The following is a 71,255-nucleotide window of genomic DNA, read 5'->3' as shown; positions in this document are numbered from 1 at the left end:
AGTCTGTGCTCTTGTTGGCTTTCCTGCAGCTCCACCAGACGCCTCATCATGTCCGTTTTCTCCCCCATTAGCCTCAGCATCGCCTCCTGCCTCTTCTCATCGTGCTCACTTAATGCTTTCCTGGCCTCTGCCATTGAATGCCTCCATGCATTCAGCTGTGCCCTATCAGTGCGGGAGGACTGCATGATCTTGGAAAACATGCCATCGCGAGTGCTTTTTTCCCGCCTTCTAATCTGCGATAACCTCAGGGACGGAGATGATAGGGGGAGCATAGAAACATTTGCACCTGTGGGGGGATAAAAAGGGAGAGTAAAATTTAAGATGATACATTTCTGAGAACAAAAGGGAGACTCTTTCACAGTGAATCAAGCAATTCACAGCAGACAGCACATATGCTTTAGGTACAAGGTCGCATTTTGCCTTTTATATTGAGCGCCTGCCGGTATGGTGACACATCACACATGGCTGGGCAATATAATTCGGTTTCCAGGCAGCCATGATAAGCCAAAGGGTATGCAGGGTTGGCTTCTTCTGCCTTCATAACATGTGGGAATGGTTTCAAACTGCAGCACCCTCCTTTCCCATAGCAAGCAATGCTGGTTGGGATTGCCATTTAAAAGGAGGGACTGCGGTTTTCGGGGTGGATGTGCAGCACACACCTCCCCCCACCTAGGGTGACCAGATGTCCCGATTTTATAGGGACAGTCCAGATTTTTGGGTCTTTTTCTTATATAGGCTATTACCCCCCTGTAACGATGCGGTTCTGGCGGGACCCAACTGAGAGTGCCAATTCAGGACAAATCGCTTAAAACAGGGCAGTTACAGCCCAAGGCTGGGGTTTTTCCACCTCTAAGGCAAACCAAACCAGCCAGACAGTGAAGACTTTGGTCTCACCCCACTGGCTAACCACAAGTCACACAAGCAATTCCCTTAGACACTCCAGTTTCCCAGTATCACCACCAGTGCCACTCGTTATGGGGACAAATGGTTATGAAAACCAATACCCCAATAAAAGAAAAAAGGTTCTCCTGATCCCAAAGGACCAAGCCCCAGATCCAGGTCAATATACAAATCAGATCTTACCCACAAATCACGCTGTTGCCAATCCTTTAGAATCTAAAATCTAAAGATTTATTTATAAAAGGAAAAAGATAGAGATGAGAGCTAGAATTGGATAAATGGAATCAATTACATACAGTAATGGCAAAGTTCTTGGTTTAGGCTTGTAGCAGTGATGAAATAAACTGCAGGTTTAAATCAAGTCTCTGGAATACATCCCCAGCTGGGATGGTCATCAGTCCTTTGTTCAGAGCTTCAGTTTGTAGCAAAGTTCCTCCAGAGGTATGAAGCAGGATTGAAGACAAGATGGAGGAGAGGCATCAGCCTTTTATAGTCTTTTCCAGGTGTAAGAATACCTCTTTGTCCTTACTGTGGAAAATTACAGCAAAATGGAGTCTGGAGTCACATGGGCAAGTCCCTGCATACTTTGCTGAGTTGCAAGGCGTATTTGCCTTCTCTCAATGGGTCAATTGTATAGCTGATGGTCCTTAATGTGCCATCAAGCAGGCTAGGCAGAGCTAACACCAACTTGTCTGGGAAGTTTCCCAGAAGCATAGCATAAATTTGAAATACAGACAGTATAGAGCCAATATTCATGACTTCAACTACAAAACTGATACACACATATAGACAGCATAATTATAACCAGCAAACCATAACCTTGTCTTATATACCTCATTTGACCCCCTTTATACAAGATTTGGTGTCACTACAGGACTTTGGTTGCAACCATGTTCTATATGGTCCCAGATTATATCAATAACGTCACACACCCACCCCGATTTTTCACATTTGCTGTCTGGTCACCCTACCCCCACCCCACCGTGTGGCTATTCTCTGGGATGATCCCTTTTAGCCAAGCACAAACAGCCCAGCATGAATAGGGTCCTTTTACTGTTCCCTTACAAAAATTCCCCTATTTCAACCAGGTGACCATGAATGATATCACTCTCCTGAGGCTAACACAGAAAGATATAGACCGAATGCTGCTTGAATGTGACCAAAACCCAGGACCATTCGCTGCCATGCTTTGTGCTGCAATGATTCCAGACTACTTGCTACTGGCTTGGCATGGTAAAGTGTCCTACCATGGAGGACAAAATAAGGCAGCCCTCCCCAGAAACCTGCAAAGGCTTTCAGAGTATCTCCAGGAGAGCTTCAGGGAGATGTCCCTGGAGGATTCCCACTCCACCCCCAGACACGTTAACAGACTTTTCCAGTAGCTGTACTGGCTGCGAATGCATCCCAATTCTTCAGGGCAAATCAAACATTAAACACAATTGCTTTTAAACCCTGTACTGTAGTTACAAATGTGCACTCACCAGAGGTGCCTTCTCCGGCTTCAGGGTCCAGGATCCCGCCTTGGCATGGTATTGGCTCCAGGGTGATGAAAAGATCCTGTCTGCCAGGGAGAACAGATTCACTGCTTGCCTGTTGCCCATTCTCCTCCTCCTCTACCTCATCCACAAAATCCTCCTCCCTGTTGCGTGAGACACCCCCCTTGCAGGTGTCCACGGACAGTGGTGGTAGTGTCCCCCTCTAGAATGCCATGCAGCTGATCATAGAAGTGGCATGTATGGGGCTCTGACCCGGAGCAACCGTTTGCTTCCTTTGACTTTTGGTAGGCTTGCCTGAGCTCCTTAACTTTCACGCAGCACTGCTGTGTGTCCCTGTTGAAGCCTCTGTCCATCATGCCCTGTGCGATTTTGGCATATATATTAGCATTTCTTCTTTTTGATCGGAGTTCGGCCTGCACAGATTCTTCTTCCCATACAGCAATCAGATCCGACTGCATGGTCACCTGGGCTGCTGAGCTCGCCACGCTGACCAAGCAGGAAATGAAATTCAAAATTGCCTGGGGCTTTTCCTGTGTACCTGGCTAGTGCATCGGAGTTAAAGTGCTGTCCAGAGCGGTCACATTGAAGTACTCTGGGATAGCTCCCAGAGGCCAATACCATCGAATTGTGTCCGCACTACCCCAAATTCGACCCAGCAAGGTCGATTTTAGCGTTACTCCCCTCACCGGGGAGGAGTACAATTTTAAGAGCCCTTTAGGTCGACGGAAAGGGGTTGGTTGTGTAGACGCATTGCTTATAAAATCGACCTAACGTGGCTAAATTTGGCCTAACCTCGTAGTGTAGACCAGGGCTTAGCTACATACATAGGATTAAATCCTGCTTAGTTTACTAATGCAAATAGTCCCGTTGACTATTATTCATTCTAACCCATCTTTTAAAATCCCCATATATCCAAACCACCTTCAAGCACATATTCAATACAACAGATCAGTCCCATGCTGTTCCCTAAAAGTTCACAGTCTCCAGAAGGCTGGGGATGAGCGAGTTCCAAAGCCAAGGATGTTCCCCTGTATCCAATCCCCAGGATTCAAATCTGGGGATGGAACAAGAATTCTTTAGCTGATCTCCACTGTTGGGAAGGATGACTAAGCAGAGAAGCAGTCTCTTAGCTAGTCACGACCCAGAGCATCTGAGGCATTCTAGGTTAAAACCAATACATTGGATTGCATATGGAAACAAATGTAGCACCTGCTAAATCAAATATGCTTCTTGTAAGAGATGAGTAAATTCCCATCTGACCTGGTATCTCAGTCACCTAGGCTGTTCTGGGTGACTTCACTGCTATGTTGATGGTGAGCCTTATAAAATAATAGCTCAGAACTATTATAAATTATAAATATTATAAATAACCTTCCCCATGTGATTTTTAGTTCAACACATAGCTAGGCACCCTTTGAACCTTATGTTTGGGTTGGCACTGGAGTTAGGGAATGTGAGCACACTTTGCCAGACATTTAGGATGAGGTCAGAGTTTGCTCTTGCTCAGCAGTACTAACAAATACATTATTTTAGGGGAAAATTGGAAAAATCTGTAGGAACTATTTATTTCTGATTTGGAAGAATTAGGATGCCTCTTCCCCATTTTCTCAAGAAGTCAGTAACATGCATATTTTTATTCATTAAGGATCAATTTCTCAAAATAATGCATATTATCTGAATCTGTAAAAGTTGGGAATTTCACCTGTAAATTCATGCAAAGGCTGCTCAGCATAGAATTAGATTCACATATTTTCAAACACAGTTCACATAGGTATGTACATGTCTGTAAAACTTCCTATTCACTGCTCAAAAGCTGGCCGAGTGTGGGAGGGTTGAGCTATAGCTATTGACTCAGAAGGAAGAAGAAATGAAGGGAGGGTAGGAGTGGAAAGGATGTTGTGGATGCAGTAGATGATGGTGAAGAAGGAGGCAGAAAGGGGTCCTAAGTTTTGGGGCTACTTTTCTTAAGTATTTAAGAAATCTTATTAATGTATATAGCGCCAACAACATACACTGAACTTTAGAAAACGTAGGCCCAGATTCTGCAAAGGCTTATGCATGTGCTTACTTTTATGCATGGTGATTAGTCCCATTGAAGTCAATCATGTGAGTCCCAGTTAATGATGTGAGTTGTCCCACTTGCCTCCTCACAGTGAGCAAAGTCAAGCACATTGCTAAGGGCAGGTCTACACTTAAAAAGCTGCAGCAGCACAGCAGCACTAGTGCCGCTGTGCTTCTGTAGTGCTTTAGTGAAGACAGTACTACGCCGACCGGAGAGCTTCTCCCATTGGCTTAGTTAATCCACTTCCATGAGAGGTGGTAGCTATGTTGACGGAAGAAGCCCTCTTGTGGACATAGCACTGTCAACACTGGGGGCTAGGCTTGTATAACTGCATTGCTCAGAGGTGTGGATTTTTCACACCCCTGAGTGATATTATACTGATGTAAGTTTATAATGTAGACCTGGTCTAAGTCTGTGCAGGATCGGGCCTTAGACTAAGAAATGGTCCCTGCCACGAAGAATTTACAACCTAAGGCCCTGATCCTGCAAACATTTACACACCTGAATAACTATGCATATGAGAGAGACAAGGTGGATAAGGTCATATCTTTTATTGAACCAACTTCTTTTGGAGGAAGGGATAAGCTTTTGAGATGATTCACTGAGCTCTTCTTCAGGTCTGGAGAAAGAAACAAGAGTGTCCAAGCTAAATACAAGGTAGGACAGATTGTTAACCATAAGTTCATACATATTGTAGGAGATCACTTAGAATGAAGTGGCCAACCTTTGAAGTCATAGGACTATGAAGGGTTAGTAGGCAGCAAGGTGTATTACAAGTTGTTGTAATGAGCCATAAAACCAGTGTCTCTGCTAAGTCCATGGTGTTTAGCATCCAGCAGAGTTATAAATTTAAGTTTCCAGGCTCACCTTTCAAAGGTGTTGTGCAGGTTTCCTTTGAGAATGAGGACTGAGAGGTCAGATATACAGTGATCACTTTGTGAAAAGTGTTGCCCACAGGTGACAAGATGTTTTTGTCTTGGGGGGAGGGATAGCTCAGTGGTTTGAGCATTGGCCTGCTAAACCCAGGGTTGTGAGTTCAATTCTTGAGGGGGCCACTTAGGGATCTGGGGCAAAAATCAGTAATTGGTCCTGCCTAGTGAAGGCAGGGGGCTGGGCTGGGCTCCATGACCTTTCAAGGTCCCTTCCAGTTCTAGGAGATAGGATATCTCCATTAAAAACAAAAAAATAATTTTTCTGTGTGAGTTCATTCAAGAGCATAGTGCTTGTCTGGTTTCACCCATATAGTTGTTGCTGGGGCATTTGATGCACTGGGTGATCTACACCACATGTTGTGATAGGCATATGTAGGACCCATGGATCTTAAAAGGTTGTATTTTGAAGTAGTGATCATCGTAGCAGTGGAGATACGTTTTCAGGTTTTGCATCTGTTGTTCTGGCAGGATCTGGTGTTGATTTGAGTTGGTGTCCCAGTCTGTAGGGAGCTTGCTTCTGATGATGAGTTTAGCAAGGCTGGGGGGTTGTTTGAAGGTTTGGGAAAAAATTTCTTTCAGGATGTGGTCCCCATCAGGCACCGGTTGTATTTGTTTGATGATACCTGTATGGGTTCTAGTATGGGGTGGTAGGTGACAACTAAAGGTGTGCGATCAGTGTTTGTTTTTTCCTGTATGGAAACAGATTTTCAGGGTATTTGGGTGTCCCATTCCACACATAAGTATTCTCAGTGTGGAGTTATGTGTATAATCATTTGCAAGATCAGGATCCAGTTCAGACAATACCAAAATACAGGGCAACAGTCCAGGTAAAGAGGGTGTGAAGAATCACTGATAAAAACACTAATGTAGGGAAGACTCTTGGAGATGACCACAGAGGGTTTGTTAGACAAGAAGTGGGAAACTGTTCTAAGTGTAGGGGTTAACATGAAAAAAGGTATGAAGCCAAAGGGAGTCTTGAGGTGAGAGGAGTAAGATGGAAAGGGACAGAGTAGCATTAGATAAAAACAGAGATGTAGGCAGGATTGAGATTATATAGGGCCTTGAAAGAAAACCCAAGGAGCCTGAATTATATATTGTGAAATATAGGCAGGCAATCAAGAGAGTGAAGGGAAGGATGATTTGATAGAAGGAAGCTTGGAGGAGGAGAATGATTTTAGCAGTGGTATCTGGGGATAAAATGAAAGAGATTAGAAAATAACACGCACAGAGGCCAGAGGAATAGAGGTTACAGCAATACAGGGAAGACGTGATGAAGACAACAACAAGGTTTTAGCAATGTAGATAGGAAGGAATGGCCACAGTTTAGCTGTATTCTAGCAGAAAGAAGAACAGGGTTTAGGGAGATGCAGAAGAAAGCCCACGCGCGGGCCCAGAGACAGAGCTGCAATTCTCCTGCAATCCCGATTGCAGCAGCTGGGAAGGCAAAACACAGACCAAAGGCGACTGGTTTCGTGCCGCGGTTGCTGCAGGCAGGCGCCTGACAAAGGTGCCCAGCTGAGAAAGGGTTTCCCAGGACGCTCAGTCCAGCGCCCCGCGCCATCTCTGGGGGAGTGAGGGGGGCGCTCTCGGGCCCCAGGCTCCCATCCGCCCCACCTGTGTGACGGTCCCCGCGCTAGCTGGGCTCACCCCAGCGGGGTCACGCGGGGAACGCGCGCCGAGTTCCTGGGCTGATGGCTGAGGTAGGAGGAGCGCGCGCGCCGGACGTTGGGTGTCGTCAGCGCGGCGCGGCGCCCTCCCCCAGCTCCTGCCTTCCTTCCGGCCACCATCTTGCGCCCCTCCGCGTGTGTGCGCTCAGATCCGCGCTCCCCGCCCTGTCCCCTGCCAGGACAGAGCCGCTTCCGCCCGGGAAGGTACAAAGGGGCCTGGGGCCCGCTCGGGGAGTGGGGTTCTTGGGGGGTTCCTTGGCGGAGCGGCCAGGCTCGGGCCCGTGAGTCGGGGAGACACCGGTGGGTTAGGCCGCGCGGGGCCCGGCAGTTGGGGAGCGATAAGCCGCGGCGGGGGAAGGGCCGGGATGCGGCTGTGGGAGTTACGCGGGGCTGAGTAAATTGTCCCCCCTCCCCAAAGAGAGGCCTCGAGCCCCTGCTTCCGCTCCCTGGTTTCGCCTCCTGCTTCCCCGTCCTGTCGCCGGGATATGGCTGGTGTCCGCAGAGCGGCCTTGCTCCCTGACTGGCCGTCCCGGTACGGAGCTTGGGGTGCGGTGTTCCGGAGATAGCCGGGGCCTCCGCTGCGTTGTAGACGCTGCCCGCCGCGGGGCTGACCTCCCCAGCGAGCAGAGCCGTGTCCATAGTGTCGTTACTATCCTTCCTTTTTAGATGAAAGAAACAATCATGAATCAAGAAAAACTAGCCAAACTCCAGGCTCAAGTGCGCATTGGGGGAAAGGTAAGGCACAGCCCCGCCATGCAGATGGGCACAAAGTAGTGTACATGAAACTTTAAATCTATCTAAACTTACTGTTTTATCTTGGCGAGGTATGGATGTGATCTAACTAATGTACTGTTTCTATTAGTAATATGTTTTCCCACAATCTCTTGCCTATCAAATCCAATTTACTTTCCTTATGTCTACATATTACCTGTGTATTTATGTTCTTCTAGGTCAGTGGTAAAAATACAATGGAAATTCTTCCAATTGATTTTCCAGAGAAATCTGGCAAAAGTAAGGCTGATCGAGTCTCTCATTAAATGTGTGGTTCATAACTTCTATTGGGAAACCATTGGATTTTCAAAAGCAAAATATACATTCAGTTTAAGCATAGGGGATTTCATAAAAAAAAAAAAAAATTACATTCATGAAACAGGATACCATATTTCTTACCCAACAAGATTAATTGCTCAGATGTACAGGAGAGTCTCATCTTACGCGCATTTAACATGCGCGAATTCAGGTTTGCATGGTCGGCCAAAAAAAAAAGAAGAGAAAAATAGCAAATTAAATACTGTATCTGTAGTGCAGGCGATTCCGCCTGCCATTACACTCAATGTAATTTTGACTATACGCGATTTTCGCTTTACGCGCTGACAGCAGAACGTAACCCCAGCGTAAGATGACTTGCCTGTATGTTCTAGTTTTCAGACTGACTAGGTTTTTCTGTATTTGTCCGGTATCATTGTATTGAATAGGTAAGCTACTTCCTAACGTATCAGTTCCATGTCTTTAAAACAAGATCCAAATCATTAACAAATCTGTAGACACAAAATTATTTGTCATTTAAAAACATTTTAAAACCAGTCAGTCCTTTGTTTGCAAAGAGGGATTAAAGGTTCTGTGTCTTCCTGCAAGAACTGATATCACTAATACAAGAACTAGGGCCTTGTTTAGATGTACTCTTGCAGGGGAAACATTTTTCTGAATTATTGTGTTGGCTGGATGAAAACCTTTCAATTAGTCTTTGAAATAGGCCTTTATGTAACTTTATATCTACAGCTGTTAACTACTTAAGCTAGGTTTATTTTAAATCATTTCAGTAATGTTAAGGGAATTTTTCAGGAAAAAACTAATGCATATTATCTTTGCTGAGATGTGGAGTTGTTGCACACACGTAGTATGAAAATTAGAAGTGGTGGAGGGAACCTATTGAAGGCTGTCTGCTATACCCACCCTTGAGGGAACAGATCTGTAGAGTTTTCTTTAAAGGCAAACTTTGTCTTGTTGTCTTTGTTTTGAAGGAAGGGGGTTATAAAATTGCTGCAGAACCAAGAAATAACAAATGTAGATTGTGATCTCTATAAATACAGATTATAGTGAACTAAACAGGATTTTTCTGCATGAAAGCATTTAAGTAGCATAGTCATTACATAAACGTGGTTTATAAAGCACACAGAAATGCTTTCAGCCACAAATTGAAGTGTCATGTTAATGAGGCTTGTGTCTGATTACATACCTAGTCTAGATAAACCTGATATGGCAGTGCAGGCTATAGACATTTTTATTCTAGTCACGTACATGTGCACACCTAGTTTGCTCCAGATTACAACTTGCTCATTGTAGTGTTGATTAGCGACAAAACTGGGTGCGTTTGTAGGCATACTAGCTGCTTTGTGACTGTAACTGAAAACAATGGAGTTTAATATGTTAGAGATGCTATAGTTCAGTCTCAAATCGGCATGGGAGAATTGGGGCAGAGGTAGTACCTGAATCTGCTATTTTAAAAATAGGCTGGATTTGATGGTGTCTAATACTGTCAGAAGTACTTTATTGCAGCATTGCGAAATCCTACTCCTCCACTCACTTGGTATAAGTACTATTTTACTCATGGGGAAAACTTAGGTTTGCTAATCATGCAAAGAATAGAATGTGCCTAGTCTAGAAAATTTTCAAGGCTGTTTTGTAAGACTGCTTTGTCAGTGAATTCCTCTATATCTAGCTTTAGCAAAATGTCTTTCAATTCATTTGGGTGGAGTTTCAGGATTATTATGCCACTTGATGATACTATTATAATTTGCAGTTTTTGTCTAAGATGTATGTAGTCATTGCCATTTAGCAAAGACACTTCAGTTTTTTTAATTTTAGGGCAGGGTTGGCCAGATGTATTTCTCAGTATTCCAAACATAGTCTGCAGCAGCCACTCATCTTTAATACATAGGTGGAACCCCAGAAATTGTGCATGTCTCAGCAGGATCAAGGTGGATTTAGTGTCAGAGACCTGTAATCTTTACAGGCTTCAATTCTGTAAAGATGAAAGCAGCTGCTATCCACTTAATGGAAATTAACTATGAGATTCAGATAGCAGACAACTCTAGCATAAAGACCTAAATCAATCCAAATGCATTTGACACCTATTTTAACCTATTGTGAATTGGCAGGTGTCTCTGCAGACACCTGCCAAAAAAAACTTTTTTGTCAGATTCCTGCAAAGCATGATTTTCTAGACCTATTAAAAAGCCTTTTGTTCTGAAATATTAATGTAGTCCTGACAGGCTGATAAAAACTCCTTTTGAATCACTCCTTACATGAAAGGTCACTGTTCTGGTTGCAGTGACTTTCAAATTGCTGAGTGAGCTGGGTTCAGACTCTAGGCAGGCAGAGAGTTTCAGGCTGAGATTCCTTTCCAATTTGGTGGTAGTTTCACCTTAACTGGGGCTACTACTGTTCTTCCTATACTAGCCTACCCATCCTGGGGGGCCTTTCTCCACACACAACTTTAAAAGGGGCTGGGGTTTTTGCTTCAATTGGATTAAAGCCCATAATGTCCACCCACGTTTTTCTTTACACCAATTCACTGATCGGTACTCTCTCTGAGGGAATTGTGACTAAATGGATGTGCAACTGTTTCTTATTGCTAGGACCTGGCTGGCCTGAAGCAGAAGCAGCAGGGTTTGGGACAGCAGACTCAGGGAGGAAAAGGAATGAGGTTAATAGAGCCATCAGTTTTGCGCTCTTTAGTTCAGGGAATGCCAAAGTCTTGTGACTGTAATAGAAGCCATAAAGTGGCAATGCTGCTCTTTGACATGGAGAAGAGCAGTCTTCCCTGCCAAATAACTGCAACAAATCACAAATCTAGGGCGCTTTGGTTGGGGGGAGTTGGCCCTCAACAAGGGGAGAACTCATCTCTTGGTGACTTCTGCTTTGTAAATGGGTATGACCTAGAATTCAGTTCAATAGTACCTTTATTGATGTGCAAAATATGAGTTGCCAAATCAGAAAAGACAGATCCCAATCTCTGTCAGACATAGATATCATCTGCTTGGGGCAAAGTTTCTCTGTGTTTGAGTGACAAATTCCTATGTAGTGCTGTAGCGTGTCTTATTGTTCTTGGGATTCTGTACAGTTTTTTTTTTCTCATTTCTTTTTGATAAATAGTCTTGGATTTCTGATAACTTGAGGAAATCATTCTTGTACTCTCCTTTTATTTAGAATACATCTTATTACAGAGTTTCCTTTAATTTTAAGTTTATAAAAGTATCAGAATTTGGATATAATTTAAGAAACCTAGAAAGGTTTCCATTCTCCTTTCCAGAAATGGTTCTCTTGGAAAGAGGATTTGATAGACTTTCCATAAAGTATACTTGGCAAATCTTTAAAGTGTGCTAAAGTGGGATGTTTGTTTGAAATCTTTAGCCCATGGTGTTGACATAGATGTCAAATTTACCAGTTCTTCCTTCTTGACATTTATACTATCATCATCCCCTGTGAGTGATGTGTGAAATAAGAGTTCTTTAATTTGAGAACTGCTGTAATATAAAGGTAAAACATATGTTCTTTCCACAAAGGGAACTGCTCGCAGAAAGAAGAAGGTTGTCCACAGAACAGCTACAGCAGATGACAAGAAACTTCAGTTCTCCTTAAAGAAACTGGGAGTCAACAACATCTCTGGTATTGAAGAGGTAACTGCTTTAATTAAAAAAAAAAAAAAAAGTTTTGTGACGTTTGTTATATCTACTTCTGAGTATACTCATGAACTGTTAGAAATATTGCAAGTAAGCCTTGAGCTTGAACAAGGCTTAGTTCAAGTTTTCTATTGAAATTAAATTGTAGTCCAAAATTTGACTGTCTTGATATGATTTTACTTTTCTTGCAGGTAAACATGTTTACCAACCAGGGAACAGTCATCCACTTCAACAACCCTAAAGTTCAGGCATCTCTGGCTGCTAACACTTTCACTATCACAGGCCATGCTGAGACAAAGCAGCTGACGGAAATGCTTCCCAGCATCTTAAATCAGCTTGGAGCTGACAGTCTGACTAGCTTGAGGAGATTGGCAGAGGCTCTACCCAAGCAACGTAAGTAATAACCTCAACATACTTTTTCAGCAGATTTATACAGTTTTTTTGTATCACAGCAGGGAACTTCAGGAGTAAAAATTCAGTGTTCCACCCATACGCTAATAAATGTAATCAAAAGAGAAATTTAGTTCTCAGATCCTGTTCGCACATTTATTTCCAACATGATATATAGTAAAATAAAAGAAACTGGCACATATCCCTTAATCTGCATGTAGTTTCTCAAATACCAAGAAATTGGAAGCAAAGTAATTAATGGTTATCTTACTCATCTAGGGCAGCTTGCTTAATTTGAGCACACTCATCTGTTTAAAATAGGTTAGCACATTTTTATGTGGAAAACGTATTAATTTACATTTATCTTTAATAAAAAAAAAAAGTAGCCTGGGCTTTGCTTTTCCTCTTGAACTGGCAGTGTTCACTTGCACAGAATTTCAGGAGGGGATTTAGAGGCACTAAGGAGCTCTGATGTCATGCGCCCCCTCTGGTTTAGCAAAGGTAGGTCTGCCTGGCGAGACTTTTCAGTAACCAGGAGGCAATGAAGCAGTATCGGGGAGTTCCTAGAGTTGGTATTGGGGAGAGAGATTATCAAGGCTTCCACCTCCAAATTCCTAGGTAAATAAGAAGAGGGGAGCAAGACAGCTCCCACCAGCAGCAGAAGCAATCATCACCCTGCAGTCTTGGATTAATGCCATATGCCTGAATTGTAAAGAGGAGGTAAGTAGAGACGAGGGTGGGTACCCTCAGCACAGAAAGGTGGTGCTGCTACAGAATAGGGTTTGGAGGAGAGGGAATTGGTGGAATGTGGCTAGTTTAACTGTCATTGGGCATCTCTCTCACTGCTGCAGATGGGGGCTTCCTGGTCTTGCTCTTCTCTTTCAGGTTAAACTTTTGAAATATCTTGGAGAGGGATCACTAACTGTTTGCCCAAGCTTATCCCCTCCCCTTCAGAGGATGAGGCCTTTGTTAGCAGTTGGGAGGATAGCCAGTTCCATCAATAGTGAGCCTGGTGCAACTTTCCCTGTTCCAATGCACACCCCTCAGAATCTAAGGCATTTGTTTGGGGAGGTAGGGAGAGAAATGTTGCTTGTACAGTCCTCTGGCCCTACCTGCTGCTTTTATATCTGCGGTCAGGTAGTGAATGGCTTAGGTGTTGTGTACCCTGCAATTAAAAACCTGTGGCTGGCCTATGCCAACTGACTTGGGCTAAGGGGGTTAGATTAAGGCGCTATTTAATTGCGGTGTAGGTGCTCTGGCTGGAACCCAGGCTCTGGGACCCTGCGAGGTGGGAGGGTCCTAGAGCTCAGGCTGCAGCCTGAGACTGAACGTCTACACTGCAATTAAACAGCCCCTTAGCCCAAGCCCTGCGAGCCTGGGTCAGCTGGCATAGGCTAGCCACGAGTGTCTAATTGCAGTATAGATATATTGAATCTCCTCTAACACGGCCCTTTTCTGGGTAGGGGAGGCGTAGTTGTCTATTCTATGGATGGGGGAGGGTTGTGGGTCTCCTGTTTTCTGCTGTTAATTCAGATGTGGATGAGGAGGTTGCTTGATCCCCTCTGATAAAGTAGAGGGTTCTTTATGCTTTCCCATGGCCCAGAGGAATCTGCAGAACACCTTCAGCAGCTGGGCAACCTGTTCCTGTCTCACCAGGAGTTCAGATCCCTCCCGTCATCCTTTTAGGTTTCCTCAAGGCAGCAGCAGCAAGATTCCTTGGAACTCCTAAATCCTCAAAAATAAAAGGACCCCTTGACACCATAATGGACCCTGACTGTTTTATATGACCAAGTGCTAATCTTGGATACACCAAAACTTAAGGTCTTTAATATTAAAAGGTTTAAATGTTACTTTGAGTCAGTAAAACACTCTTCAACTTTGAATTGATAAACAGTTGAATCCACCATGCAATATTGCTTATTGGATTTGGGAATCTGTAATTGTTGAAAAGTGAATTGCCCATACTGTTTTATTAAAACTGCTCAATTTATAACCGATTGAAATACATTGGAAGAAATCAGCTATTAGCTAAGCTTGTGGAGGCCTTACAGTTGATGGAGTCTCTGTGTAGAGTGCTAGCTTTTGAGTGCTACATCTGATCAATAATTTCAGGGAATGTGCTAGACATCACTGGCCAGAACCTTATTGATTTGAGGGAAAATGGGGGACACATGAAGCTCTTGAGCACAGCCACAACCTTGAGTACCTCTGCAATTGGTTATAGATCAGACTGGTTGGCGGCACCCCTTAATACTTTCCAGCTAAAGTGTATCTCCTTTCCTCTCCTATTATCCTCCCAATAGAGTTTAACATGTTGACACTCTGAATGACTTCTGTCCCAGATAGAAGAATGGTGGGGGCAAAAGGGGAATGGAGGCATACATAGCCCCAGCCATGGGGCAAAGAATGGGGGACTTGGTCTGTGGAGGGGAAGGGGGCAGAATTGGGGATACTGGAATAAGTGGAGGTAGGAGTCCCTGCTATGGGAAGGACAATGGGGGATCCTAGAATGGGGTGCGGGAATGGGGGGTACACAGAACCCCTGCCATAGGGGGAGAATGGGAGAGGTGAACAAGGGGCACATAGAGCTGCCAGAATGTGGGACTCTGGTGTGGGATGGGGGGGTAGGTAATAGGGGGCACAGAGACCCTAGCAGGGGGGAGATTAGGGTGAGTTGCAGGGACTCCCTGAAAAATAATGGGGTGGGGGAGTGTGGTACAGAGGGAGCTTGTGATTGGGAATGGATGAATGCAAGGAGCCCCTCTGTGTGAATAAGCTCAGCCGATGTAAGCTACGAAGTTTGACTCCTTAGTAGCCTGCTTTTAATACTAATTTAAGATTGATTTTTGACTTATCAAGCCCAAAATGGGTTTTCCCCCTCTCATCTTGTGGTGGAGTGCTTGAGTGAACAACCTCCTTTCCAGTTTAAATGTGGTGCAGGATGTTCTTGGTTGGGAGGCAGGGGCTTGAATTCACTTCCTACCTACCCTTTTGATCCCCAGAGCCAGGATTTAGTGATTTCAGAGATCTGCTGCAAAGTCATCACACTCTCCCAGACTTTTAATGGGAAGGATTGATTGGTGGGGTTCCCAACTCAAATTTCTGGTAAACACTCTCCCTTCTTTTATAATCTCCAGGGTAAACACAATTAAGCATGCTGTAGCTTATTGTTTAGAGTCTGGGATAGACAGAGAACAAATGAATTATCAATAGATCAAGATGCTGTTTTAATCTGAGTAAAATCCCAGCTTTTGCATTTGCAGATGAAAATGATTATTCATACAAGGCACTTAATTTGCAGTGTTGACTGAAATAAGCTTACATTGCTGTAATAAGTTGACCAGTAAAATAGTTGTAGCATGTGTCCTGTTGTTTCCTTGTGTGCTGGTTGTCTTCTGATGAGACATAATGAAATAGCCAAAAGAAAATATATACTCCTAGCTGGGTCTTATTTCACAATTATGTAATAAACTTGCATCACAGACACTTTCCCTGCTGAAAATATATTTCAGGTTAACGTCAAACTTCAGTTTTGGCTTTATTCCAAAAAAATATATATTGTAAATTGAGATTTTCTTATTTGTGTGTAAAAAAAAAAAAAAGCTTGGCATTTAAAATGGATCTTACATTATTTGTGATTACAGCTGTGGATGGAAAAGCACCACTTGCTACTGGAGAGGATGATGATGATGAAGTTCCAGGTAAGAACAAACATAAAATAGAAACTGATGAAAGGACCTACTGTCCCACAAAATACAAACATAATGTAGAATTGAGGCCAAGAATTTAGTAGGATTTAAAAAAAAAAGAGATTTGGTGTTTGACAATGAGACCATTACACACATGAAATAGACTTGGGGTGAGGGGCATGGTGGAGAAATGGTTAGGGGATTAGTCAGCCACTAACTGTTAAACTTCCCTATGGGCAAGTTATTCCATGGTGGACAACTACAAAATGTTTTTTGCATCTTCCTCTGAAGTATCTGGTACTGGCTGCTGTCAGGGTATGAGACTAGATGGGCCTCTGGCTTAATCCAGTATTTTAGCTATTTTGTAGAAATAGCATCTGCAGTTTTTAATGTTGCTAGGCTAAAAATGATACATACTATCAACAGTGTGCATCAAGGAATTGGCCTAATACATATCATGAGGGTACAGAAGAAACCTTCCCTTCTCTTCTCTCTCCACTTCCCACCACACAAGTGTGGTATAGCACAGTTAAGTGTGCTATCAGGCATTGGTTGTTGTTGAAGACAGGATTCATAAGATACTAGTGGTTCATCTACACCAGTGTCTTATGTGGCATTTATATTTTTTTATGTAGAAATTGTTTATTTGTAAATGCTAAAGCTGTAACATCTCATAATTAAAATACTTAAAGTTGACTTTAAGATAAAATCTTGACTCACTAGATATATTTGGTAAGGTAAAAAAGGTACTGATGCTTTGGTTTCAACATGTACTTTTCTTTCTTTCTTTTCTTTCTAGATCTTGTTGAAAATTTTGATGAAGCTTCAAAGAATGAGGCAAACTGAACTAAATGTCACTTTCTGAATAAAATTAAAACTTGAAAAAAGCTACATGAGCTGCTATTTTATATTGTGACTGCTTTTATTTGTAATTTTTTGTATTATGTTTACTGATCTGATGAGGTCTAAAATCTGTAATATTTGGAAACTCCTTGAACATTGCAGCTCTTTTCTGTTTTATTGCTCGTACACAACATTAATTATCTTTGCAGCCTGGTTGAACTGAACAAACCTAAAAATTAGTATAAAATCAAATTGCTAACAATCTTTGCCTATACAGTTAATTTTCTGAGTAACTTGTATACAAGCAAAAACCTGGCTCTAGTGAATTTTGGCATATAATAAAAGATGTAAAATTGAAAACTGGCTTAGTGTGGCTTTTATTAGAAAAGCAAATATTTTTTAATTGGGAAATAATCTGGCCTAAATGTTGAATAATCATATTCCTAGAAGATCTTGCTTCTCTGCAAAGCATCTCCCAATTGCCATGTTACAGAACAATGCTGCTTAAAGTGTTAGTTCTAGAATTGATTGTCATAAATTTGAAATGCTCATGATTAAGCAGTGAAGCCTCCTGATAGTTGTAGCCCAGTACACAATACCTGTTGGGTTTCAGGAACTTTTTTCTTTTGACCCAACGGAGTTTGATCAAACTTTCTTCTACACTCTGGTATTGCTTTGGTGCTCAGATTGAGAGATAAATCCATATTATTGGTCTGTAATAAAACTGAGGGTTGCAGATAACTTGGGGAAACTAGGTATTAATGTCAAGTCGTGTGTTCAGAAATTACAGATACATAGAGAAACCCAATCCAGTGGATTATAGCAAAATTATTATTTTCTCACTAAAATTGTCCCAATATCAATTTTCACTTAAAGCACTATAATTACAGTAGGGAAGCTAGGCTGTACTGTGGAGTTTGGGAAAGGGAAAGATTCAGCAGAGCTAATGGCTGTTCTGTGAAAAGTGAGTAAAAAAAAAAAAAAAGAGAAAATTTTTTTACAAACACAACAGATCTGTTAACTGTCTGGTCACCTCTGCTTGCTTTAATGGCAAGTTTGTGTTTCTTTGAGCAGCATTTGTTGTAATGGGCTAAGACTAAAATGGATTTATACTCGTATATAAAAAGGGATATTTACTAAGTTAGTCTGACTTGTGCTAAACTTCTGAAGAGAGTGGAGTTGAAAGCCAGACTTTGGATTGGAGAGCCTATTTCTGGTGATGGATGGGAGAGCACTTTAGTTTGTCTTTGAGGTTGAGAATGTAGTCCTGGCAGCTAAATTTTTTTTCCTTTTGTGGATTTCTACAGTGCAATTATTTCTTCTAAAATAAGCTACGTGTACAATGTCATGTTTAGAGTAACTTTGAGTAAAACCACACTTCAGCAGTGATCCCAAATATGACACTTTGAAAACTGGTAGCAAACCAGTCTTGTTTCCTCATAACCAAGAAAGGATGGGGCTCCGTGTTACTTGCCAAGCCATGTAAGTCATGCCATTACTTTATTGTGCAACTTGTAACAAAGTTTCTCCACTATTTCTTAACTGCCACAGTTTGTCAGGGTAGAAGTTGTGTGTCTGGTGTAAGAATTCAAACAGTAATCGTTGCAGTTTAGTTTCCTACTTTATGTAGGAGGAATTCTGTTTCACAATGCACACTTACTATATAGCATTAAACTGGAATATCAATACTGTCACACTTCCATGCTTCAATTAATCTAGTTTCTGTCAATAGTAAAATATGGGGTATTTGAGTAATAATGGACTGCTGTAATGTCTCAAAGCACTTATCAGAAGAGCAGTGGCATAAAGATGGTTGACGGAATGTGTTGCACAAAATCAAGATTTGATATAGGATGCTAGTGAAGAACTGTCCCTCAACAGAGACTTCCAAGAGGTGGTACAAATGGAGAACCATTTTCACAAGACTTTACTTGAATATCTCAGAATAGCAGCATTTCTGCCCACCTATGGAACTAGGCAGAAACTTTCTTGTAAAAGTTTCCGTTTTGTAAATTTACTGGGCAGATCTAATACTCTTAATGGAGTCTACTGGAGTTCAGGGCACACAGCATTTAGGAATACTTGCATTTCCTAAGATAGTCTGATTAATTTAGAGGACTATCCAAATATCTATCAAACCATGATTACAGTAGATCCTAAGAAGGTAGGAAGGGGCATACTTTTGTTGTGGTTCATGGTAATATAATTGACTAGCAGATTCTAATTTTTTTCTGTATGTACTCAGCCTGATTCCATGTTCTGTTGTCTCTACCTCTTGAAGTGAACAGATTAATTGCCCTAAACATTTAGAGGTTGTCACTAAGTATTTCCAGTTTCTGGAAGTTATGAGCTGATTTTTTTTATTAACATGTACTTTCATCACTCCAGTCCGTGCCATGTTGAATGCAACCATTACAACACTAGGTATAGTCACAGCAAAGAAACTTCATACCTATATTCTGAACAGCTTTGACAATGCAGAACTGCAAACATGTTTGCATTTCTATTTAAAACAAAGGCATATGCAAATCATTAAAACTTTGACCTAGCTTCCCTGTAAATGTCAAATTAAACCTTATAACACCTGGATTCTAGTATAGTAGTTAAGTGCTGAAAGGGCATTCTTTACCAGTTTTTTTTTTTTTTTTTTTAGGGTCACAGTTTGAGCTTTAACCTAGTTTATTTTAAACTTGCTACCTATCCCAAGCTGTAGCTGTCAATTAAAAAATAAAGTCCATAATAAAAACCAAAGCAGCTGCAGAGCCCTTCCCCTGGACAACAGCAAGTCAGCAAAACTACCAAACTTTCCCTTTCACAGCTGCTTGAAAGAACCTTCTCAATCCTCCTGACGCACAGACCTCACTCAGCATGTCCCTAAATAGATATTCCAAAAGTTACTCTTTGGAGCGTATTCTAAGGATCAAAACATTTCAGGCTATTGTGGAACAGGGGGCATAAACTCCAAAGTTGAGAAGGCTCTCACAGAGATTGCCTTGCCAGTAGTTTAAATGGGAGTTTTAGCTTCAGTGACTCTGCTAATGGCATTAGGACCGATCACTTGAATGTGAGTGCCAACATTTTCAAGCTTGTGCCTAACATTAGATACCCCAAAATCAATTCTTAAAAACCTAAACAAATGTTTCAGTGGAGGTTGTAGGTACTCTGTACCTTCGGTAAACAAAACTACTTTTACTTGCCTAAATATAGGTTGTGTATAGAAAATCCTATAGATTCATGCTTCAGCTGGAATAGCTTCCTGTATCTCCATAGCACTGGGTATTTAATTTAATCTAACATATTTTCACCTTTGTCTATTACTTAATTTCTCCATTTTAAATGTTTAGATCATTTTGGGGATATAATTTATTTTTAGTGGCTAAGCTGTTGATCCTTTTCATAAGAGTGGAGGTTGCAAAACATGGACATTTAAGAAATTGGCTTATCAAAGAGTACAAGTGGATTTGTATTTTATACTTGAGATATAACTAAAATTTAGGGCACCCAGGAAATACAAGGCACCTTTGAATTTGGGTAGTATCATTCTGTCAAGGGGCTTTGATGACAAACCTTGAGAACTGGACTCAAGGCACTAAGACTTTGAGATTAAAAATGTCTAGCCCCGTAATTTAAAAATTGCCTCTGGAGCCAAGTAACGGATCCATGTCTAGATACCCTCTTGCCCTTCTTTCTCAACCTCTTCTGCTACTATTCCTTGGTCCTCTCTGACTTTCTGTTGATGCTGCTATCTCCCTTCAGCCAGCCACTTAACTGCTGCCTTCTCTTCTTTGAGCAGTCCCAAAATGTTTACTCCTGCCCTGGCAGTTTTTTCTCTATCCCTGGACCAGATATAACCTTCCACTGTGCCTCTCTCCATCACTGGAGTGACTCCCCTTCCTCTCAAATAGGGAATTCCTTATTGGCTGAGCCACCTCTCCACACCTTCACTGCTGAAGCTGCTATTTCCAGCTGCTGTTGTGGTTCTTATTGAGGTAAACTGCTGGCTGAATGACTATTTTTAACTCTGCAATCCCTGTGGTAAGAGTCCATGTGATACAAGAATTTATGGAAAACAAGCATCAGAAGTTTGCTTCTCTGAGATCTTACCTGGACAGTCTCTGCAGCCCTTTCTTGCATCTCAAACTTTTCGGAAAGCCAGGCCTTCTTGTTAGGGCACTTAAATATCAAGTGTTGTGGAAGCCTACTAGGTAGATTACCTGTTCAGATGAGAATTAAAATACAACTTCTTACTATAGATACACTCTTATACAATGACTTTCATCTTCAAAGGGCTTTACGAATTACTTCATTCTCTCAGTTCCCCTTGCAAGGTAGGAATATTACCTCCTTTTTTACAGATGGGGAAACTGCAGCACAGAGAGGCTAAGTGACATGCCCAAGGTCAGAGAAGTAGTTAGTAGCAGAGCCAGGGGGCAGTATTTAAGAGTTCCTAGATCCCAGCCCTGTGCTGAGACCACTGCAGCATGCCTTTCTACCTTCATGCATGCTGGATCTGATTCAAAGTCCATTGAAGTCAGTGGAGTTTTTCTACAGATTTCAAATGGCTTTGGATCAGGCTTATTGCTGTGACACCTCAAATTTCAGCTGTTCAACTTGAGAGGATCCAAACACTTTCATGCATAGGTGGAGCTCTTTTATTGGACGTTAAGGTGGAGATCTTACGAGAAAGCACTTTCTCCCAAGATTGCTAGTCCTACCTGGTTTCATCAGGACTAGAAATACTCTCAAAAAGCTAGTCAAAGTATTTCTGCTTGCGATTTCTGACAAAACAAAGATGTGCAGAAATGCACAGGGTTTTTTTAAGTGAAATATTGGAAGATAATGTAGTGGTATTGTACGGGGAACTCCTTCCATGCATAAAGAGAGAGGATATGGGGGAAAAGTAAGGTGGTTGTTGAAAAACTTGACAAATGGGCAATCAATGCTGGCAGTGGGGATAGAGCAAAGGTGGGGTTGCCTTAATAAAGCATAGGTTCAATAGGCTAAGCCCACAAGGGAGTCCTAGTCAGCCCCTCTTCAAGAACTTCAGGTGGAAAATTCCTCTCTCCCCCAACAAGACTCACTAGAATTTGAGTTATATCATGAGGTCTCTTTCTCTGCAAGGAAAAGGACTAGCTTTGTTACTTTTTAAAATTAAAAAGTTAGGTCTCCAGCACTTTTTTTACATCCTACCCTAAGCTTCCAAGAACTGATGTTCCATAACAATATTACCAATTTAAAAGTTAAAACCTTTTTGAATTAGCCAAAATGTCATTGATTAAAGTTTATGGGCACTAGATCACTGGGGGAGTTCAGTAAACTAAGACTTATTTCTCTCCTGCTTTCTGGTGGGGGATTTTTGTGTGTGTGTGACAAAATGGCATAAAATGTTACAAGACTTCTTTAACTTTGAGCCATCCCTGTATTTAGGGTGTTATGAAGAACAAACACCCTATCCAATTTTCTTCAAATTTTGTAATACAATTCGGTCTCTACCTTAGGTCTAATCCAATTTTGAGGCTATTATGTTACTTTGTGGATTTTTGATAGAGGCTCAAAACAGGGCTTAGAATGACAACTCAGTTGCAATTGTAACTATCCAACGATTACTTTTGCTTCATAAAACAGATGTACCTGTCCTCAGTTGTGTTTTTTTTCCTCTAATTGTTCTGAGTCATAAGTGAATCCTGTGTGTTATTTTATAGTAATGAGATACCTAACAGTACAAGTCTTACCAAGTCTGTATACAAAGGAATTACTAATTCCCCCTTCTCTCACACAATACTTCTCTAGATATGTTTCAGTATAGTATTAGCCTCTTTTTCCAATAGCTTCACATGTAAGATACAGACTGTTACAGTTCACAGACCAACTGCTTACTTGATGGTTGCCCTGGTAGTCCAAAATTAATTCCTAGGCTGCTAGCAGCAACTGTTATACTGTGTGGCAAGGCACCCCTTCTGCCTCACTGGGCTTAGCACTCCCTCCTCTGGTGGGGACAGGGCCTGAGGTCAATCAGCCCCCACTCTGCAGTGTGTCTGTTTTCCCTCTTCAGGACCTTCCCTGTAGGTCTCTGGGCAGGCCTGAGGAGTGCTCCTCTGCCGAACAAGGGGAACAAGGGGGGAGGGATAGCTCAGTGGTTTGAGCATTGGCCTGCTAAACCCAGGGTTGTGAGTTCAATCCTTAAGGGGGCCACTTAGGGAACTGGGGCAAAATCAGTACTTGGTCCTGCTAGTGAAGGCAGGGGGCTGGACTCGATGACCTTTCCTTCCAGTTCTAGGAGATGGGATATCTCCATTAATTTAAAAAAATTTAAAGTCTATAAAGCACCAAAACAAAAAGGAAATACTTTTCCCAGGCCCCCTCACTGGGACAGGTGTTGTCCTGTCACTGGCCCCAGGGTGTCAGTCCTTCCCCTAAACAGGCACTGGGTTTTGGGTGTCTCCCCTATGGGGAGGAGCGCAGTCTCTCACACTGGAGAAGCCTATCTCCCTGCTGCCACCAGCCTTGCAGCAGTTCATCTTCCCCCCCACCAGGAGAGAGATTTTAACAGGTTTCAAGCAGCCCTTAATTGGACTTAGGTGTCCCTAATTGACCTGAAGTAACCCCTTCTCAGCTTGTAGGAAAAAGGGCCTTTAGCATTCTAGGGCTAACATACCTGTTTTCCCAGACCCTCCTGCAGCCATCCAGCCTGACTTTGTCACAACAGGTAATAAGGACCTATCTCCTAGATAGAAGCATGACGTCTAATCTAGCATGAAAAGTAGAAAAGGATAGGATTTCTAGTTAAATTGCTTCTTATGATGTAGATGTTTTCACACAGTAAAGGCATAGTGGATTTAAAAAATAGGATTTACAGTTACATGTTCAGTGAGCAAAGAAATAACATTAGATTGGAAATGTTTTCTATTGGGGGGAGGGGGTTAGTAATGAAGGAGGTTGCAGGTCAATAATAAAACTCTCTTGGGTAGCTGTGCTACTGTATTTTATTGTGGTGTGTATAGCCATCATTAGTAAATGTGGCTGTTGTCCATGCATAGTTTAAACAAAACTAACAAAAAAATTCGCTGCATGTCACAACTGCCCACCAGCATTTGGTGATTCATGAATTTGTGTTTGTCATTTAAAACCAAATACTCCTATTATTATCGGCCTGGTCTGGAACTCTACTAGGGAAAATTCCCACCAAAGCTAGAGGGAGTTTTGCCTGAGTAAGGACTGTGGGTTCTGGGCTCCTTTTCCACTTATGGTGCGGAGAGGAGGAAATTAAAGTAAAGAGGGAGGGAAAAGCTACCAAAGCAGCTGTCCCAACTGAGGATTTGGGGTATCCTGTGATTTTAAAATGAGGTGCACAGATACCTACTGCTACAGTGATGAGGTCTGTATACATTCTGATGGATGGATAAATGGATGACAGAAATGTATGCTTGGGAAGGAGCCAGGGAGCTGCCGCTCTGCAACACATTGCACTGTTCTTAGTTCCTGGCAAAGCTGTGGCAGCCCTCCCCCTCTGGAGTTGCATACAGTCTCTGGCTCACAGTGATACATAAACCATTCATAACCTTAATACAATATGGTCCCTAAAGATATTGCATATGGTTGCAATATGTGTCTCAGTAATCCCATGCTAGATCATTCACTTATACCGGAAAACTCATCAAGGGAAGAGAGAGGGCTTTTTAAAACCAGTGCAATATTATTGTAATGTAAGGTCCTTTCATTAATGCAAATGTTGGGCACATCTTGTGTTTTCATAAATGCATGGAACAGGGTTGTGTACTTTTCTAGACTGTTCTTAACACCTATTTTACACCCCTGACTTAGGGCTTGCTCCAGCACTCATTGAAGTTAGTGGGCATTAGAGCAGGCATTTAGAGCATAAAATGGGATTTGAAAGTTCTAATGAAATCTTTCTATGGAGAAGGAACTGAAAGTAAAACTCTCTATCCATGTTATCTGAGTGATACTGTACATACAGTGGAAAATATTGATCTTACTTTGTGAATCAACCTGGATAGGTTTAGAGAAACTGAAAAGAAGGAGCTAATGTTGTAGCTGTGATACTGAACAGGACTTTATTTACCCTGATTCTTTTGTGTGCTAAAATCTGATTTTAAGCAGTAATTTATAGGTTAAAATGGTGAGTTATTTGAGCCCTTAGGCTGAAGCACTTAGCAGAGCAGAACAGGGCTTTTTGACTTTTCTATTGTCATGATAGTCACTCTTCTGTAATTACTTTTCATAAATGGCTCACCAGTAGGGAATGATGGTGCCCAGCAGAAATAAAACACTTTACATAATATTACATTTCCTGTTGCTAGATTCAATGCCCTGTGAGAAGTATGTTTAAAGCAGGAGTGTTTATTGCTGTCACCTACACGCCACACTGAAGTTATAGCTTGGTAAGGCAAGAGTCATCCTAATAAATAGTCCTCTGTTCTGCAGGGATTAATGATGCTTTTATGGCATTGGAACTACAGCCCAAGCCCTTTGCTTTACTAACGATTCTGAACAAATCTTAGGCTAATTAATGTTTGTAAAGTGTATTGAGATGCATAAGTACTATCATTATTATTCATTGTGTCTCTATACCAATTATTATTACGTAGGTTTTAGAAATTAGAGGCTCTATCCTCCATTGAGCAAAGTGTAAATTCTAAGGGAACTTTTTGCCCCCCTCACCCCCGATCCTGGGCCAGTTGAAGATCAAAATGGCCTGGAGTAATTTAAAGAAACCTAAGCTGATTATATTGGCCTATGATATCCAATCATAACCCACATTATGCCTGTGCTACACTTTCTCAGTTATTTCCACTCAGTCTGATATGCTGCACAAGGTCTCAGATGACATACAATGGCAACCTCTGCCTCACTCCGAACCCTCTTTCCAAACACACTGAGTAATGCATTTCTTCTGCAACCGTCGTGTGACTCTTTGTGCACTGCCTGCTGGTTCCATGCTTAAATGTCAAGTGTTCACAGCTGTTACAAATATTTTATTAATAATTTAATATTGCTATTAATTTAAAATGCAGAACTGGTGTGTTTCATTTCATTTTTTCCTAAGTTAAGAATTCAAAGACATTTGAGAGTTCTGCCTGTTGCATGTGATGGGGTGTACCAGCCCCGCACTTGTTCAGCAGGGGTTAATTCTACTCCGTGGGCCAAGGAGGCCATGTTCCCTTAGCTGTGCTGAGCATGCTCCAGTTGGAACCAGGATATAAAAGGGAGCAATTTAGCTCAGTCTAGGCTGACTGCCAGAGGGAGTGGAGGTGCACTGCAGGCTCCTGTGGAAGGACTGCTGACATTTCAGGATTCAGAGGCCAGACAGATGGTGATGACCTATGACCTCCAGGCTTCTGAGACCACAGAGGGAGGAGAGACCATGAACCCTGAGATGACAAGCTGCAGAGAAACGGGTAGGAAGTAACCCATGGGAATTTAATGGGGAATGGGTCGTAGAACCAGAGATTAGCGTGGCATTTTTTTTGGCAGGATCCCTGCCAAGCTGGTGGTGGGCAACCCTGCCACCGCCAGGGCCCTGGGTTGGGACCCAGTGGAGAAGGGAGGGCCTGGGTCCCCCTACCCTGGCCGCCACCCACTTCGAGGTGGCAGCCTACCCCATCCAACCCATCAGCCACTAGGCCTCACAGCCCTGACAGAAAGGGCAGCCCTACTGGCTCTGGCCACTAGGCCTCACAGCCCTGACAGAAAGGGCAGCCCTATTGGCTCTGGCCACTAGGCCACACAGTCCTGACAGAAAGGGAGCCCTATTGATCTCTGCCATTAGGCCACACATCCCTGACAGAGAGGGCAGTCGTATTGACTCTGGCCATTAGGCCACGCAGTGCCACCTGGGAGGGAAACCCCATTGACTCTGGCTATTGAGCTTCATAGGAAAGCCCAGCATAGGAAGGCCACCTTGTTGACCCCAGACATTGGGCCATACGGCAGTCATTCAAACTAAGCTGCAGGACCATAATGCCCCTCCACCTCTCCCCCAAAGGGTGATTGGCTGTACCACTCTCACGACACTGCAGTTGAAGGGAGAGAGATAGCTCAGTGATTTGAGCATTGGCCTGCTAAACCCAGGGTTGTGAGTTTAATCCTTGAGGGGGCCACTTAGGGATCTGGGGCAAAAATCAGTACTTGGTCCTGCTAGTGAAGGCAGGGGTCTGGACTCGATGACCTTTCGGGGTCCCTTCCAGTTCTATGAGATAGGTATATCTCCATATATTAAGAAACCTCTGGGTCCTAGATGAAACAAAACTGCAATACAGGTTAAATAGCTAATTTGATCCAGTGGTTTAAAAAAAAAGGAGCCACTGAGAATATCGAAATGTGCTGACTGTAGGAACTCTGCTAGGTTGCACCAGGCTTGAGCCCTGTTATTTCAAGAGAGTCAGCCAGTAATGGAGGAGCAGACTAAGACCTCTTTTACACTGGCTTTACAACAACATTTAAACACAGTCTAGAGGTCAGATCTGCTCTGAAAGGTGACCTTTAAGTGACAGTGTGAGGTTCCATGTTTGTGTCTCAGTGATTTCCATAGCAACTGTGCTCCATTTACAAGTAAAACAATATTTTAACTGCCAGTCCTTAAGACTCAATTGGGATCTAAGAGTTAAGCTGCAATCTTTGCTTCTTATGCATTAGGACCTGTAAAAAAGGTTCTGCAGGCAAAATCAGTCCCTCAGCTACATATATGAAGCCATATTGTTAAGAACTAAGAACGGCCATACTGGGTCAGACCATAGGTCCATCTAGCCCAGTATCCTGTCTTCCGACAGTGGCCAATGCCAGGTGCCCCAGAGGGAGTGAACCTAACAGGTAATGATCAGGTGATCTCTCTCCTGCCATCCATCTCCAGTGACAAACAGAGGCTAGGGACACCATTCCTTACCCATCCTGGCTTACCCATCCTGTCACATTATGCCTACAGTCATAATCCCTGGGTGAAACTATCTGCAACTTAATAAAAAATTATGTTGATACTGCACAAGCTAGAATAGAATCCAGCTTCTGTGTCAACTGTGTTGTCTCTGCAGGGCTAACATGAGCAAAAAGCAATGAAAACTCATTTTAGCCACTAAAATGGGCCAGATATGGCTCTGAATACCCAAAGGAAGAAAGTAGGTACCATTTTTACAGTACTTTTTTCAGAGTAGAACCCCACTTTAAGTTCCATTGCAGTCAAACTGGTTTCTAAAATTGCTTGGCCTCAACTATGCAGGCCACTCAACCAACATTAATATTCTATATTACTGCATTATGGCAATTCCCAAAGGTGCCAAACAAAATTGGGCCTTGCATAAGCACATAGTGAGAGAGAGTCACTGCCCCACATATTTTACAATCTAAGGTCCCAATCCTCTAAAGTTACACAGGAGTGTAAGTGTTTACAGGATTGGGATGAAAGCAAAAACCAAATTAAGTGAGGGAGAGCTGGACAAAATATAATACCAAAGTCATAGAGCACATAGCATGTTCGTTCCAGCTTTGATTGGGCATTTTTATTTTTGTTCCCAGAACAAGGGACAAACAAGGGAGAGAAGACAGAGATATAAAAATGATCATCAGTCACCCTTCTGGCTGCTTTGCACTGCTCAGACAGCACACAGGAGCTGGAAGGTTGTCTTATAGAGGTAGCTGGGGATCCCTCTGGTACAGGGGAATTCTTGGATGGTGTAAAGCCATCATAGCCAGCTCTCTGCCAGCCAGCCGCTCTTGTCTCCAGGGTTAGGAATAGGGGGACATGATTGGTGCAATGTGGGGATATGATGGGACATGACTGGAGTGTGTTATGCTCCAGTAATCCCTAGCCAGAGGAATGGTCTTCAACAGACTGTTCCTGCCAGTGTAATTTAGAGCAGCCTAAAGGCCCCAGGATCGGTGTAACATAGATAAGTGCCAGCACATTAAACATGCTAAAAGGGCTACATAACATCCATCATTCTCTGTCTGATAATGTTCTGGAAGGGTTGGCTCATTCATAACATATTATCCCAGGATGCGTGCAAGAAAATAACTGGATTTCAAAGATACAGTATGTGAAGAGAATGCCAACCCTAAGGCCACATTTTGTATCAGAGAAATAAAAATGCTAACATATCATAAAATTGTGCTGGCTATGAAAAGGTCTGTCATCCAGCTGTATTTGCCACCCTTTCATGCAGCTGCTCCACAGAACAAATGAGTCCAAGTAAGTTACCACCAATACAAGCAGTGCTGCTTGTTGGGTTTCTAACAGTTCAGAATTTCTTTGGGGTACCCGGGATTACTTAGCCTCCTTCAGCAGGAAATTCACAAAACATACAAGTATCTGTGTGTGGATAAACTGCTGCAATTCACCTTCCTGGCCCTCTTGCTGCTGTGGCTACTTTGTGTTCCAGACTGTTTCCTTCTTTCCACCTAGTTTTGCTACTCTCCCCAGATCCTCTAATTCTCTTGTGTGCATGGTTGACTTCATCAGTGCTTGTCTGTTGAAGACGGATGTGCCCTTCAGTCCTGTATGCCTAAAGAACTGCTAGCTTCATTTGGTGACAAATCAACCTCAACTGAGAGATCTATTCAGACATCTTCCCTGGGAATAACCCCTAACAATATCTTTGATCTTTAACGTTCCAAGTGACTGGATTCTTAATTCACCCAGTTGATACATTCGTTGCCAGACATTGCAGTGTACTTCCTGAAAGCATACATGTTGCACAGCAGGAGGTGCATGCAAGCGGAACTGCTATAACAATACTAATGAAGATCTGTCCATTGCCAGGCTATGTCTACACTCCATGGTTTTATACCATTGTTTGGAGAAAACATTGCTGTCCACAATGGTCAGGGAAACTGCTGGAATGCTAACAACCATCTTTCTGGTGTAGGAGTGGAGTGGAGCAGTCATCACATGATCAGCCTTTTCTTGTTTCCATCCCCCTGTCATAAGAATGATGAAAAACATTTTCTTTAGTGAGTCATGAGACTATGGAGTCACATATGGTTCATTTTGCAGTAAATGTGAACTATTTAGGAGGAATAGATTACCTGAAATTGTGGATAAACTCTGTTTGACTGCATCTTTCATTGGTGATGATATACTGCTTCCAACATGCTTGTCCAAAAATGAAAGCAATCCTAAAATAAAAATAAGAGCAATAAAATATCTTTGTCTCTAGTTTATTGCTCTCTATACATGTTCTCAGTTGATTCAGGACTCAAAGCTTGCTTCAAAATCATATAAAGGTTATTAAATTATGAGGCATAAGAAAAGAGGCACCTTCTTTATGGAAATCTAAAATTAGTCCTAGTTTGTCATGGCTATAAAAAGGGCAGATCGTTAATGACTGACAATGAGATTGTTGCTCAAGGCATGTTTACTCTGTGGAGTGTGCTTGAGATGGGCCATTTTATTTGCACAAGGAAACATAAGAGGCATAATGAAAACAGGCCAAGAATAAAGGATAGGAAGTGGACAATTTTCAAATCTGGCTCACAGGATTCCTTGTGTGGATACCAAACTACTCTTTTATTACTATTTAATGGCTGATTTTAGTCCCCTCGAGAGATCCGTAATCAGAATGTTTCTTCAGACCTGGATAACATTCGTAGACGAATGGTTTGAATTAGCTACACGCAGAGAGCTAGAGCATCTCTACATGAGAGACGGCAGAATGGCCAGGGAGTGGGACTCGCGAGTTTTCCCTTTGGAACACAGCCTACTCCCACTGGTATGGCCAAGGGTTGTGGTCTCCCATCATGGATCTCAAGACAATGTGGAAGCCTGATACTGTGCTGCAGTACTCCCATTGGCTCCCCACCCATACCAAACCTATCCTTGGTTGGGGGGAAGGAGGAGTAACAGCACAGCATGCTGATAAGTTCAAAAACACGAAGGAAAATCCACACAAGGGTGAAGGGGAAGAAGGCTGCAGAGCAGCAAATGCTGGCTTCAGCCCCTCCCAGCTCAGCCACATCCCCACCAAAAACACCAAGCAGCAAGCACCTGGGAGGGACTACCATGAAGAAAATGGTATATGGTTAAGACCCCACCTGAATCACGGGATGATCTTCAAATAATTGCAGCTGAGTTGCAGACAAGACATGGAAAATCGCAGATAAGTAATAATGGACCTTTTATTAATAGAGGTAATTTGGAAAAGCCACAGTAGACTTATTTGCTTAAGCAAAAATTGCTGGAATGATATAAACACTCAACTATTGTTATACCTGTGAAAATTTTTGATAACCAGACAATTTGGTGCATCTATATTACATTCATTAAAAAAGTGACCAGTACAATATAAAATTCAAAAGACTAAAAGTCTTAATACAACTGCTGTAGAAATTGAGCCCAGTCACTTTAGCCATTTACATTTTTCAGGCATTGAATGTTAGTGCAGTAAACCCTGCTGCAGTGGTTTCCTTCATGCCCTGTCTTTCCTTTGTGAAGACTTGTCCGTACTGAAATACTGTACACTCAGCCTCCACAGAATTAGGCAAGCTCAAAAGTGATCCCTTTGCTGTCTCTGGACAATGCTGTACAACTGCAGGTGAATCCCAACTCTTTTCAAGATAATTTAATGTACTAGTGGGGGAAAAAGTGTGTGTTGCAAACCTCAAAATGTGTGCAAAATTGTGAACTGGGCAAAGTAAGCTCATTTAAAACAAAATTGCGGTGAAAACCTAATATTGCGGAATCTGCAATTTTCGCAATATTGCAAATGAAGTAGGGCCTTATATATGGTCACTATAGATGGGAAGCCTCAGGTGTAGGAGGAGAGGGAGGGAGTTTAGAATACATTAACTGGGAGCTTTTTGAAGGGTATAGGATACATGAAAGATCACACCAAGCTGGGAGTGGATGGATGAATGAGACAAAGGAAGCTAGCAGGAGAGAAGTTAATTTTGTATCTTCTGCTGCTCCCATTGAAGCCAAATGACAAAGTGCCCACCTGGCTCCAGTAAGAGCAGGGCCCTTTGCTAGTACAGGTCTTTAACAACCAAACTTTAGAGAGAGACGTGCCAGCAATGAAATACATTGCTGTACTGTGCCTTGCCATGTCATCACTGACATCCACTCCCAGCCTCCGTCCTGGTTTTGCCTCCAGATGTAGACAAAGTAAAAAAACAAACAAACTAGTAAAATGCAAATGGAATAAGAAGTATCTCTAATCTGACCCTGTTGTAATCCTTTGTTTGTCATCCCAGGTTGTTTTATGTCTAATTTAGGGCCAAATTGTGATCGGCCTGTACATGGGTGCACACGCAGGGGAGCCAGGAGCCTTCTTTCCCCCAAATGCAAAGGCTAAGCTCAATTGCATTCTTTGCACTGGGGGAACGAAAGGCCGTCTCTCTCGAGAGGCCCAGGAGGCATGAGGCATGAAACATGGTGGTGGGGAAAGGGTAGGAGTGGTCATGTAGCCAGAACCTGCCTCCAACTCCCAGCTGGCCCCACGAAGGGTATGTCTACACTGCAGGTGGGAGCAAGCCTCCCAGCTCAGGTAGACAGACTCATGCTAGCAGGGTTTGAGCTAGTGCACTAAAATTATTGGTGTGGATGTTGAGGCTCCAGCAGTGATTCAGGCTAGGTGGCTCAACTCCCTGTGACCGGAGTCCTGGGGGCCACACTGGAGTTACTCAATTAGGGTGAACTGCAAAGAATGGGGCAGACAATCCCCAAAGCTGGTGAATATTCCAATACTTAGATTTAACAAACCAGCACAAAACAGCTTCTATAATACCTTACTGGTTACCCAGAAGCCTTAAAGCAACCCAGCCTTAGGCCTCCACCCAGACACGCAAGTCAAATATGATGAGGATTACTGAAAATTTTATTCATAATATAAGAAAGTTCTACCAATCCCAAAGGATCAGACACATTACCTCCCAGGTTAATGAATATTCCAGCTCTTACCCAAATACACGCTTACAGACAATTCTTATTAACTAAACTAAAATTTATTAAAAAAGAAAAGAGAGAGGGTATTGGTTAAAAGAACCATATACATACAGACATGAGTACAGTTCTTGAGATTCAGATTCATAGTAGAGATGGTGAGCTTTGTAATTGCAAAGAGTTCTTTCAGAATTAGTTCATAGGTGTGACGTTATTGACATAAACTGGGACCATATAGATCATTGTTGCAACCAAGGTCCTGTAGTGGCACCCAAATCTTGTATAAAGGGGGTCAAATGGGGTGTCTAAGACAAGGTTATGGTTTACTGGTTATGATTATGCTGTCTATATGGGTGTATCAGTTTTGTACTTGAAGTTATGAATATTGGCTCTATACTGTCTGTATGGCAAACTTATGCTATGCTTCTGGGTGACATCCCAGACAAGCTGGGATTAGCTCTGCCTAGCCTGCTTGATGGCCCATTAAGGACCATCAGCTATACAATGGACCCATTGAGAGAAGGCAAATATGCCTTCAGACTCAGCAAAGTATGCAGGAACTGGCCCATGTGACTCCAGACTTCATTTTGCTGTAATTTTCCACAGTAAGAACAAAGAGGTGTTCTTACACCTGGAAAAGACTATATAAGGCTGATGCCTCATCTCCATTTGGTCTTCAATCCTGCTTCATACCTCTGGAAGGACTTTGCTACAAGCTTAAGCTTTGAACAAAGGACTGAGGACCCATCCCAGCGGGGGATGTATTCCAGAGACTTAATTTGAACCTGCAGTTTATTCTATCACTGCTACAAGCCTGAACCAAGAACTTTGCCATTGCTGGATGTAATTGATTCCATTTAACCAATTCTAACTCTCATCTCTATCTTTTTCCTTTTATGAATAAACCTTTAGATTTTAGATTCTAAAGGATTGGCAACAGCGTGATTTGTGGGTAAGATCTTATTTGTATATTGACCTGGGTCTGGGGCTTGGTCCTTTGGGATCAGGAGAACCTTTTTTCTTTTATTGGGGTATTGGTTTTCATAACCATTTGTCCCCATAACGAGTGGCACTGGTGGTGATACTGGGAAACTGGAGTGTCTAAGGAAATTGCTTGTGAGACTTGTGGTTAGCCAGTGGGGTGAGACTGAAGTCCTCTTAGTCTGGCTGGTTTGGTTTGCCTTAGAGGTGGAAAAGCCCCAGGCTTGGGCTTAACTGCCCTGTTTAAGCAATTTGTCCTGAGTTGGCACTCTCAGTTGGGTCCCACCAGAACCGCATCGTCACAATAGGTTATAGTCCAATGTTTATATTCAGGGTGATTCCAGGTTAGGACTGGAGATCTCAGCCTTTTGGCTTAAGCTTCCCCTGCATGAAGCATCAAGCAGATCTGAGATAAAAAGGATCAGGATCCCAGACATTCTTGTACAGTTCTAGGTCCTCTTTGACAGCTCGGAATCCTCAGGCGCACAATAGGCAATTATGGAGATGTTGAAATAGACCTATTTCCTAAGCATCACCGATAATTAGCTATATGGCTGAACATAAGGCAATTGCCCGTTTCCCACCATTCTCAGGTGATTTGCTATACATTTCAAAGAGAGATGAATACAGTGATTTACCAAGTTTACAGTTCATTTAAATGTTATTTCCTTTTGATAGCTGAATTAATAGCTATAGTGACAGACAGAAACTGTCTGTTTACATGGCTAACATCTAACATGATATAAATACATACACAATTAGTATCATCTCCAATTCTCTAACAATACAGGTTTGAACTTCAAAGTTCTAGCCCAGGGGTAGGCAACTTTTCAGAAGTGGTGTGCCGAGTCTTCATTTAGTCACTCTAATTTAAGATTTTGCGTGCCAGTAATACATTTTAATGTTTTTAGAAGGTCTCTATAAGTCTATATTATATAACTAAACTATTGTTGTATGTAAAGTAAACAAGGTTTTCAAAATGTTTAAGAAGCTTCATTTAAAATTAAATTAAAATGCTGATCTTACGCCGCCAGCCTACTCAGCCCGCTGCCAGCCTGGGGTTCTGTTCACCTAGGCCGGCAGTGGGCTGAGTGGGGCCTGCGGCCGGGACGCCGGCTGGCAAGGGGCCGGCAGCCGGGACCCCAGACCTGGGGGGAGGGTTCAGGGGTCAGGGCAGAGGGCTGGGGGTGTGTGGGGGGTGCAGAGCAGAAGGCTGGGTGTGGGGGGGTTCAGGGGTCAGGGCAGAGGGATTGGGGTTGTGGGGGTGCAGGGCAGAAGGCTGGGGGTGTGTGGGGGGGTTCAGGGATCAGGGCAGAGGGCTGGGTGTGGGGGGTGCAGGGCAGAAGGCTGGATGTGTGTGGGGGGGTTCAGGGATCAGGGCAGAGGGCTGGGGTGCTCGGCTCGTGGGGGTGCTCCCAGCCCCCTGCCCTGAGCGGCTCAAGGCAGGGGGCTGGAAGGGATATGCCCTGTTCCACCCCCTTCCCCAAGGCCCCGTCCCTACCTCTTCTCTGCCTCCTCTCCGGAGCAGCAACCACGCTGCCACTCCTCTCCCTCCCCCTTGCAAGGGCCATCAGCTGATCAGCGCAAGGTAGGAGAGGAGGAGGGGCAGGAAAGCACTACGCTGGGGGAAGAAGCGGAGGAGGGGAGAAGCTTGGCTGCCGCAGTACCAAGCTTCTGCCTCCTGCCCCCGCAGGGGAGAGCGGTGGGCGGGGGCGCTGAGTGGGGCTGGGGGCCGGGACCGTGGCAGGCAGCAGCGTGCCACTCAAAATTGGTTTGGGTGCCATGTTTGGCACGCGTGCCATAGGTTGCCGACCCCTGTTCTAGCCTATCTAACATGGAGTGGCCCTAATTACCATTTATATACTTTTCTAACATGGCTCTACAGGTTGACTCTGGGTCATTTAGCCTGCAGGATGCTTAACCCTTTCTGGCCATGTATTACACTTTGAATAAGATTCGTTGCAATTATATAACAGTGGTAGCAACAATGATTTGCATGGTCATATTCTAATTAGATAACATCACATCCCCCCAGGCTTGAGCTCAGGTGGCTAGCCCAAGTCTCCACCAGAGCCGCAGAGTCCACACAGATGTTTGTAGTGTCCCAGCTTGAGCCCCACTAGTGCGATGTACTGATCTATCTGGGCTAGGCAGCTTGTGCAGACATACCCATACGGGCTCACTCCAGCCAGCAGCAGGAGGTGCTTAAGGACACAAGGGGAAGCCCCAGAGACTACCTTTGGCTGCTTAGACTTTGGAAGTGTCTTCTGTTTGGCTGGTTGCATGTACCTGTCTCATAAGCATAAGTAAGGAATTCAGACTGTGAGGCTGATGGACCGAGAGGGCAACAGAGTGGAGCCAAGAGTGCAGGGCCCCATAGCAGAGGAGAAGCAGCAGGGTTATATATACTGCCTAGCAGTTTTATAAAGTGCCTAGCACACTTTGGACACTAAATAATAGTTATTCCCATTACTTGTGGTTGAGAAGAAATTTCCCTAATGAACAGATTTCCCCCCCCCCTCCCCCACATACTTCCATTAGCCATTATAGGGATTCTTGCATCTCCTTCTGAAGCATCTGTTACTGGCTCCAGTCAGAGGCAGACACTGGACTGGATGGAGCACTGGCTCTAATTCACATATGCTAAAAGACTGCATGGTTTCTTCGGGCCTGCTAATCATTACAAGCTACCACAGGGAGATGCGTATGGATTTCGGAAAAACAAGTTCTTAAGTTTCATCTTTTGTATAAAACTCTCTTCACGGGTTGTAATCTCTTGCTGTGTAAATTGTGTATCTATTTATATTCTCTTATGAGGACTATTAAATGAACAGACCTTTTTTAATAGTGTAAATATTTAAAGTGTTTTATTTGCAGTTATTCTTTATCTTTCCATCACTGCTGCCCCTTTCTCTAATCATGACCACAAGCCAAATAACAGTTCCCCATCTAGATCATTAACTCTTGAAATGACATGGAAAGCAGAAGTGTTAATTTTCAATTTTTAGTTGATGTAACTCGTACTGCTGGATTACATGAACAGAGCTTCACTTTTTTCTTTGGCTTTCATTAGCCTGTCTTTAAGATCACTCAAGGCTGTCTTCTGCTGCCAAGTGATCTCAGCCTGTCACTAACAAAGTAGCAGCTGTCAATGTATTGCAGTCATGTAATTTTAGTTCTAATTAATTTATTATGTGCCCTCCACAAAGTAGATCACAATACACTGCAACTTGGAAACATGAATGAACAGGAGAAAGGCTTTACACTGCTCTGGAAATGTATTCGATACTGCACCACATAAAACCGTAACAAGCAGCCTGTCCTTTGTGAGGCAGACTGCAATAAATCTAGGATGGAAGAGCTGCTCTGGTGGTAACAGGCCCATGGTATGCAGAGCAGGGCTGGTCAAAAATTTTCTGTTGAAACTTATCAGAAAAGTGGGTTTTTGACTAAACATTTTTTTGCAAATTGTCTACTTTCCAAGGAAAACTTTGATCTTTTTGTCAGAAAAACAAATGCCCCAAAATGGAAATATTTTATCTGAAAATCAAAATATTTCAACTTGGAAATATGAGGCAACTGTTCTCCTCTATAGCCTGGACACCCCAGCCAGACTATGTGTCCCATGATACACCAGGGTCAGGGACTCCCAATATGCACCACTTTCCTTCTCAATATGTGAGACTGTGGTGTACCATGGGGAACAGTCTAACCAGGGAGCTCAGCATGTAGAGGAGACTTGGAGCATAAGGCTCCTGAACTACAATTCCTGTGATACACCATGGCAGTATTTTCAAATAGAAATATTTTGTTTTTTTTTAATTTCTTCTGCAAAAAAATCAAATTTTCTGTGAAAAAACATTTTTGACTAACTCAAATGCGAGTGGCAACACTGAATATAACACTTGGTAGAACTGTGCAGGGAAATTGTTTTCTTGTGCCATGAGAATCTGAGATATAAAACAAAACCTTCTCTTACATCAGGATGGAATGTTAAAAACTTAAATTTTTGCACACCAAAAATCCAAAAAGTTTTTTGGAATGGGTCAGTCAAAACATTTTGCTTCAATAATTTCTACATTTCCTTTAGATTTTTACCTTTTAAAATTTTACATTTTTTTCTTAATTATAATAAATTAAATAATGAAACAAAACAGGTTGTTTTCAACCAAAAATTGAACTTTTTCTTTCAAAAATACCAAAATGGGACATTGACAATTTAAAAAGAAAGTCCAAAATGTTTTGAAATGGGAAATTCATCAACACCAACCTTTCCCATGAAAGGTTTCAGTTTTGATGACTAGGCATTTTCCAACAAAAACATTTTGTGAAAAAATTCCTGGCTGACTACTAATTTGCAGCACTTCACAGTATGTTTTGAGCTTGATTTGCTACTCTCTCACACCAGCCGTATTCCATTAATTTCACTGGAGTTTTTGCTGATTTACACTGGAAAGAAGAAAGAAATCCTTCATTTTCAGAGCACTTCAGCATCCTTGTGAGGTAGGTAGGGAAGCATTATTCCAATTTCCCGTAGGGAGAGACTGAAGAAGAGAGATCAAGAGACTTGGCCAAAGTCACAGAGGGAGTCGGCGTAAGAGCTGCAATCAAAATTAAGAACCTTCTCATTTCCCAGTCCTATGGCCCAATCATAAGATACGTCTATATTCAAACCCAGGATTTGGCTCACAGGTAACCAGTAGTACCATCAAAACCATATGACCCAGAATATGAAGGCTAAAGAAGTCATTTATTCTATCAAAGCAAGTGTGGTGGCCTAACTTTTGGAATGTGAGCAACTGTATCAGGGTTTCTCAGCTTGTTCCAATTTTCCTCCTTTAAAAGGGAGGGATAGCTCAGTGGTTTGAGCATTGGCCTGCTAAACCCAGGGTTATGAGTTCAATCCTTGAAGGGGCCACTTAGGGATCTGGGGCAAAAATCAGTACTTGGTCCTGCTAGTGAAGGCAGGGGGCTGGACTCGATGACCTTTCAAGGTCCCTTCCAGTTCTAGGAGATAGGTATCTCTCCAATTATTTATTTTATTTATTTTTATTTTAAGGTACAAAACAAACCCTTTTGTATTTCGTACCACTGTTGTATTTTTATACTCAGTAGTGTTTACACCAATAATAATAATAAAAAAAAAGTGCACTTACATGTGGACTAGGGCCACCCTGTTGAATACAGAACAGTAACAGATGTCTGCACTTCTTTTGACTCAAATGAAAACAGAACAATAAAGGTAGAAGAGTTCCCCCCCCCCCCCTTAAACTCTCCCTTCCCAGTTCTCCTGCTCTTGACTGAGCCTCCCCCAGGATGCTAGAATCATAGTTCATGAAACACTGTTATCTATTCCCTATAGTGCCATCACAATGGCTACTGAGTGAACTTCAATTCCAGTTGCATTGCTCTAACAGCAAAAGGTCAAGCTACAGAAAGTGCTCCTGACTTCAGAAAATAGGTAACTTTCTAAAGATGAACATTTTCAACTTTATTCATAGGCATTTGTATGACACATCACTGTAGAGCCCACAAAATGGTTTGAAAGTCTACAGCAAAAAGGTGAAGACAATTAGTTTTTCCTACTTTGTTTCTTTCCATTTATTCTATCTTTCATCCACCCAATCTGAAAATCCAAGTTAGGTGAAATCACATTTTAAAACTATTGGGCAGCAATAAATTAATTTATATCAATTCAATTTATTCAGTACCAACTGAGGGTTAAAACAAAATGTGAAACAGCTATTGAATGCTTATACTTTAAATGACCCCCTTTCTATTATATAAATCCACAGGAAAAAGGATATTTTTGTTCTTCATACATATTTATATGCCATATATACATGAAATATATTTGAAATGAAGTATTTGACAGATCATAAAACCATTAATTTCAAGAAAAAAATGGTTTGCAGTATATGATACAATGTATCAACAGATCTGAAAACAATTAAAAACAACTTTAAACATCAGTTAACTTCCCCACAAAGGCCTTTACATCTAAATATTTCCAATATTGCAACTCTACAATAATTACCATCTCCTTCCGGCTTTTTTTTTTATTAATTATTATTATTATTATTATTAAAGAGTTTACTCACATTACAAGCAATAGATTTAAAAACTTGCTAATATAGTTCTAAAATTATAATAGAACATTTTTACCTTTCCCCCTGACCTCAGATTTGTTGTTCTTTTTACTTGATGAATATATATAATTTAACTAGAGCCGTGATGGGATGCAAGAGATATAAATGCTACATAAGAAAAAGTATGTAGTGTAGTTGTAGCCGTGTTGGTCCCAGGATATTAGAGAAAGAAGGTGGGTGACCTCACCCACATAAGAAAAAGGGCAGTTAAAGATGTTGAAAGATGAAGTGGTACACATAATAATAATGCTCAGTCAGCGTTAGCTAGGATTTTACCAAACCATGCAAGATCAATGACATTCTTCTGTTCAAAGCTCCTTCTTTACGGTTCACTCTAAGGTTTTGACTCTCCGAAAGAGATCTCACTGTCACAGATGTTTAACTGGCTTTCCTAGCAACCAAAATTCAAAGTCTATATTCTGCCCTGACTTACACCTGGTACAACCTCAGTGAAGGTACAGTGTAAGTTAGGGGAGAATTTGGCCCGAATTCAAGCTAAATTCATGTAGCTATTTAAATTTGCCCCCTGGTTGTTTCATTCACTTTGAAATGATGAAACCAGTATTTTGTATTTTATTATATCTCTGGCTCTGACCCAAGGACTAGTCTGGGGGTCCATGGGCCTTCCCAAGCCCTTTGTCTGAGGCTCAGTGTATACATTTTACATGGTGCTAATTTCATCCTCTTATATTTTTGAGGATAATTCTTAAACAGCGCAGTGTAAGGTACATGTAGTGGAAAAACAGTGCTAAGAATCCGAAACTCTCCAACATTCTGTTTCAGAAGTTGATTTGTTGTTTGTGCAAAGATAAAGAATCACATTCTTTGCCTTTTTGAATTTAGACTTGGCAAAGCAGAGGGGAGCCTACTAGGGAGCCAGTTACCACTTCCTGATTCTCTGCCTTTCCCCAGTGCAGGTTAAATCGGTCTAATGACTGCTCTAAACCTGCATCAGCTGGCAAGGAGATCCTCAAGGGACGATCTCAGCTGAAAATAGCTGGGGTACAGTGCACTCTAGGCACTCTCCCTCCCCCCTCCCCCCCCGCTCGCAGACATCCACTATGCCAGGCACTCTGAAGAGGGTGGTTTAGGAGCCAGGTATGCCGGGTCTAAGACTGCTGGGGACTCCTCCATACCAGGGGAATCCCAGCTAAGGGGATGCTGTCTCTGCATCACCTGATTGGCAAAAAAGAAGCAGAGCAGAGAATCTGCCCCAAAAGGTTTTAAGGACCTAAATCAGAAACAAACTATTGAGCGGAATTGAGCTCACAATGCCGAATTGCTTTTTCCCATCCCCTCAAAAAACAGTTTAATCAGACAAATACAGAAATTGACAAAGTATTTTAATTCAACTGCATAAGAATTTGTAAACAACCACACATTGTGCACTTTTTTTGTCCTATAAACAATAAAGAAACGTGTCTTCTGTGGTACACACCTAAAAATCTAAAACGAAGTCTATGTGGATACCATATCATTGACACAACCTAGTGGAATACTCTGTAGAAAGTCAACTACTGTACTTAATGTGAACATTTACGCAGCTATAATTATATTTTTATTCAAGGTTTTCATGCAACACACATTGATTACATTTTTTAAAATTTACATAAAATACATTTACAAAAGGATCAATTATCACAGATTTCTATGAACATCAGTGAAATACATAAAGAAAGTGTACTAAAATCTTACTAAAACCAGCAAATATTTTCACTGAGGTAAAGTTAAATAAGTTAACAAGCCTTTATCACTGATTGTGGGGCTAAAACACAGTCCAAATCTTCAGGCCTGGAACAATTTTTTATGAACAGCAGGCCATTACTCCTTGATATTTTGAAGGAGCTGCAATAAATGAGCCTCAATAACCTGTTGAACTAAAGTGGAGAAACAACCTAGTTAATTACTGTTCAATGATTTCCAAGTCACTACTGTTGTTGTATTTTACTGCTAGATGCTGACTTGTTTATTTTGATTAGATGATTGTACAGGACATGAACTAATGCACTACGGATTTGTATCACCTATGAAAATTAAAGCATCATATAATGCAAAACAATTAATACACTAACAGAGGGCCAGCATGTTGAGTGAGAATGGGAGGAAGCCATGGTCTGTGGCCTGGTTTGGAAACGTAGATGGGGTAGGTTAAGGTAGGGCATGGGGGGATTCTAACCTAGAAGTGGAGAGTGGGTGAGTACTAGGGGGTAAAATCATAGTCACTGTTGAAAACTTTGTAGTGATTTTCCTCAGTGTTCAGAATTTACACACTGAACCCCCTATGGGTTCCACATCTGAGCCATCCATGAAGTTATCAATTCCAACATAAGCCCAGGGGCTTGCAGCAGTTACATGACTGGGTGGGCTTATCATTTTTTATTCAGTTCAGGGTTTAAAAAAAACAAAGCTTTCACATGGTCCAGAAGCCAGGGTCACCACTGAAGAGGCCCCTTTTTGACTCTGTACAACCCAAGGAGGCCCTGAAAATGGATAGCCGAACTTGCCAGCCTATCATGCAGGACCCCGGAAGAAATGCCCTCTCCCCCCAGGAAATGTTTGTGGTTTTAGATGAAAAAACAAACAATTTCAAATAGTTCACAGAGGTAAGTCCAAGAAAACTGTGACTATTTAATGTACATGACAGCAGAGGCCTGGCCCAAGTGCTCAAAAAACCAAACAACAATGCCCCCCTCTCAGAGAAAGCTGGACCCAGGCTGAAAGGCTGCCAGGAGAGAGAGGGCAGCCTCAGCAGACAGGGCTCCTGTGTATCCCAACACACAGTTTAATGCTGTCTTCCTATGGCCAAACCCTTCGGGGTGGAGGGGGTAGTAGTGCCCTCACCTAGAATAAATCCCTCTTCTGGTACAGTTGTCTCCACATAGACAAAGGAGTTTGTAAATTAGATACACTCCCAACTGTGCCTAAAAACATGGCTCAAGAACAGTGACTTTCTTTCACTATTGACCTGGGCTCACGAACTAGAGGTGAAAAACTCTGTACCTGTTACTAGTTCCTTGAACAAATCAGGTCTGTCCTCTAAATTACATATTGTAAGATGTATACAGCACATGCTGCTAGAGCTAACATTTTAATGGATTTTGAAAGCACAAGTCAAGCAAATAAAACAAGGTGAGTTTAGTCAATTAACATTTACATAATTAAGATGTTTAATTAGCCCATAATCAACTACAAACAACAGCCTAACAGATTTAGCCTAACCATTTTGGGACAGGGACTTTTGTCTTCTTACACGTGTAAAGCACTGTTACTGTAACTACATAAACAAACTGCAATAAAAATAGCCAAACCTAAAGGGCTCTAAATACTCACCGCTCCGATGGCCTAAAGCCACAGCCAAATCCATGGAATTATAGCCAGAATCTGTCTCAATAGTTGGATCAGCACCATTTTCTAGTAAAATAGGAGGAAAAAATCCCTAAATTATGCTGGTAATTAGTAGTTTATCATTATCAGTAATAAAATTATTTTAGGTTTGATTTCTTAATGTTGTCCTTAATGTGCTCACCTAAGAGAATTTTTACACATTTCACATGATTTCCATGTACTGCATATAGAAGAGGTGTCCCTCCATTCTGCAAAAGAAGAAAAAAGACTTACAGTCTTTAATAGCTGGAGTTCATGTATCTAGTTCAAAAACTGAACAGACTATATCTGTAATTCCCTCCTGATAATAAGTAGTACACATATGTGAGTCCTTCAGATAACAGTGGTCATAATGTGCAATGAAAAGGTCACCAGCTCTTCTCCAACTATGGTTTTCTGTGTCCCTCATCTTCTATGGGTCTATTTTTAGGCCACAATCTTGGAAGTGGGTTGTGTCTGCATACCCCTGTCCCTGTGAGGAGTCCTAGTGAAGTAAAAGGAGCTTTGCATGGGCAAATCTGTTTCTGTGGGTCAGACTGCAGAACCTGAAGTTTGTAGACTCTTCAAGGCAGAAACTGGCCCAAATTGTGTGTGTTTCCATGAAGGCTGTTCTAAATTATAGCAGCTGCCAACAGCCCAAAGAGCAGGAATTAGCAGATCAACTCCTACACAAGGGGTGATCACTCCAGGGCTGGTTATGCCAGTTCCATGCCCAGACTCCAGCGTGGCACAAATTAACCAAACCACACCTCAATTCTGGGTCACTGTTTTTACGGCTATTGCTTAGTACTGAGCACACTGTTGATGCAATATAAATAATAAAGTGGCAACAGACATTTTTACTGCATTAATATGGAAAATATTTAACTTGTACAAAATCTTCTGAAGCACTCATCACGTACAAAAATTCCAGCCACTTTAGAAAACTGTCTATAAATTCAAAATCTGAAAACTGAAACCATTTCAAATGTGACTATTAACCTCAAATACATTCTCATCTCTCTTATTTATATTTTTTACTGCTGCCAGTGTTCTAAAGGAATCCTTATGGTGAAATGTAAATAATTCAACAGTAACATTCATCACACCATAAAAATTGATTAACTTGACATTTATGTTAAAAAAGGGAAAATTGAGTAAGTGAATACTTTTTTAACTTAGACCTTTTCTCTGCTATGTTATGATACAGGCTTTTTTGCCTTTATGTTTCTGACAGTGCAGTTTAATCAATGACATCTCCTTTGAAATGCAAAATTCACAAGAGTCAAAGGCCGGTTTCTGTCTTCTAAAAGCAATTGCATTTTAAAGGTTACCTCAGATTTTGCCCTCGTCCCAGAGATATTTTTTTCCTGGCTTCAGGGAGTAGCCCTCCCCCGTGCTGATAATATCATAGGTAATTCTCTGTAGTTTTCTGCATAAGGAACTCTTCTATAATAAGTACTGCTATAGCAAAGTTCTTCTGTGGCAAGAAGACCTGGGTAGGGAACACCCCACTAGCCTGGGGAAAAACAAACATTTCACCTCCCCAGAAGGTCCATAGTAAGTCCTGGGGTGTGAGGACAAACACTCAAGGTCCCTGATTCACAGCCATCAAGTGAGCCCAGGAACAATCTCATCTAGCCCTCCTATTTCGGCTTAGAAGACACTCCTCTATCCATCCCACCAAGAGACTACAATTGGCCACGGAGACCTGAAAAAACTCTCTTGGTCCTGTACAAAAAAGTCCTCTCAGGGACAATACATTAGTACACCGTGTCCTAGGTTTTCCAAGCTTACATTTCTGAAAACTTAATATGGTTTTCAAATCCATGTCAGTTCTAGAGTTAGGAGCAAATTTCTGAAGCACACTAAGATAATGTACACTCCAGTGATAGACTTACCCAGTCATACTCATTTACATCAACTCCACAATCAAGCAGCATTTTGACAATATCTGTGTATCCCTTACTACAGGCCAATGACAGTGCACTTTCTCGCCCTTTCCCCAAAATCTGAGCATCTGCACCCTGAAGGGAAAAAAAAAAGAAAAGAAAAGGTGTTAACAGTCCTATTTAAAAAACTTACTGTCACAGGCTGGAGGGCCCTTTAAGGCAAGCTGCCCATGAAAGGGCAATTAGTGATCCCAGCTGGGTGCACTAGAGTTAGAGTGATAGACCCCAGCTGCAGCTCTAGAGAGAGACTACAGAGGAAGCAGAACTCTACTACAGACAGAAACCCACAGGGATGGAGTGGGGGGTAGTCCCAAAGAGACCCATAGGGAGTAGAGTAGGCTCCTGTGGGAGTGGCCCTGAGACAGGATTTGTAAGTAGAAGACTTCAGAAGCTGAATGGAGCAAGAACTTTATTCAGATTTGTTTGGATTTTCATTTGGACCTTTCAGTTACCCGAACGGGGATTTAAGCTTTATGTGACTTGGCTGGAGGGCTGAGCCACAGAAGAGCTGGTGAGAGAAAGATACTTGCAGGAAGTGCTGGAGCTCAGGATACCAATGACATTATGCACTGACATAAGGCAGATCGAAAGTGGAGTGTGCCCCCACCACATTTGCCTTTTATTTCCCCTTTATGAGGCAATTAATGTTACTACTTTTAGAGATGTAGTAGCATCTGCAAACTTATCGATATAAAATGAACTAAGGGTTTTGAGAAGAACTATATTTTCGCCTTACATTCTGAAGCAGAAACTCTACCACTGCTATCTGCCCATGTGCTGCGGCCCACATCAGAGGGGTAAAACCTTCTTCATCTTTATGGTTGATTACATTTTCTGTTTAAAAGAAAAATACAGTTCAATGATCATTTTTGCTGCTGTACTGCAAGTGGTGTTAGAGTAAAGGTTGTGTCAACATTTCTGTTATGAACAGCTGCGTTTATAATTCTACCATAAAGTCCACTCTGGCCTGACATTTTACATACAAAATCTAACCCTGACAGTGACAGAAATACACTTATCTATGCTGCGTGGGGGGAGGGGGAAGGAAAACCTAGCTTCTGATGACTTTCACATTTCCACAAATAAAGCTTTATTTTTATACTAAAATATTGCAGGTCATTGTCCATAATGTTGGCTAAGGATATTTTTGGAGATAGCACAGCAGACGCCCCCAAAATAAACAAACTTTCCATATTAATAGTTATTAGGCAATCTAAAATGTGCTTTTCCAAGATAGTGAGCCATTCTAGTCTCTCAAATAAATAACATGTAAATCTACGGGACTGGAATAAAGAATTGGCAAATTCATGTATTTGATTGGGGTTTTGTGAAAAGGGTTAAGTGTGTTCCCAGAAATGAATGGGGGTAGTAAGTGTGTTTTTGTAGCTGATTCATTGGCTGGATGAGTTGAGTTAATTTGTTCCTGATGGATGTTTGTTTTTTCAATGCTGCTGAGTATATTTACATTGTTGTAAGATAAATTAGGTGTCAGGGTGCCCAAAGCTCTTATACAGGTAACTTTTTTTTTTTACCATTAGTCAAATCTAAATAAATATATGCTCAAATTTTTAAAAATGAATTTGCTTTCTCTGGATTCCCAATCCTTTGCTTCCTACAAAGGCGAGACAGTTTTACTTGCATGAATGCCCACAAAAAGCAAATTTGATATATTCAAGCATACCACCACCGTAGGCCAACAAACAGATGTCAGATGGTAATGACTTTCAATGACTGCCTACAATGGCCAGATTCGTACCAGAGAAGTTAATGTAAATATTTGTATAGTCTGTTGAGCCAGCCAGTGAGTCATCCATATTCACGCTAATATAATTACTTAACAGGAGTGATGTACAGTACAGTGGATGCTATTTCACAGTTTATTTTACAGAAAATAATATCCATTATAAAATTACAATAGTTTCACTGCAGGATATTGCATAACTCAGATGTGGAATGCTAAGCAGTGAAGAGCTGGCTGAAACTACAATGTAATGCTGTATAGGTTAACTGATAAAATTATGACTATAAATACACTCTAGTGGGAATTTGTTTCAAACTATAAATGCAGTAAAGAACACTACGGTTAAATCATCTCAGAACTAATTTGCAGATTTTTGCATATCTCACTTTCACAGTTTATCTATATGCCGTCTATAGGGTTTTTTCCCCACTGCTTCAGTACAGAAAGGATTTACATGTAATTCCCATTAACACTAATGTTACTTTGCACACCCAAACTGCAGTGATGGGAGACTAGACAGCTTTAAAAGGTACAGACAAATATGAAAAAATCCATGTCCATAAAGAATGGATATCGTGAGTTTATGGGGTTTGTGACAGTTCTGTGGGGGATTTTCTATGCAGCTGATGCATGTTGGGGGATATAATCCCATGGAACAAGGTTAAAAATCCTCCAAAGAGAAGATGAGGTTTAAAGCCCCTCAGACTCTCACCTTGTTCAATACGTGTGGCCAAATAAAGCATTTCCCCTTGAGCAGCCAGCTGGTGAACTGACAGAGCTGCAAAAAGAGCACAAAGATGTATTATGTGCACATAAGGCATGGTCCTGCTCCAGCAGAAGCCAATGACAAAAGGAAGTGCTCATACTGATTTCAGCTTAACTTCTGAATCAGGTTTGCAGTCTTCTTAAAAGTGGTTCCATATGGCTTAATATTTTTCCACCAACTCTCTATCATATTAGAAGGGCAAAATATTTTCCATTGATGCTGAATTACAAACTTTATTATGTTGTCAATAATAACGGGTAAGGAATGGTGTCCCTAGCCTCTGTCTGTCAGAGGGTGGAGATGGATGGCAGGAGAGAGATCACTTGATCATTGCCTGTTAGGTTCACTCCCTCTGGGGCACCTGGCATTGGCCACTGTCGGTAGACAGGATACTGGGCTAGATGGACCTTTGGTCTGACCCGGTACGGCCTTTCTTATGTTCTTATGTTATGTTCTTATATCTCCATGAGATGGCTTCTTGCCACCCGGCTTGTAATTTAATGTCACTTTGCCATCAAGATTATATTGCCTTCAAGAACGTTTAAAGGAGAAAGATTAAAAATACCACTTCACTGATACACTGAGGACATGTTCTTTTCCGTTTTGAAACTATTAACCAATGTTTCCTCCAATGTTCCTTCCTTTCTGTTTAATTCTTAAGCTTATCTCAGGTTTCTTCATCAGCACTGAATTTTTATAGAGATCTGCTGCTGATAATGGTCAGACAAAGGGAATATTCTCACTTGTTTTAGGACTTAAGAAAGCTGCAAGCACTTATCAACTCTTTGTTGCATTAGAATATCCAAAACACGCTATGACAGGTCACATAGTGTTCAGTATGAACCTAGCTGACTGCCTGTTGAAGTCAATAGCATGACTCCCATTGAATAAGCATTGGATCAAGTCTTTTGTAAACATACACAACATGACCTACTTTTCTACTGGGGAGGAAAATATTTTCATTAACCTCCCTTCCCCCACCCCATCCCCCCAAAAAACTTGGGAATGGAATCAGTTATTACAGCAGAGTGCTTTAATAATCTAAAAGCAAACATTTAAGGTCTTGATCCTGAAACGTGCTTTGTCTGCCTATGTCAAGCTCACTGTGGGTATAACCATTCTGTCTCGGGGAAAGGCCATATTATACATACTAATTGATAACACTTTGTGTTGTTTGCCAGTGGCTATCCATTAAATAAATGTCCATTGTGCTATTCCTATTCACTGTTAGTTTGATTTCTCAGAAAGGATACACCTTTCATTCAGAAAAGGCCATTGTATGGTATACCTCTGTATTCACTTGCCCAATAGGAAAGGGGAAATTTTATCATTGAACTTCTGAGTTTAAGAGGGATGTATGCTTAAGATTTCAAACTGTGGCCATTTGTAGGGTGAAAACTCTACTAGGTTATCAGTTTAAGAATTTTTTAAAAATTAATTAATTTTACAGTTTCCTCTGTCAGTGCATCTTCTGTCTCCTTGATTATAGTTGCTACAGAGCAGAAACTGTCTGAATATTTATTGTATAACATCCAGGACATTGTTGGCACTTACCGATTAATTAATAAGTTCTACTTGCTGTACCTACACTGATAACAGATTAATAGGGTTAAAAAAAAATCAAGTACTTTCATTTAAAGACTACAAAGAATCAGAAAGTTCATCTGTAAGGTCTTCAGCTCAAGACTTGGATACTTTTCCTGAAGATGTGCTTAGCTAAAGCGTAACTCATTGGCTTCAATACAGAGTGAATGGATGAAAATCTATAACCTGTGCTATGCAGGTCAGGCTAGATGATCTAATGGTCTCTTCTGGCCTTATTCTATGAAAGGTCCCAATGAAAAAGTCAAAACATCTGACAAGCAGTTATTAACTTACAATTCACAACATTTACTATATCACAGAATACTTACAATTTACAAGGAGAGGTGTTGTAGAGACCTCATTTCCCCTATGTTTGTTAGTTAAAGTAGTAGACTGTTTTATGGGCGAAAAATGTTTAGTTGTTGATGGAGTGTAGACATGTCTTACTTGAATTCCAGGAGAAGGGGAAGTATGGATGTTGCATTCAGCTAAATTCAACAGGGAAAAGATAATCGATTTTAGTGACTTTAAGAATGCTAAAAGGAAAGCTACAGATTCTAAATCAAACTAAGATACGTTAATGTTATAGAATATTTAAAACATGCATTAAATAAGAGTGATGGAATGTATTTCTTTCCACTATTAATTACATGTACAGAGTAATAAAGTGAAAGGGCCAAATTCATCCCTAAATCAATGATGCTCTAGGGATGAATATGGCCTACAATCATCCAAAGACCATAATGCAAATTTTCTACCACGTGTCTACATGAACTATGTTTCCTTGTTGGTACAGTTTCACCATTTCTTTAGCAAAACTACAACTGCATTGTGAATGATGTCTTATGACTATTGATCTAAGAGAAATGGAGACTTCCCAAATTAATTGATGTCTAGCTGTTATAGTGTGGGGAAGCTAGAGTCCTAAAGGTCACTCTATGCCGTGTTTTATCTGCACTTTGCAAGGGCTTATTTTCCTAGCTTTCCATTAGATGAGCATAGGAACAGTAATTTAAAATGATATATTATATACATTGTACTTTGGATTCCAATTCTCAGGAGGAGCTATATTACTTCTGAAAACTTAGATTAGAAGCCACAGAATTAAAGAAATAAAACAAACCCAAACACTTTCAATGTAGGAAGTCATAACTAGGATTAAGCTGCATTACTGGCTGAATTGATTTGGCATTAGTGTGCAATAGTAATTAAATTATTTGAGGTTTATTAACATGTCCAGTAACTCTGGAGTCATACTGTAAAGAACTTCTGAGTGCAAATTCAGGAAGAGAACTGATTAAAAAAGTGTGACACCCTGGGGCAAATGTTGTTCAAGCAAAACTACATTTTACTTGTAGGCCAAATAGCTGCAGCTGTGATTACAGAGTTAAATGCCCTAACCTGGTGGCTGAACTGCAGCCAAATACAAGAGTGGGAAAAATGAGTCGGGAAACCCATAATGAGTCAAAGCTTGTATTCATTATGGCAAATTGATTAGATTCAACACCATGACAAGACTGATCACTGATTGTTTGATATAGTACAGAAATGTGAAAATTAAGTTTAAAAGCACAGATATTTAAAAAGTAACAGACATAAGCCTAGTTCTGCAAGCTGTTCTGTGTGAGCAGTCCAATGCCTGCACGGAGCTCCCCTCAACTTCAATGGGACTGCACACACAGGTGTTAGGGTCAGCCCACATGGAACAGTTCACAGAATTAGACCCAGAATCACTAGCCACTTTCAAAAATAGGTGAAAATGACTCAACAAGGCAATTATTGCAATGACTGCAGGTCTAGCAGCATCATACTGATAAAACAAGATCAAAAGAGGCCACTGTCAGCAACAAAATAACTTAAAAGTTTATATAAATATTAGGGAAAAGATAAAACTCTCTAACCTTCCCCCCAAAATGTATTAAAGCGAACAACCGATCTTGCAATTCTTTCAGTGGGGCACTGTGTGGGTACAAGAGTCTACGTGTGCAACACATTGCAGGGTTAGGGACTAAGCCATCAAAAGAAGATTATATTCTCAATGTGAGAGTAGTTTAATTTTTCCAAAAAGATAGACATCTGCCTCAGTGTAGACTCATGGTCTAAGTACATTTATGACTTTTCTTCGGTCCTGTTGCTTTAAAAAAAAAAAAAAAAAAAGTCTGAAAGATATGTATATGTATGTACTCTCAGGCGGGAAATGAGTTTTGAATTAAACCATTTTTGAACTGGATGTGTAATAGAAATGTTAGGGAATAAATTATAGAAAATTGCTAATGATTAAAACATCAAGAGGCTAGGCAAGATAGTTTTACAAGTCAGCTTGCATGCTTTGCAATGGAACTTGCCTCCTGCGCCTAAAATTTTCACAGACTTTAATGGGAGTTTTGGGTGCATAAGGAATACAGGAATGGGCACTACTTATATTTCCCTATGCAATCTTTTGCAAATAGAAGACAGTGGCATAATCATCCTGAACTTTGCTTTTTAGTTTTAAAACCACTCTAGAATGTTAGGAAACTATATGACTTGATCTATAATCTTGAGGATAAGCAGCAAAGAAAATACTGAAAAGTGAAGGGGGAAAGGGGAAGGGGAAGATACTCCACACACAACTTGTACCATAAAGTTCAACCTTTAAATAAGACAGACGCCACTTCAAGGTCAGAGTTGACCTGGTCTTGAATATTTTTACTATCTTCTTCATTCAATGACTTCACAAACCGAGAACAGACATTCATATCAAATCTATTAGGCAAAATGAATTTCATTCCCATGGCGACACTCTGAGCTGGGCCTTCTTCGGTGGTGGAGTCAAGCTGATGCTCTACTTTAATGTCTGGCATGTGAGACAGACTATAGCTGCTGGTGCACTCTTCCACAATTATCTGTGCCCCAACATCTAGATTTGTTGAAGATGCCATGATTTCAATCTCAACTATGTAAAACGTTGCTTCATGGTTTCCAGTTGGTAGTGGTTTACTAGCATAATTTCCAACCAGTCAAGCAGTCTTTGAAGAGATCTGGACTTCAGAACAATCTACAATTGAACACAAATAATCTTAAGGTTTGAATACAATGTCACAACTTCATAATGAAATAAAAATACATTATTACTACTACCTTTAAAGTAGCTGCAATTATGTTACTATGGATACAAACTTCAGACCAAATCACAAAATCTGTATTAGATTTTATTTAGTTTTTATTCAAACAAAATTCTAATTGAAGCAAACAACAATTGTACCTAAATAAGGATTTCAGGATTTGACCTTTTAATTACTAAGGTTACAGCCAGCTCAGTGCAAAGAAATAAGACATAACATTGTCAATAACAAGGGATTTTGCTTCTTTGACTATCATTTAGCTGTCCCCAGCTATTGCATGGAAAACGTGGTTTGAGGAAGCACTGAAAATGTGTAGTTTGAAACTTTGATTTATTACTATGTGACTGCCTGAAACACTCACCCTTGTGAAGAATACTTGTGAAGAAAGGATTACAGTAGGTGCATTTTATGACTCATTGAGGTAGGTGGTTCACTTTTTCCCACATGGACATAAGTGACTCACTAGAGAAAAAGAATCAAGACTGAGCACTAATGAGGTAGGAATCCTAGAATCAGCCACATCTCAGGAGAAGGCTTAACCTGAACTCTGTTGTTAATTTCTGTATTAAAGATACCCGAGGGTGGGGGAGAGGGGAAGAGCTTGGTCTTTTTGACTCTACACAGTGCATAAACTTTGCTCTAAAGCAGCTTGAGAAAAGCATCTCCTCATAGGGCCGTATCTTGTAGGCTTCATTAAGAGCTTTGCCTCAGTAAGAACTGTAGGATTTGGGCCTAAGGCTACATACAGAAGGAAATAATTTTTCTTTGAACAGAAAAAAAAATTGTTTAGGAAAAAAAGTACCGTTTCAGTATTTGGTATTATTATTCCCCCCCCTCTCTCCTTCCCATAGCATGACTGTGTGTCTCAGAAAAAAAACTAATCCTGACTGTAGCCTGCTGGTTTATAGTGAAACTGCAACATAATTATTGGGCCTGATTCTGATCCACTTATGGTTGTTTTACACTATTATATAACACAATTGACTTACAAAAATGTAAATCAAAAATATTTTTTTCTGATATCAGGACTAGACACAATGTTGTTAAACAAAGTTTTTGGATTTCAATAAGCATGATAATTCATTGACCCATGCGAGTTAGGTGACTTCACATCTCACAGGATTGTATCCTACATCAAAGCCTAAATTGCCATAGACAGGATCCAATTAGTAAGTTAGCAAGAAACAGTTGTTGTCCTTTATCGTACTGTATGTCACCTTGCAGAATCAAGATCTTAACAGAGTTACTATGGGTTAGGTGAAACAAGTGGCCATTCATTTCACTGTACCTAGGAAAACCTTTTCCAGCTAATTTGCTCTAAAAGAAATGTGTGTGAACTGCAATACATTCAGAGCTAATTCAAATCTCTAACTTGTGTAGACAAAATCCAGACTATTATTAAACCAGAACAGAGTTCAGGACTCCAGCCTCCTCCTTCTTTTTTCAAAATAAATAAATAAAAATGATAAACTCCAAGTGCTGGATCCTATAGGGAGGAAGAATGGTTTATGGGTTAGGGAATTCCCAGTTCTGTGTAATCTTGGGGAAGTCACTCATGTAAGTCTTCCTGTGCCTGCGTAAAATAAGGATATTTCCCTAACCTGCAGGTATATTACAAGGCCTAATGTGTAATGTTTATGAGCTACTCAAAAACTGTCACGATCAGTAGTAAAAATGCCTATAAGTAAATTAGACTATGCAGAAGTACATGTTTAGTTCCTCCAAATTCAGAGTCTTCTGTAACTCAGTCTTTCAGAGAGAACAAAGATGAGGTAGGAAGGAAAAGGAAGAAAACAAGATGGAAAAAGATTGTAAACATAAGCACAGGGACCCTAAAATGGCAAGAATTTTTAATAATCGTATGTTTGTTTTATTTTTATTGTATTTAGAATAAATAAAAAAGCACCCTCCCCAGATTGAACCCCCTACAATTATCTAAAATTATAAAAACAAAATTCAATTAAGTCAGCTCATCCTTTGTCCCAAGCAATTAAATACTAACACCCCCACTGGACCAAACTTTAGTTACTGACTCTCTTCATAGGTCAAATGAAACAAGCACTGAAAGATGGTAAATCCAAGCTATGTCACACAGGGGCAGAAAGGCAGTCCAGAGTGCTGGGGTCCTTGTTATTATACAAGGGGGGAGGGATAGCTCAGTGGTTTGAGCATTGGCCTGCTAAACCCAGGGTTGTGAGCTCAATCCTTGAGGGGGCCACTTTGGGAACTGGGGTAAAAATCTGTCTGGGGATTGATCCTGCTTTGAGCAGGGGGTTGGACTAGATGACCTCCTGAGGTCCCTTCCAACCCTGATATTCTATGATTCTATACTAAGGTGGAGTTGGCATCAGTGCCTCCAATGATTACATCTGCAGCAGTGTATTATGGAGGTAGGCTAGATTTAGGTTATTTATGATATTCTATGATTCTATACTAAGGTGGAGTTGGCATCAGTGCCTCCAATGATTACATCTGCAGCAGTGTATTATGGAGGTAGGCTAGATTTAGGTTATTTATGACTATATATATATATATGACTATATATATATATATATATATATATATATATATAAACCAACACCTTAAAATCTATCCGGAAGCTCACAGATACCAACTACAGATCCTGAGTATAGGAGTCATCTGATCGCTATAAGGAGTCCTGCTTACTAAGCAAGCAACCACTTTCTACTCATTTTAAGCGGTGACCTCCTATAAACCCGAGGATCGAAGCGAAAAAGACACTAGCTAATGGCAGTGGGATCCACACCCAGAACAAACGTTGTGCTCGTTGGGCCACAGCTTCTAAAGCAGCTGTTAAGCTAGCAAGAGCCCCACGTGACAAGTGCTGGTTGCACTTCATTTCCGGATACCTTTGTTGCCTTATTAAGACAACGCCGCTGGCAGAGACTCACCCAACGCTGCCTGGGGCGAACCCTAGGCCCGCTACCGCCACTTTAATACTCGGCCGCGAGCCTGGTGTCACCGTTACTCGCACGGCGAAGAAGGGGGTGGGGAGGGAGCTCTAGGCGCGAGCCGTGACAGGTCTCTGGGGTCGGACCTTCTCACCTGTGGCTCCTCGGTATTGTTACCGACGTTGTTGTTGTTGTTGGTAACGTCACTTCCTCTCTGTTTACAGGATCCGGGACAATGAATTGTCTTCCAACCTCACGGGCGCGCCCGTCCCGGAAGGGCGTTCCCATTTACGTTACCAATAACGCTCGGTGCGATTGGACACGATGGTGCCCTTTTTCTTTTTCTCATTGGGCCTCTCAAGAGGTCACGCGGGTCAGAGACGTGAGTGTGAGAGGTGACGCGCAGCGCTGCGTGACGCACAGTGATGATGCTGTTCTTTGGCGACAGGACTAACGTGATGCTCGATGGCAGCCGCCGTGGGACACAACGTGACTTCTGCTTGCTGAGGCAGTACCGGGTCCAGGCTCCTTCGTCCGGAGCTCCCCCAGTGACATCCAGTCGGGACAGAGGATCCGGCTACGAGGTGGGGATCGCGATGGGAGAGAGCAGCGCCCCCCGCCCCGCCGCATGGCCCGGGAGGGAGCCGCGCCGCTCGAACTGGAGAGCAGCCGGGCCCCGGTCTCTCCCGCCCGCCTCCTGAGGCTGGTGAGCTGCTGGCTCGTTCTGCTCCGCTCGGCGCTGTAGCTCCGCTGCTGGGTAACGAGCCCCTGTGCCTAGATACCCCCGCCCCGTGCAGAGCGCGGCGCCAGCCCGCCTGAGCCGGGCCCGACCGGCGTTGGGCTGCCCCGTCCCGTGTCCTCCAGGTGGGGCCTGCTGCCGAGCGACGGGGCTGCCCCTGTCCCAGGCACCCGGCGGCGGGCCGCTACTGCGCGCACCGCTCCGCAGCGGCAACTCCGCAACTATTGGCCAAGCTGGAGTCCTGCTGTGCTGACTGGGGAGGGGCTGTCACGGTGGCTGGGAGCGGGGAGGGGGGTAGCCGGGGTGGCGTGGAAAGGGGGGGGGTTATCACAGTGACTGACTGCGTTGTGCAGGCGCTGACTAGTGAGTCCTTAGGCTTGGTCTGAAATGTATCTACTATCTCTTGAGCAGGGCGCTGTGTTACTGACCTGTGTCTGTTGTGATGAGCCTGGATGGAAGCTAAGGTGAGCTCACGTGTGATCCAGCTTCAACACTCTAGATGTAAGGTTGCTATATTAACCTACTGCATGCCCTGGCCTTACCTTCCCCACTGTCCCCTTCATCCTTGGCCTTGCCCCCAAAACTTAAAATCAGGAGGCTGGATGAGATATTTCAGCACATTCATAATGGAATTTCACTTGTATTTTTTTACGGTTCAAATTTAAAATTTATTGTACACTCTTGTTTTTCAGCTGCACTTGCATTTAAAAAAAGAAATACTGCACTTGCTTTACCGAGAGCATAACAGCAGGGGCTGCACTTGCTGCTTTTGGGAACCTAACTATATGAAATAATGGCTAGTTATAAACCTGTAGTGGTTCAGTCATTTCCCAAGCTTGGTGAGAAAATCACACAAGATACTTTGTATTGGAAGAATTACAAGGTAAGAATGCATAGTTAATATATGGGAATATAATTTAAGTGTTTGTGTAGTAGTTTTTGCTTAAAGATTTTTGTCTTGATTTTATGCAACAGTATAAATGGCCAAAACTTAAAAACAAAAGACTTTCCTATCCATTGTTGTAACTGGACTATCTCTTTGTGCACTTTATAGCAAAATAGCTTCAGTAGAGGTGACAACCTGACTGTTTGTTTTTAAAATCAAGTATGTATCTTACTCGTGTAATGAGTTTGTCAATATTTCAAGATCCCAGACTGACTTGAATCACAAATTGCTTCCTCTAATATATGCAGTTCACTCTAATAAAATATGGTTACCTTCATTTATCTTACTGGCAATCATTACAATAAGTTTATTGTAGTAAGTCTTTTTAAAAATGAAAATGTATACCAGACAATTTAGGTATAATGTACATATGGGTATTTGAAAAGTACACATTTATACAATATGAGCATGTTTTGCATTTTGGCAAATTCCCTAGTAATGAAAGAACATAACGCTTAAAACATAAAATTAGAAACAAAAATTTTTTAAAGCAAAAAAAGGGAAGTAAAATTTGGGGAGGGGCAAAAACTCATTTAAAAAAAAAAATACAGCCATAATTTTTTCTGTTCTTATTCTTTAAAAGGATTTTGTAATTCATTTTAGAAACTAGACAATGGTAGAGTATCCATGTCAAGCTTTCATGTCTTTGTAAGACTACTGCTAATTTAAAAAAAAAAATCTTTGATAAAGATTAAATTTCTTTAATCTCACTTCAATTCATTTAGACTCCTGTTCAAATAAAGGAATTTGGTGCAGTGAATAAAATTGACTTCTCTCCAATTCCTCCACATAATTATGCTGTCACGGCCTCTTCAAGGGTAAGTTTTCATAATAAGTCCTATTTTGTTTTTCAGTTAGTGTTGTATGAGAATGTACTAATTTAAAATTTGTGATTTTTTTTTTTTTTTTTTTAAATTTTTATATTTTATTAGATCCATATTTATGGTCGGTACTCTCAGGAGCCAATCAAAACATTCTCTCGCTTCAAAGATGCTGCTTATTGTGCTACATATAGAGATGATGGCAAGCTGCTTGTTGCTGGCAGTGAAGAAGGTGTCGTTCGGCTATTTGATATCAGTGGAAGAGCAGCACTGAGACAATTTGATGGTCACACTAAGTAAGACCACATGGTTTTATTCATTGTGTATAAAAGCTTTCTCATGTGTAAATTTTATGATTGAAATACCATCGAATACTTTGTGAAGGCGAAGACATTAACAGGGTTCAAAAAAGAACTAGATAAGTTTGTTACGCTAAATTTTATGCGCCAATTAAAATTTGCATACATTAGCGTTTCTAATTTAACAAAAGGGAAACAAGGTTGTGGCCCGCCCTAAAGGAATTGCCAGGGTGTTATGGACACGTAAGCAGAAATTCTTCGAAAACAAAATAATTATTTATTTAAAAGAAATAAGTGGTTACAATGTTTTTAATAAAGCAAGAAAGAATACACAGAACATAGTAAAATGCAATAGAATTACATTTAAAGAATCGTTTAATTAAAGCGGCGCACCAAAATAAAAGACACAGATTATATGGAATATTCCTATATCACATCTAGAATTATAATGTAAATACATTTAAACGATGTTACAATCTGATATTACCATTCTGTGGCTGGGGGCCAACCAGTCACAGAATGGGATGGGATAGGTGTCACTCAAACACAGGCATCCGGCTTTATTGACAACCACACCCAGGCACTCCTTAACAAGAAATAATAAAATCAAACTAACACTCACACCAAAATCCCTTACAACTTTTGTATAGAATTACTAGACTCCTACCATATTTGAATCTTCCCTTTATATATAAAAGAATATGTAATTGCCCTTGATTGAGGGGTGGAGTGGTATTAATGCATATTCTAAGAAGAAAGTCAGTATAGCCCACATTTTGTGTTCTGTGCTTTTAATATAAACTTTGAACCGCTGAAGGAGTATCTGACTTGCAAGCTGCGGCACTATATTTTCTAGTAGCAGATATTTTGTTAGTCAGTTTATCATAGCACTTCAGATTAAGTGGACATATTTTCCTATAATAACTCTGCACTCAAAGTTTGAAGTACTTGTAGTAATCTTGGACATTGTTCGTTTTGGTTTCTAGAGCAGTACACGTAGTGGACTTTCTGTCTGATAAATACCGTATATTCTCTGGTGCTGACGATTATACTTCGAAGTTGTGGGATATTCCAAGTGCAACAGAAATTGTGTCGTACAGCGAGCATACGGATTATGTGAGATGTGGCTGTACAAGTAAACTGAACACAGATCTTTTTGTAACAGGTTTGTTCTGTAAAATACTTGTCTGTCTTGAATTGGTCTCCTATAAGGAATTCAGAAAAGCAGTTTCTTCTTGATCTGGGTTCCACATCTAAATGGCACTAATTTCCCCTCCCCTGCACTGGGAGTCTCCTGCCTTTCATGTGTGTTCTCTTCTTGATTTTTCTGTTTAAAATCTTGATTATCTTAGCATTTATCTTTACAGGATGACTCTTGTTACAGTAGGACAGTGGGCTTGCCTCTTATGCCAGTTCTTTGTCTTTTTGTTTTCTACCATGTTTCATAGTGAGTAGAACAGTACTCTAGTCCTTTAAGGTTAATGATTCTGCTAAAATACTTACTTATTCTTAAAAACTCAAGAAATAGTCTAGTAAGTAAGCATTCCACTTACCTAATACATCAATGCAATTGAAAATTTTTGCTAAGACTTTAGGAAAAGATGGCACCAGTGAACATGGCTTGTGTGGTCTAAAAGTTTGAAGTTTCAAAACTGGAACAAATGCAGTTTAAGTAGCTATTAGAACCAGCTGCTACTGAGTTTCCTGATATTTTCATAATATTCTAGAGTAAATAACATGCACACTTACACAGAACACTACTATCAGTTAGTTATATTGTGCTATAAGAGTTATCTAATGTAAAGTTATGGTTATCAAACCACTGGTTGGACTATAGTAATGCTTCATTACACTTGAAAACTGACATTCCAAGTTTTTACATGGTATAAAACATTGTCTTCTAGCTCTAGTGGTTCTTGTGATTCTTGCTGCTAGAGTCCTATGAATTCAAGGGTGGGTAGGAAGAAAACTGATCTGAATGACATGGTTTGTAAGGTCCAGTATCTTGGTAGGACTAAAGGTGAGATCCTTATACCATCTGAAAGATGGAAATTCACTTATGTAAGATACTGGCTATTTAAACTGTGAAGCAAAGTGCTTTTCCGTTGGTAGTCAGTTCCTATGGACTTTGGTTTGAGATTGAACATTTCATCTTAGATGAGTGTGTGGGGTTTTCTGGTACTTGAAATGTTATGGGTTCTTAAATTAAAACTGTTCACTGGGGTATTTTTCAGGTTCATACGATCACACTGTGAAAGTATTTGATGTACGGACAGAAAAAAGTGTTATGACTGTAGAGCATGGACAGCCTGTGGAGAGTGTACTTCTCTTCCCTTCTGGGGGTCTTCTAGTGTCTGCAGGTATTTGAACAAAATGAAATTTCTTTCCTGTCTTCTCCCCCTTAACTTGCAGCCACAGAGTGGGTTATCACATTTGTCATTGCTGAGACTGAAACACCAAGGCTGAACACTTCTACTGCGTTATGAATTAATAATGCATTGAACTCTCGATTGTCATGCAGCCATAAGTGGCCTGGTTCCAGCTGTCTGAGATCCCACTATAATAGTGAATTTGCTGTCTGTCCCAAGAGCTAAACTCAAGGAGTAGGTAGCAGGAGAGGGTCTTCATCTCTGTAGTCTGCTCCCACTTGCTGTTAATCAAAACTAAAACAAGAAACCTTTAGGACTGGAAACTGACTCTCATTGGCATAGTGCCATGTTGTGCAAGGGTGGAAGAATGGGATAAATTGTTTCATGGGACAAAGATTATTCTTGAAAGATGTGACTTTTTCACCCTTGATCTGAAGAGTTCAGGGTCTTCCCCCCACCCCACCCCCGATTTGCTTGAACACAAACAGAAGATCCCCAACTCCATACTGAGCCTCTATAATGCTCTTATAGAGGGAAGTTACAAGTTTTCTCCTTTTTAACATCTCTAATAGACCATGATTGACGCCCACAGCTGCTATACCCTGAGTGATACAATATTTTTCTCCCAGTTGCTTCTAGAGGAAGATCATGTCTCCTATAGAATATAAACTCAAATTGTTTGTTTGACAGGTACTTATGTCATAATCATAAGTGGACAAGGGTGGAGGCAGTAAACTTAGTGTTAAAAGGAAACCATGACTTTTTGCTAGTTTGTTCTTTTGTGCTCTTAACTTGAAAATTTATGCAAAGAAGCTTAAATGTGTACATGTCAAAACTGCTTTGCATGTGTTTCCTGTTTATAGGAGGTCGTTATGTTAAAGTCTGGGACATTCTAAAAGGAGGGCAATTACTAGTATCGCTGAAAAATCACCATAAAACTGTAACCTGTTTATGCCTCAGTAGCTCTGGGCAAAGGCTGCTCTCAGGATCATTAGACAGGTTAGTATCTTTCACTTGATCTAACTTTTTTTTTTTAGGGGGGTTTGTTATTTTTAAATTTGGGAAAAACACATTATAGTCATGACTGCTATAGATCAAGGCAGGAGACTTAGGAAAACACCAGACTAAAGTAATAAAAGCAATATTTTTCATACTAATACTTCAGTTACTGGTGCAAGGAACTTTGAAACACATTCTGGGGCCTTGTTCTACCTTTAATTGTGCACTCGTAATTCCCATTGACTTAAGTGGCAGATGAATAAATCATTCTAAGGGCCAAACTGACTTTTCACCAAATTGCTATTCTGTTTCCTGAAACTCCAAACTTAAATTGCCCCCCTATGCCAATTGCTCCCATTTTAATATGAAAAGAGAGCTACACTTACTTACTAGTGCCTCTGATTTCAGTGTAGGTCAGCGTCCTCTCTTGCTAATAATCCTCACTCGCATCTTACATCAAAAATGGCAACCTCCACCCCACTCTTTATTCATATTAGCAGTTGTTCCCTACCCCCAAAAGTGGCTGCCCTGGTCCTTCCTGTCTACTCTTGATCCCTGGATTGGGTCACAGTTCAGCAAAAAGTTTCCCTTGGAGCTCATCTCCTCTACTTTCTTCTGAGTATTTCCTTCTAACTCACTAGCAAGAGGGGTCCAAACCGGCAGAGGGAAGTACCTAGTGCAAGAAGAGATTAAAAAGATAAAAGGTTCAAATGATTGAACCATTGTTTCTGGCTTTTCCTTTGGTGCCTAGGGAAGGCAGTAGTACCCTGACACTCAGTTCATGTTTGGAAAGTTATTTGAAAGCTAGAAATTGAAATATTATTTTAAATAAAAGCTTAATTTCTGCAGAATCTGCATATCATAGACCAACCACGTAAATATATCGTGGAGGCCAGGTCTGGACCGTGAGCCAGATGTTTGAACCACTACCTGATGGTACAGCAAGTGTAAGAATTAAAGTATGAAATCTTTCTGCAGGCTAGAGAGCTGAAGAGACCAGTAAAAGTAGAATCTGTTGTAGAATGAAGCAACTTTTATGTAAAATTTATTGAAATCTCTTTAGATGGGTCTGTGACATTTGTAAGAGAGGTGAAATTCCTGTAAAATATCTAGACTGAGACATGGAAATGTAAAATTGTAAATAAGTTGCTTTTCTATGCAGGCATGTGAAGGTTTACAGTACAACCTCCTACAAAGTAGTCCACAGCTTTGATTATGCTGCGTCAATTCTGAGTCTTGCATTGGCTGTAAGTATAATATAAAAATTATTTTTTTAAGCTCTTTGGGAACTGGTGTATTTAAAAAAAAATTGTAAGTGGTCTACATAATTCATTTTAGCTTTTGTTGCAATCTCTAAATGTCAGAGGGATGCTATGTGTGTGAGGATCACTAAATTAATTCTACACACTCAAAGTCTCCAGGTAATACTTGTATATTCTACATTAGGCTGCCATAACAATCTATTGGCTTAACATGCTGTCCCGCAGCTGAGTCTGGCACTGGTCTTAGCAGTGTACTCTGAGCTGGGAGTGTCTTGAGCAGTGTGCTCCCCCAAGGAGTGAGTGATTGGGAAGGGAATGTTGCTGTGTTCTGACCTTCACTTTGTATAGAATGCTGAACTCTTTCTTGTTGGGGAGCCTTCTGCAGCTCCAGCTGGAAGTGGACCAGTTGTTGAAGCTAGTCAGCGGTTGTGGGAGGACCTGCACCAGGAGCCTTTTAGAGCCAATCTGGTCTGGGGAGACATGGATAGAATCAAACAATTCACCTGCCGAAACCTTCCTCACTCTCCATACAGGCTTCCCCTGTGATGAAGGGTTAAGGATAGAGACATTAGAAACTAGTTTCCATAGGAGGAGCTATGGACAAACAACCTCCCGGCAGGGAATGCAGGAGCTGGCTTTGCTTTTCTCTGGCTGCCTGACAGCTCACTCCTACTGCAGGCAGAGCTAGCTGTGGCTGCTCTCCTGTCAGAACTTCTGCAGAGGAGGAAGGGAATGAACTGCTTGGCAAGCCATCCCTTTACCTTCCCTGCCTGAGAATCAAGGGAAGAGCCAAATTCTCTGCTTGGTGGGGCCGAGAAGGCTGGTCAGACACAGCTCCCTTTTCCCCGCAGTGGTAGTTCAGAGGGCCACCCTGATAGCTGGTAGAGAGTCTGGCATCAATTGACTACCTCTTCTCCCTTCCCATAACCCCCGCCTTCTCTGGCTCTTCCGGAGGTCTGCTTGTCTTGGCCCCTCACAGCCATCTCTTGGGGGCCAGAGGGGAAGGGAGGTATGAGTCTCAGGGAGTCTGTGGTATTTAGATAAATATGAGCCCAAAGAGTCAAAGATGCTAACATGACCCTGTCACTGTACAACATTAACAGGTTTAAACAAAGGTCAAGGTTCAGAGTATAGAGACTTCAGCCTGTTTAATACCATGGCAAACATAAGAACTACCATACTGGGTCAGACCAATGGTCTGTCAAGTCCAGTATCCTGTCTTCCATCAGTGGTCAGCACCAGGGATTCAGGGTGAGTGTACAGAACAGGGCAGTTTTGGAGATATCCACCCCATTTGGCTTCTGGCAATCAGAGGTTTAGGTTTGCCCTGAGCATGGGGTTAAATTCCTGACTATCTTGGCTAATAGCCAGTGATGGACCTATTCTCCATGAACTAATTTAGTTCTTTTTTGAATCCGCTTACCGTATACTTTGAGCCTTCACAACATTCACTGGCAATGAGTTACACAAGTTAACTGTATTGTGTGACGAAGTGCTTCCTCTTGTTTGTATTAAACCTGCTGCCACCTGTCATCAGGTGATCCCTGGTTTTTGTATTGTGGGAAAGGGTAAATAGAGAATTTTTTCCCCCCCACACCATTAATGATTTTGTAGATCTCTATATTTCCTCATAATCCATCTCTTTATTAAGACGACCAGCCCTAATCTTTAGTCTCTCCTCTGGGAGTTGTTCCATGCCCTTGTGTCCAAAAATTGTGCTTAGATCAGCAGGCCTTAGTACTTTGGGGTTTTTATCAGACCTGTTTCATACAAAATATATTAACAATGTTTATATAACCTGAGAACTCTGCCTGCTATGGAAAGCTTCATCACAGCAAAAACACTTTGTTACTTACTCAATTTCTTGTTCATTTTAGCCTGAAGATGAAACTATAGTTATAGGTATGACCAATGGGGTACTAAATGTGAGACACAGAAAACACGAAGAAAGCAAAGAACGTTTTCCAAAGAAGAAACGGCCAGGATACAGAACCTTTGTAAAAGGAAGAAACTACATGCCGAAGCAGGTATGGGGGAGAGGAAGAAGCGTGTGTGGTAGCTGCATTCTGTATAACTCTTCAAAATAAAAATTGCGCTTATTTTTTAAAATCTATCCATCTAATATTAGTATGAAGGGTTTTAAAGGGAATGTTCTAACTAGCTGTGCTGACAACTGTATTTTTAACATGACTTTCCAAATACACCATTTTTTTCCCCCCCTGAAAACTTTCCCAGAACTCTGATAAGAACAGAAGGCACCTGGACAGCAAATTGCAGTATCTGGAAAAACAATATAAAGAAATTGAGAAGTAGCGTTAGTGCTAACAAAACACTTAAACATGTGTGCTCTATCCTGAACTGTCCTTTCAATTCTAGGAGGATTTCTTTGTCAGTAAACCTGTGAGAAGTCACTTGAAAAAGTATGACAAACTACTAAAAAGCTTCCAGGTATCCAAGGCTCTTGATGTAGTACTTGAGGTAAGGCCATTACTGCTTTGTGCGTCAATACTCAGTGCTTTCATTTGAAATTTATATTTACATATTATGAAATAATATAACTTTGAGACAGGCCTAGAAGGGGAAGAAATCTCTCTTGTGTACATAGACCTGCTTATGCGTATGTAGGTTTCATTTCATGTTGAAGATGAGCACTGGTACTAAACTCTTTACATACACTTAGGCCCGTAACAGGACGCCTGAAATTACAGTTGCAGTCATGCAGGAGCTAAATCGCAGAGGAACACTGAAAAATGCACTTGCAGGACGAGATGAAACACAACTTAGCGTCCTCCTGGCTTTCTTGATAAGGTATCACTCACCTAAATTACCTCTGACAAGGCTATTTCATCAGGCAGATGTTTCTTGTTGCCAGCTTTTGCCACTCTTTTACCTGCAGACACCTCTTTCGAGACTGTTGGAGTGAAACCTTGGCCCCACTGAAGTCAACAGGAATTTTGACCTCAGTGGAGGCACAAGCTTAGAATTTACCCCTACCGTTGTTCACAATTACTTTGTGTTCTTAATGGACTTGTGCTTATATGGTAACTACACTGCCTTTCATTTATAAAATGCATGTTGATCAAGTTTGCTGCTGTCTTTTTAGAGGAAGTCTGAGACCACCAAAAAGAGGATGAGGTTTCTTTAAACTTGCCTTCTTACCCCTTTGCCTGCAACCCTCCCACTCCACCTTAATGAGTCCTGTTGTCTGAAGCTTGTGTTTTATCTTCCTTTATTTAAAAAGAATATTGCCACCTTTCCAAGCCCCAGTGCTTTCCTCATCGAGCGGTTGCCACGTGTGACTTCCTGATTATCCCATCCCTTGGACTGCTTTTACCCCTTCATGTGAATGAAAAGTTGTCTGGTTAAACTTTTAAGAATTGTTCTGTCTCTGCAGGTATGTGGTTGAGCCAAGATTTGCCCCTATGCTGATAAAAGTTGCAGAAATGATTATTGGTAAGTAGCAACAGAGTCCTGTGGCACCTTATAGACTAACAGATGTATTAGAGCATAAGCTTTCGTGGGTGAATACCCACTTCTTCAAATGAATGTACTGTAAGTACTGTACCAAAAGGAAACTCCTAGTAATCCAAGCTAAGCTTACGCTGTTCCAAAGAGTAAAGTTCTACAGTTTGCCTAATCACCCAGCGTGGAATTTAAAACTGATATAATAAAAAGCCAGTGGTCAAAATAGAGATCAGAAAATTCCAAGCTTTATTTTTTCTTGCCAGATGATTGATCAGACTGTACACTTCACTTTGATTAATGCTCATTGTACGGAAGAGCACCCGTCCCAGGCTCTGAATGCCCTCAGCACTATTTTTATGCAGTTGTGTGGTATGACTAGCTTCCCCAACTTCTCCCAGTGCATAATACCACAAGTAGTAAACATTTAAACAAAATTTAAGCCCCCTTCAGGTTTACTAGCATGAAAGTTACTATAAGACTATATCAGTAACTTTTCAGAAGGCTATTAAAATATTCTCCATCTTGCCACAAAGCAAGACTTATCAGAAATAACTATATATTTAAAAAATAAAATATATGCTTATAAAATATGAACCAATGGATATCCGCACATAGACTAACTTTAACTTTTCTTCATCCAGATATTTATCTCCCTGTGGTTGGACAATCGGCAGTCATTGATAAACAATTCTTAAGACTCCAAGAGATCATAGAAAAAGAAATTGATTACCAGGCGGAACTACTTGAAGTTTTGGGAATGATGGATGCACTGTTTGCTACCATGACGAGGAAAAAGGCCACTTCTCTAGAGGAGAACAAAACTAATGGTATTTTGAGGGTTCTGGAACAAGCTACAAGTAACTAACTGTCTAATTCCATACATCATATTTGTGGAAAATTCATTGGATTTGAAATCTACGAAGCTTTCCCCAGATAACTTTTTTTTCTGTAGCAGCTTTCAAAATACTACTTTGCTTCAGGAAATGGAAACGACTCCTGCAGGATGTGTTTTGAAGAGACTGGATTAATGATGACAGAAAGAGCGGACCCTTTCAAGACAAACTTTCTTTTTTGACCACAAAGATTTTAAAGTTTTATTCCAAAGCTATTTAACTACTAAAATACATCTTGCGGATCAGTACAAAGTGAGACTTTGTTCCTCCAAATACGTCTATGAACTTCATTTTATATTGCTCCTCTTTTCTCTCCCCCCCCCCCCCCCAAAAAAAAAAAAGATTTTGTTTAACTTTAATATACATCAATCCTGTAAGAATTGGTATATCTCAAATCTCAGGTACTTGGCCACAGGAATAAAACCAAGTATGACTTTGACATAGCTTGACTGCATTGTGGTGTTTTTTTCATTCCCTTTTCATTACCAAGTTCAAATCTTTGGTATCTTAGTAAAAAGCAATTCTGTCTCTCTCACTCAGAAAATAGTGGACAACAGTGAAGCATTTTTTAGGGGTACAGGAAGAGTCTGAGTTCAGTATCTTTACTGAAATCCTTGCAATGTATTCACTTTTGAAAAGTGAATGCTAACTCATAAGAATTCTAGGCAAAATAGGTTATTCGGATTGAGTTTTTCCCTTAAAGCAACTTAGGTTTATTTATTTTTTTTAAACTAACTAAATTACTCCTCAGTGAGGAAATCGTCAGTTACAGTTCCAGCATCAATATTAAGTTTTGCTCCTTCCCCTGCCACTCTCCCCATATCAGCTGAATCCCTTCACTTGCACTTAAATCTGCCTTATTGCTTTTATTAATTGTTTGTTATAACCTTGCACCCACCCTTTAAACTTCTCTCAAGTGTTGGGGAAGGGAATTTTTGGTCTATATTGCCAAGAGGCTTCTGGTGGTCAATAGTGCATATGTGTAGGTTGTGGTGAGGACACAAGTTGATTTCTAACATGCATCTGCTCTGACCTGGATTTGGAGGGTCACTGGGATACAATATGATTTGAAGCCTACAAAGGGTGATACACATGATCTCGGTGTCTTGGCCCGATGTGGCAGAAATAAAATGAGAAGTTCATGTAGATTTTAGCTAAAATCCTGGATATCTTGCAGTTTAGAGCGATTGAATCTCCAGCCTGCGTACCCATCTACATGTGTAGGCCAGTGTGTATTTTACTTATGGATACTAAACAGGGAGGGTGAAGGAGAAAGGTTACAATTGATACTGGAACACTGAAAACTTTGACTCCTAAGCATTAATTAATTAATTTGTTTATTTTTAAAAACATTCCTGGAAACATAGTCTGAATGGTGACTTCATTTTTTATTTGGAATTTAATACATTATAACATTAATATGTTAAAGTAATTAATCCAGGTTCAATCCCCTTAGAGACTTCATGTGAGTTGCAAGGGCTGCTGGCACACAGGTGGTGGGATGTGTAATTTTACTCAGGCCTCTTAGTCCATAAAGTGCTCTTGAAAGTTTGCTCACGTGATCCCTCTGGTGGGTGAATCTGAATGCAATTTTGAGTCACAGAGGTGGATGTTTCTCTTAATAGCCAGATGTTTTACTGTCTTAATAGGGAAAACATCTTGGAAAGCTTCTTTGGTGATGTCCAGCTTCAATCTCCTGTGTAAAGAAATCTGGGCCTATGAGGCAGGTATCTGGAACTCCAAGACACGCTATTATATGGATAGCAGAGCCACTGGAAGAAGTGCAGTTAAAATGGTGGAATAACCAATAGCCCTGAGTTGGTAACTTAATGTAAAAAAAGAATTGGTCATCTGTGGATATCTTAGATGAGCTTGCTAAAGTAAAACTGGAGGTAGAGTGTAATTAGAAATATGTAATTAAAGCAGAAGCATGGCTCTCTTGTACTCCTAGTGATATGAGACCTTATTTTAGTAATCTTCCTAAAATTAACCTTGCAGGCTTTTGATAGAATTTTTCACTGGTACAAGATTGTACGATCCTAAGATTCATATCATCTTGCTTGAGATGAGTTTCTCTCTAATGGTAGGTCAGGTGGCCATTGCTATTCTGACACAACAGCACTGACAGAAACTGGGAGTATCTGGGTGGTAATCAGGTTCACTGCCTCGTACGGCATCAAGTTTTAGCTGGCTGGGGGTGTCTAATGTGATGGCTGCACCCACAGCTACTACTTACCAGGATTGTGTTCATGCTGTCTGTTCTGAAAATTACCCCAGGTCTTCCATAGTTAGCAGGATTTGAGAGACTACTTTTTTTTTTTTTTTTTAAATGCATTTACATTTTTCTCTGAGGGTCTGTAAAGATGAGAGTTATTTGTTACCAATAGGGCTTCTGTAATTTTTCTAATTTTAGCATAATGGGAGAGACTATCAAACTGAACAAAAGAGAACAAATGACTGAAACAGATATAGACAAATATCTACAATGGTCTCTTTATGTATGCTAGCATATGTGCTTATTTTTTTTAAAGCACTAATGCATTGTTGATTGCAAATGTAAGCATACTTAAAGAGAAGCTAAGGTTCTCATAATACCATTAATTTTCCTGAAGTGCATGTACTACGACTAATGTTTTATGCCTAACAATCTAGTAATCCAAAAACATTAGAATGCAGTAAGATGGCTTTAAATTGCTATAAGAACCTTAACCATGTGTGTCGCTTCTTGAATTTAGCTTTCTGGGTGTATGTGTGGGGCTTTTCTCACCTTAAAGGGGGCAAGAGGAAGAAACCTTTCATGTGCACACTCCCTGGACCGGCAGGTCACTTTGGTATTACCAGGTTGGTATGTCCTTGAAATGCACAATTAATACACTTTCACCAGTCCAGTTGTTATACAAAATGTGCATCTATCTGATTTAGGAAGGCTTTTGATGGGATGTGTTCTCAAGTTGCCACTTTAAAATAGCTTTTGCATCTTATACCTTTGGTCCTCCCAAAGATGGATAATGTGGAAGGATGACAGAAGAGAAGCTGCCAAGTCCCTTCTCATGCACCCAGAAATGGTGCTGGGTTTGTGGGTAAAGTGTTAAACTTGTCTCTTCTCATTCCTTTGCCACTTGAAGTGCAGGGGAGGAAGGAGTGGGTGGGACTGCCCCCCCCCCCAATTTTACTAAAGCAAGCATTCCTCAATGAGGACTCTGACTTCTCTTTTTTTGCAGAGCAAAAAAACCAGACTCCAATGAGAAACTGCAGAATTGGAATTAATTTGCAAAGTGGATGCCATCAAATTAGGCCTGAATAAAGACTGGGAGTGGATGGGTCACTACAAAAAGTAATTTTCCCTCTGCTGATACTCACACCTTGTCGACTGTTCAGAATAGGCCACTTCCACCTTAATTGAATTGACTCGTTAGCACTGAACCCCACTTGGTAAGGCAACTCCCATCTTTTCATGTGCTGTAATATATATATCTGCCTACTGTATTTTTCACTCCGTGCATCTGATGAAGTGGGTTTTAGCCCATGACAGCTTATGCCCAAATACATTTGTTAGTCTCTAAGGTGCCACAAGGACTCCTCGTGGTTTTTGCTGATACAGACTAACACGGCTAGCACTCTGAAACCCATCACAAGTAAATATTTCACAAGTACAGCTCAACTTAGGTTACCTTATTAGCCTCATGGTTTTTATTTTAACCCAAATATTAAGACCTTAGATGTATCATGCTGCTTGATCTAGAGCAGTTTCACAAAGTGTGATCTGTGGACTACTGCTGGCCCATGGAACACTTGCCAGTGGCCTCTAGAGAGCTAGCTGGTTGTCGAGTTTGCTCTTGTTTACAGGAGCTAAACTTCTTTAGGCTAGCTTAAAATACATTACTGCTCCTCCTCTGTGTGAACAATTCCTGTAGTTGCCACATGGATGTGTTATGAGCGCAATTGCAGCAGTGGTGGTGATTTGAGAAACCTTCGCTTTGAGTTCTTTTTAGAATTAGCAATATTAAGGCCTAGTTTCTTTTGCCAGCAAAATGGAGTAAAATGGTGATGTCACCACAATGGCCTGAAACCCTGAACTGATACTTTGTTCTCTAATGTGGGCGTAGAGTACAAGCAAGTGGAGAAAGGGACAGAATGGTAGATTGAAACTTGAGCTGCATCTTTCCAGGTTTATACCTATTGTGATAACTTTCTCCCAGTCCATTCTTCCAAAGAGTCTTCCAGCAAGAAGAGGAAAGTAGGAACGTGATATTTATATGGGAAGTGTTAAAGCCTGTGTGAATCCAGATGCAATGGAAAAACGGTTGGGCAGCAAGGAGGAGCGGAGAAAGGGCCTTGGAAGAGAGGAGGTTGTAAATCTTAG

At 41.2% G+C, this 71,255-nt stretch overlaps 3 protein-coding genes across 5 annotated transcripts; 2 read left to right on the top strand and 1 right to left on the bottom strand.

Annotated features, from left to right (window-relative positions):
• Positions 1-7,118: 7,118 nt before the first annotated feature.
• BTF3 (basic transcription factor 3) lies at positions 7,119-16,719 on the top strand. The gene is made up of 6 exons (XM_065406045.1): positions 7,119-7,261; positions 7,724-7,792; positions 11,623-11,736; positions 11,931-12,132; positions 15,774-15,830; positions 16,618-16,719. Exons 2-6 carry the CDS (start codon positions 7,724-7,726, stop codon positions 16,662-16,664), a joined length of 489 nt encoding a protein of 162 aa, XP_065262117.1. The 5' UTR covers positions 7,119-7,261; the 3' UTR covers positions 16,665-16,719.
• Positions 16,720-41,003: 24,284 nt separating this feature from the next.
• On the bottom strand, positions 41,004-55,385 carry ANKRA2 (ankyrin repeat family A member 2). Of its 3 annotated transcripts, XM_065406027.1 has the most exons (10): positions 55,254-55,385; positions 52,549-52,649; positions 51,716-52,120; positions 49,413-49,571; positions 47,446-47,511; positions 45,729-45,826; positions 44,942-45,067; positions 43,204-43,270; positions 43,008-43,088; positions 41,004-41,554 (listed from the first exon to the last, which is right to left on the bottom strand). In XM_065406027.1, the coding sequence occupies exons 3-10, from the start codon at positions 52,002-52,004 to the stop codon at positions 41,499-41,501; spliced, it is 942 nt and encodes a 313-aa protein (XP_065262099.1). In that variant the 5' UTR covers positions 52,005-52,120; positions 52,549-52,649; positions 55,254-55,385; the 3' UTR covers positions 41,004-41,498. The 3 variants fall into 3 exon arrangements, with proteins under 3 accessions (XP_065262099.1, XP_065262097.1, XP_065262098.1); XM_065406025.1 differs by lacking the exon at positions 52,549-52,649 and having other exon boundaries at positions 55,100-55,385; XM_065406026.1 differs by lacking the exon at positions 52,549-52,649.
• A 141-nt stretch (positions 55,386-55,526) lies between these two features.
• Positions 55,527-67,331, top strand: UTP15 (UTP15 small subunit processome component). Its single transcript, XM_065406271.1, has 14 exons — positions 55,527-55,683; positions 56,250-56,302; positions 56,531-56,721; positions 57,510-57,602; positions 57,717-57,901; positions 58,891-59,069; positions 60,139-60,264; positions 61,137-61,272; positions 62,435-62,519; positions 64,412-64,561; positions 64,911-65,012; positions 65,215-65,342; positions 65,929-65,987; positions 66,641-67,331. The coding sequence occupies exons 3-14, from the start codon at positions 56,632-56,634 to the stop codon at positions 66,862-66,864; spliced, it is 1,557 nt and encodes a 518-aa protein (XP_065262343.1). The 5' UTR covers positions 55,527-55,683; positions 56,250-56,302; positions 56,531-56,631; the 3' UTR covers positions 66,865-67,331.
• The last annotated feature ends 3,924 nt before the right edge of the window (positions 67,332-71,255 follow it).

The sequence above is a fragment of the Emys orbicularis genome, chromosome 6, assembly GCF_028017835.1.
Source record: "Emys orbicularis isolate rEmyOrb1 chromosome 6, rEmyOrb1.hap1, whole genome shotgun sequence".
Lineage (NCBI taxonomy): Eukaryota > Metazoa > Chordata > Testudines > Emydidae > Emys > Emys orbicularis.
Note: the sequence above shows the minus strand (reverse complement) of the source record. Positions and strands in the feature narration are given on the sequence as shown.

Bases quoted from the DNA above. Each gene is read 5' to 3' on its own strand.
- ANKRA2 (XM_065406025.1), bottom strand. From the start codon at position 52,004: ATGGCATCTTCAACAAATCTAGATGTTGGGGCACAGATAATTGTGGAA. The intron at 49,572-51,715 runs GTTGAACTTTAT...TGTTGAATTTAG, and splicing joins GGCGTCTGTCTTATTTAAAG to CTGAATGCAACATCCATACT. The intron at 45,827-47,445 runs GTGAGAGTCTGA...TCTTTTAAACAG, and splicing joins GGCCACACGTATTGAACAAG to AAAATGTAATCAACCATAAA.
- UTP15 (XM_065406271.1), top strand. From the start codon at position 56,632: ATGGCTAGTTATAAACCTGTAGTGGTTCAGTCATTTCCCAAGCTTGGT. The intron at 62,520-64,411 runs GTAAGTATAATA...TGTTCATTTTAG, and splicing joins TTCTGAGTCTTGCATTGGCT to CCTGAAGATGAAACTATAGT. The intron at 64,562-64,910 runs GTATGGGGGAGA...TTTCAATTCTAG, and splicing joins GAAACTACATGCCGAAGCAG to GAGGATTTCTTTGTCAGTAA.
- BTF3 (XM_065406045.1), top strand. From the start codon at position 7,724: ATGAAAGAAACAATCATGAATCAAGAAAAACTAGCCAAACTCCAGGCT. The intron at 11,737-11,930 runs GTAACTGCTTTA...CTTTTCTTGCAG, and splicing joins ACATCTCTGGTATTGAAGAG to GTAAACATGTTTACCAACCA. The intron at 15,831-16,617 runs GTAAGAACAAAC...TTTTCTTTCTAG, and splicing joins TGATGATGATGAAGTTCCAG to ATCTTGTTGAAAATTTTGAT.